General features: G+C 35.8%; 3 protein-coding genes across 4 annotated transcripts; 2 read left to right on the top strand and 1 right to left on the bottom strand.

Moving 5' to 3' along the window:
- Nucleotides 1-3534: 3534 nt before the first annotated feature.
- Nucleotides 3535-8715, bottom strand: LOC113749185 (indole-3-acetic acid-amido synthetase GH3.17-like). Of its 2 annotated transcripts, none has more exons than XM_027292860.1 (5): nucleotides 8613-8715; nucleotides 5834-6127; nucleotides 5578-5679; nucleotides 4700-5481; nucleotides 3535-4317 (listed from the first exon to the last, which is right to left on the bottom strand). In XM_027292860.1, exons 2-5 carry the CDS (start codon nucleotides 6124-6126, stop codon nucleotides 3746-3748), a joined length of 1749 nt encoding a protein of 582 aa, XP_027148661.1. In that variant the 5' UTR covers nucleotide 6127; nucleotides 8613-8715; the 3' UTR covers nucleotides 3535-3745. The 2 variants fall into 2 exon arrangements, with proteins under 2 accessions (XP_027148661.1, XP_027148660.1); XM_027292859.1 differs by lacking the exon at nucleotides 8613-8715 and adding an exon at nucleotides 8026-8177.
- Nucleotides 8716-23492: 14777 nt separating this feature from the next.
- LOC113749837 (phenylalanine--tRNA ligase beta subunit, cytoplasmic) lies at nucleotides 23493-37933 on the top strand. The gene is made up of 19 exons (XM_027293705.1): nucleotides 23493-23661; nucleotides 23802-23857; nucleotides 24052-24152; nucleotides 24817-24946; nucleotides 25087-25202; nucleotides 26164-26230; nucleotides 26660-26701; nucleotides 27171-27212; nucleotides 27428-27504; nucleotides 27793-27919; nucleotides 28004-28171; nucleotides 29832-29960; nucleotides 30057-30158; nucleotides 32351-32485; nucleotides 33326-33400; nucleotides 35156-35263; nucleotides 36822-36917; nucleotides 36995-37078; nucleotides 37567-37933. The coding sequence occupies exons 1-19, from the start codon at nucleotides 23604-23606 to the stop codon at nucleotides 37633-37635; spliced, it is 1782 nt and encodes a 593-aa protein (XP_027149506.1). The 5' UTR covers nucleotides 23493-23603; the 3' UTR covers nucleotides 37636-37933.
- Nucleotides 37934-42269: 4336 nt separating this feature from the next.
- On the top strand, nucleotides 42270-44763 carry LOC113750507 (zinc finger BED domain-containing protein RICESLEEPER 2-like). Its single transcript, XM_027294474.1, has 4 exons — nucleotides 42270-42576; nucleotides 42996-43987; nucleotides 44106-44424; nucleotides 44636-44763. The coding sequence occupies exons 1-4, from the start codon at nucleotides 42270-42272 to the stop codon at nucleotides 44761-44763; spliced, it is 1746 nt and encodes a 581-aa protein (XP_027150275.1).
- The last annotated feature ends 27326 nt before the right edge of the window (nucleotides 44764-72089 follow it).

The raw sequence follows: 72089 nt of genomic DNA on the forward strand, positions 1-72089 counted from the left end.
TCCAGTTTTTTACGTCTGCACTCATGAGAATCCCTATTTGGGTTCTCTTGCTCGTCACTCTCTGATTCTTTTCCACTCCACTTTTATACGAAAAGACTCCAGACTCATTCTTTTCTTGAATTTGTGTCCCTGATTTTTTTTCTTTGTCTGCATTAACTGCTCCAGCCTTGAATTCTAACGCCTTCTACTCATCACATTGATCAATCCTGTCTGGGCTTCGGTTTTTTTATCGATATTTCCATTTGGGTTTTAGTGGGCTTCTGTTAAATTTTCTCTTTTGTGATATTGTTTCCCCCCTGAATTCTTCTTTTGCTGCAGTAACTGCTCCAGTCCTTAATTTCAGCTCTACAATTCTTACTGGGTTTTTGTTTCTTGATCAAAATTTTATACGCGCTTTCCTTGAATTTCGACGATACCAGGGAATTAGTGGGGTTGGTGGCTTAAAATCATCAGTCTTGAAAAAAGCCAGGAGCCAAGAAGATATAGGGAAATGAAACATGTCTTCGTCGTTGGGGAAAACAGTGTCAGCTTGTTGGCGACCTTTGAGTCAATATGTACGTATGAACAGGGATGATAATAGCAACCGCAATATTAACAATGAAGATGCTAGTATCACTATGTTAGGCGAGGAAGATGACCCCTCGATTTGGTACAAAGATCTTGAGAAGCATTTTTGTGGAGAATTCTCTTTTGCTGCGGCTCAGGCCAACAGTAATGCTTTTAATATACTGTAATGCTTTTAATTTGAATGAGGAGTGAACTGGTGCATGTTTGTTCTTTTGCAAAAGTTTTGGCCAAGAAAGTTGCTAGACTGAAGGAAGAGAGAATGGAGAAAGAATAATTTGACTGTGTTCAATATGCTTTTGGTTATTTATACAAGGGTATTTTGGTCCTTTCATCGGTTCCCGTTAATTTTACCGATTTTCGTCAGGGTTACAAGTTAGTCCAAAGCATGAGGTATCGCGTTGTATATTTTGAAATCACAGGGGGCTTATTTGTATATTAGGTTTAGCACAGGAGGCTTTTTTATTTTTAACCCTAAATCAATCAATGAATGAACAATATCACTTGAGAGAAGTAGAACAGATAAGCAATTTAAGAATCACAATATAACAATAAGTAAATGAGAAGAAAGAAATTGTAAACCAATTGACTACCAAGTTCCTCTTGAACTTAAAGATCAATTCAAACAAACTTTTTCAAATTGATGATATACAACCAATCTTGTGTACAAAAGTAGGCTCACTTCCTCCTTGCCCCAAGGTCTACTCGATCAAGTTAGGAAGTTTTACTATCTCTCAGGACAACCCTTACAGAACTATACTATTGAAGTATTCACTCACAAATGAAAAGTTTACAATGAACTTTTGCACACTGAAAATACAAAAGATATAGAATAGTTTTAGTGAGAAAACACTCTCCAAGGAAGATTTATAGTCTTGGTGGTGTGAAATTCATTGTAACCTTTTCATTTGTGAGTGAATACTTCAATAGTGTAGTTCTGAGAGTTATTCTAAGCGATAGTAAAACTTTCTAATTTGACCGAGTGGAGATTGGGGTAAGGAGGAAGTGAACATTCTTTTGTACACAAGATTGGTTATATTTCATCAACTTGAAGAAGCTTGTTTGAATTAATCTTCAAGTTCAAGAGGAGTTTGGTAATCAATTGGTTTGCAATTCCTTTCTTCTCATTTACTTATTATTATGTTGTGATTCTTAAATTACTTATCTCTTCTACTTCTCTCAAGTGATATTGTTCATTGATTTATTGATTTATTGTGTGTTCACTTAAAAAAGAAGGTAAATTTCATATTGAACAAAAAGTACCCATAACTTGATTAGTTTTTTAATAAACCTAATTCACTCCCCTCTTAGGTTGTCTTCGAGTCTAACATTTAGTTCATTTGTTAGTTGTCTAAATAGTAATAGTTGGCCAAATGTACTAGTGTTAGTCATTTGGTTAACTAGAGTTAGTTGATAGTTAGTGGATAAAATAAAGTTAAGACTATTGTCTTAACCGTAGTTAGGAATCAAGTTAGCCTTGTTGGCTTAGCCAAATTGGAATCCTAGTAGAATTAGGATGTTATAGTCGTTTCCTTTATAAGGGCCGAGACCACTTGTGTAATTCATTCGATCATCATTCAAGAAATAAAAGAGAGAAATTCTCAAATTGCTTCCTTGAAGCTTTCTTGAATTTCTTAGAGTGTAAATCTAAGAGTTCAATTGACTTATCAACTAAATCTCAGGTTTTGGTTGTGCGGTCTTCTACCTTATACCAAGGTTCATTGTTCACGTGAACAATGGGTTGAGGTCTTCCGCTGTGTTCGTGTTCAAACCTTGATATCAATCTAGATCCTCGGGCTTGATTTGCTACAGGTGTCGTCACGGGGTTGGAGGGTTCGTATCACTGTTTATATGCTAAATTGGAGTATAGTGTGGGATTTTCTCAGGTGCCTTGTCATTCAGCTCTAAACTCACATTTTAGTCTGATTCAATGATCATATTTCTGTAACAAATATCCCTTGCCATACTCAACCCATAAATGATGGCCCATAGTTCTACTACCATGTTTTTTGTAGTTCCCAAGCTGACACCAAACCCATTCATTCAGTAACCCCCTTCATCTCTAATTAGTCCTCCTACTCCAGCGTGTCCTAAACTGTTGCGTGATGCTCCATCCACATTTAGTTTCACCCATCCAACTTGGGGCTTACTCCAATTGATAAACTTCAGCTCCTTCTGTACTGCTCTACGATAGTTGGTGAGAGATTCCTAATCGAAATCGGCTTGGGCTGTCACTGTTTGAGCATTGATTTTATCTTAGTTGCAGTAATATAGGTTCCCAGCATATCAGGCAAAATAAAAAACGTTCTTGAATCAAACACCTACAAATCTGCATCTTCTATCTCTACAATGTCATATTGTTTTAAGTCCAGTCTAGCCATTCTTCCAAATTTGGGTTCCTAAATTTCCCCATCTACTTGGTAGATTAGTTTCTTCCATATTGTTGATATCCAATCATAGCCTAGCAATCCATATTTATAAATATTGAATTACATTTGACCAACTTTTTTTTTTAATAAAACATCATCATAACATTAAATCTATACTAATAGTACAAATTACATCAATCATCCACAAATACAAACAGATCTGAAAAACAAATACTTGATATTACAAATCTAGAAAATTAATAGAATATTACACTGTGAAACTCCAAAAATATCAAAAGATAAAACACTTATTTCCCCAATATCATCTATGCATGCTTCCAACTGTGTTGCTTCTTTTCTCCCAGTTCTACTAATGAACTGACTTAAATTCAGACGTTAAAGTGAGATCTAAAGAGGTAGATCTAAACGATTCTAGATCCAACAACCAAATATGAGAAAACTTAGATCTAATACAAAAAATAGAAAAAAAAAACTACAAAAGCTATCATTAGAAATCTCAAGGAGAGGAGAAATTGTTACTTAAAATCCCTAAGAGAGAATAAACTCTCACTAGGAAACTCCATGAGAGGAGAATAACATCTTTTGCAACTAGAATAGCATTACCCTCAATTTGATGAGTACAAGAGTTTCAGATACTATCCTCATCCACCAAGCTTCACAAACAAACTGAAAAATAGTAGAACACAAATGCATCCATACAATGGTGAAGTACTTTTAAATTTCGACATTGCAAGACAAGGTATATGAATGCCTAGGATGAAATATGCAAAAAGATTCTTGAAGACCACAGGCTACGAGTCTTGATTAGGTACTTCTCTGCTGTAAAATTTTCCCACTACTCTGGAGTCCAGAATTTCAATGGCTTTCTCAGACTTTATGTTCTTAGGTGTCTTGTACTGGTTTAAAGAAGTTCCTCGAGAAACATACAAGTCCATGAGCACGTTGAATGTTCCTTGTTTCACAACTCTAATTTCCAAAGGACCGATGGTACTGATGCTCTGATTCCTCAGCATCTTATATTCCAGGTCCAGAGATTGTTCCACTAAACTACAGCATTTTTCCATTTTAACCTGATCAAGTTCAGGTATATCATCGTTTGATCTGAGTTGAAGCTCCCAAAAGAGTACATAGTGACCAGGAATAGAGGATGTATCAGCATAGCTACTGTAATCCAAAAGAAAGAAGCCAAGTGGTTCAAGGATCTGCATTGCTATTGCAACTGCTTTTTGGAGGTCTTGTTCAGTTGTTTTATCTGTGTGAATACTCAAAACTACATTTGTCCTTTGTACAAATTTAAATTGGGGAGTGGAATTGTGAAAACCTGTCACCAGGAGAATATCCCCCATTCTGTACCTGTACAAACCTGAAAATACATTCTTCCATCAATATTCTAGACATTAGAGCGTTTAAGCATTTAAACTGTCTAATCATCATTGGTTGTGTGTATCAGGATAATAAACGTACATAAAAAACAGAATGTAATAAACCTATATTCGACAAATTTGAACATCAGAACAAGTCGTGCACATTAGATGTCCTAGGCAATTGTTAAGTAGAAATTAATGGAACTACTATCCATTTTAGAACATGATAAAGGGTTTAAAATGGAGACCAGTAGACACCTTCAAGAGGCACTTCTGTGTTTTATCGAATACTTTTTCATGGGTCAGACTAACAGAATTATAGTTCATATCTGTGGTACACCACAGGCAGTTAGGGTCAATTCAAAAGTACAGTGATCTCACCTGTAAAGGTCGTGACAAGAAGTTCATAATGCTGGCCAATCTTAACATTAGCAAGATCCACAATGTGATCTTTCAAATGAGCATCTTTCCTGTTGGTGCAGTTTGGATCTTGATGATTGTCAATTGGTAAGAACTCATAGTAGGCCATGTTTGGTATAAATGTATACGAGACATCATAAGGACTGCACAAAGGTTTCATGTTTATCCCAAAAAATGCCTCTGAAGAACCATAAACTGGTGAAACTACAGGCAACCCACCCGTATAGAACTCAAGCGCAGGGATATATTGTGCCATGGACCCTGTAATAATGGCCAGGACATACTTGGTCCTTGGCCAGATCTTCTTAATTATCCCTTCCCAAGACTTTTCTTGGCATACAAGATCAATTGAATCAGCCAAATCTGGCATTTGTTTGTTCAAAATCAAGGAGACAGCCCTTTTGCAGTTAGGATCAGTGATCCAATCACTCATTTGTCCAGTTCTTATGTTGGAAGACATTTCTTGCCAATGTTCCTCGAAAAATTTGATTACCCTTAGCAAACCCGAGGCGAAATATGTACCAACGCTTGCTATCGCATCTCGCTGCACAAGGCCACAAAGTAATTGACTAAACAAGCTCTGATTGGTATCTTCACACAATATAAACTGAGGATATCTGTCTTTTCTGTTCTTTATCTCGCTTTCTGAGGTTGTTCTTAATACTAAGCCACCAGGAGTGTGGATATCCGGGTTGATAAGGACAAATAACAGCACTTTTCCATCGTTCAAGCCCTGGAGGTACCTTAGTTCAAAGCTATACGTTTAGCACTTTTTGTTCGACTCTTATAATTCTACTGAAGAAATAAAAACAGTAAATTCATTGCATTAGTGAATTTACCTATTCTGAACAGTAGCAAGGAGACAAGAAAAAAAGGCCCTGCGCTCTCCCTCTTCAGCAGTTTTTGGAATCCACTTTTGCTTCCCACCTGAAGTGCCCGAGCTGCCAACGAAGTTAATGATTTCAGTTAAGAAAAACAAGAAATTCATGAAAAAGAACAGAAATGACTCGCGCTTCAGCATTATTGACTTTACTCTCACTCCATTCAGGAGTTTCCTTTCATCTAATTAGAAACAAAACAAAGAAACTGATTTACCTTTTGAGTAGCTCAGTAATGGATTCATTAGTTAAAATCCGAGATGGCTCTCCATCCAGTGCAATTCGATCGATGTAAATCTTGATATCTTCATAATCTACCACAGGAACTTTATTCTTGAATAGTCCCTTATCAGAGTGACCATTAAGAAAACCCTTCAAGTAATCGGTGCTTGCATTTTTAGTTAAAATCTCCTCCAGGATCTGTTCTTGTATATGACCAGCATTGCTGGTTATATCCCCCAAAATCCTCGAACCAGCTTCAGTATCTCTTGGATCAAAGGTTGGCAGCATTCTGGTAAAGAAAAGAAATGCAGAATCTGAGTTTGGGGATGGGAAATATACAGGGAAATTAATTAATGAATAAGCATGCTCAACTACATTGTCTCGAGGAAAAGATTCACGCCATGGTTAAGCCCTTTTAAACCCATTGGCCAGGTGATCCATCTTTTCATCCTCATTCCCTTCTCCAAGATGCCTAGTTAGCGTGCTGTATGTTACCATTGTATATTTGTAATGGTGTAAACAGAAAAACTCATTGAGTTGCTTAGTCTCCTTATGCTATGCTCATCAATTGCACAATCCAAAATCACCAAATGATCTTGAATGTACCTTCGATCGAGCTCTTATGGATCTATATCCATGCTTGAGTTCAGTCAAAATCGAATTCAATGAGTTCGAGTAATTTGAGTTGCTTTACGAATTGATTTGGATCTCCATATAATATTCCTTATTTAAATTATAGAGTTTTTATGTATATTTTGTCGAGCAAGCTCAATCTCGAGCTTCAGCTTGTCCTCAATTTTCTTGAGTCAAACTCGAGCATGAACACGTGATATTCATCGAACTTGAGCTCGGACTCAACCTCAAATTAATTTTCTTTGATCTTGAGTTCTAGTACCTCAATATTTGGGCTTGATTTGGCAAATAACACCCCTAGAGAGGTGATCCAAAATTTAAATGAATGGCACATTTCTAGTCATAAAAGGAAGCCTATTCGTATGCATCTTCCAAAATATGGCAAAAATATACTAGATACCAGTTGTATTCTGCAATACAATTAATAGGGCAAATTATACTTCATCTCTTGTGGTTTAATACTTTTCCATGTAACCCTTCTATAGTTTTCAATGCTATGTATAAACCCTTATATTTGAACTAAAGTTTCAAAGTGATAGAAATGGTACTCTGTAAGGGAACCAACTCAGAGGGCTGAAAAATGAACTAACCTACTCGATACTCGAATCAAGGTCGCTTGGTAAGAGCTCGTTTGAGTTTGGTTAACCAACTAGTTAAGCCAAATTTGAACAGCGTTTTATACTCAATAACATTCAAACTCGATAAAAAAAAAAACTCGTTCAAACTCGGTTCAGCAAATAAACAAGTCAAGTTTGAACAAAATTTCAAACTTGTTAAAATAATCAAACAAATTTGAACATTAAGGTTTTCAACTTTATTATGTTTGTTTACACCCCTACGAACTAAAATGTTGAGATTACCCTCATTTAGAAATTAAAATGACTAAAATTGCCAATATATGTAAACACAGTATGCATGACATTTTTTAGTCCCTTATGATTTAGTGTTTTCCACATTACTACCTTTTGTTTTCAAAATCTATATATAACATCCCTCTGGTTAACAAATAGTTTTCATATAAACATAGGGGTATTTTTCATATTTTAGTAGATTATGTTACTGAATGCAAATTCGGTCATTTTGACATTTTAGTCCAAATCATGATGGAGTTACGTGCAGTTTTTGAAATGGTAAGAGGTTGATATGGAAAAACAGTAAATCATAGGAGACTAAAGTGTAATCTATCCTAATTAATACAGAAGTGTTGATTTTGGGGGTTTTCTAGTAAACGGAGTTGCCAAATAAAAAGTGTAACTAATGTCACCAAACTTGTCAGCATGATAACCAAAACTCTGAAAAAAACTGAACTAAAAGAACTACATATTAAGACAGGATTAACAACTTGACTGTATGAATCTTGTTGACTTTCGACCTACAAATGCAAAGCATTCAAAAAAAATGTAAATATGTGGCCAAGTAAGCATACAGCATAGGAAAAAGAAAAACATATGAATCACATCAGAAACAACAAGAGGAAATCAATCAAGGAAGCCAATATACCTCATCTAAAAGGGACATGATTGCATATAATCCTACGGCGCAAATATACCTCACCTGGAAAAGTCTTGATTGGAGTATGATTCCACCGCAAAAATCTTGCAGAAAATGAACCCTTTGAGACCTAATTTTTGTCGACTGCTACTCAGTGATGCAGGCACTAGGGAGCAGTGAAGCTGCCAAGGTTGACCAATTAACAGTGATACAGGAAGTTGTTTGCTTCGGTCCCTATTCATCAAAAGTTGACCCGAAATTGTGTATACATACAGGGAGAGTTGCAGTTTTAGTCCCCAATGTTTGGCCCATGTATCAAATTAGTCTTCAATGTTTCGATTAAAAGAAATGGGAGATTTGTAATTTTAGTCCTTAATCTATTTTACAAAGCAAATGTAATCCCAATCTATTCAATTTTGCGCAAAAATGAGCAATTGACGGATTCCTTCCAATGTCTAACGGAATGATGGCACATGCAGTCAAGTGCCAACACTTGAAAGCATTATTGTCTTTAACCCAGAAAATTTAGCACTTAAAACAGACTAATATCGGCTAAAAAGGAAAATTGGGGGAATTATGCTGCAATTTCTGAAACGAAGTCTTCTTCTCCAATATTTGATGGAAGGGCAACTGAAACAAAAGATTTGTACCTTCTGATAGCTTGTTGCTGCAGCTCAGGAAACTCAGCTTCTAAAATTCCATACTTGGAGAAATATCAGGACGTAAAGTAATTCAGCAAAGCTCCAATAACTCCACTGCCTATGAACTCAAAAAGTTGACAAGCCATCCCCTTTGCTGGCTTCCCCCAAAATTTTCAGTATGACTCCAACTAAGCTATCCTCTCTGTTGGCAGAAACATCAACAAGAATACCTCTTTCTCCCAAGAATACCTCTCATGCCTCTTTCAGTATGATGATTTTCCATTAGTTGTCCTAAAGCTGTCTAAAATCACTAATTTTGGGGAGTAAATTTATTTTGTAAAAATATTGGGGACTAATTTGGCATATAAGCTAAACATTGGGGACCAGAACTATATTTCTTCCAAATAGATAATCCCTCGTGTTGTGAGATTATTAGATCTTCCCTTACCTAAAATCCCACATGTTTTACTTTCAATTTTATATGCATAAATTTCATTTGGTGGTCAACTAGGGGAAGGAACTTTCTGAAATTGCTAGGCAATTACATCATACAATTGATGACCCACGTGGGTGGTGGTGAATTTGAAATTGGATTAATAAAATTGATTGTCAAGACACAATTAGTTGCACTGAAGAGAAACATTCATTTTAATTTTGCATATTGTTGTATTGCTGGCATTCATGAGAGTGGATTTAGTTGGTAAGGTTTGTTCACATTATCTAATGAAATTTTAAATACAAGTCTCGCTACCCGTAATCTCTCATTAGTAAACAATCTATAAGAACCACTATAAGACACTTCATATTAGGGATGCAAATCTCAAAGTTTGCAACATTGTATTCCTACTATATTCCTAAGAATTTGATGAACGTCAAAGTTTATGATGGCTAGTTAACGGTGAAGCAAACAAAACAAATTAATATATGTCTCGACAACTAACTTGATTTGTAAAAGAAAGTTGTAGTGTTTTTAATGTGAATGAGTTATGGATCCAGGCTTGATAAGTTTAGGTTAATTAAAGTAGCCACACGCAATCAGACTCAATTATAATTTAGCCCCTTTATTCACCAAGTATGCAAACCCCATGACTAATAGTCAAAGCCATGAAATGAACTTTGGTTTATGTCAGTAGCTGAAAAGGCAAGAGTGAATGGCCCAAAAGGTCACTAAACTATTAAAAATGGCACCCTCTGGTCACTAAACTTTTTTTGTGGCCGAAAAGGTCACTAAACTCGCAAAAACTCTCCAGCGAAGTCATTTTACCGAATTTCAGCGGTTCCTCATCCGGTAACAGGGTCAATATGGAGTGGAGGAATATAGTAAAGGGGCAAAAATGTCCGAAAGATTATTGGAATAGGTGAAGCCATAGATTGTCTCAATCCCAAACCATTTTTGAACCCATAGATTAACTTCGTCTTCTCCGGCAGTAAAAAAAGTGACTTTGACCACCTGTAAACCAAATCAGAATAGCAAACCTCTTCGAGTTACAGCCTAAACCCATCTCAAAAACAAGAGTAGCCGAGGAAATTGTGAAGCTGGTGATTTCAATGCAGTGGGTGAAGCGACCGAGGGATGAGTATGCTGACCCGTACACGATGTATGGTAAGTTATTAAAAAATTTATTTTGGTGAAGAAGAATGTTGGTAAAAGATAGTGCAAAATCTGAAAATGTTAATACGAAATGCAAAAATGTTATGTCGTACAGTTCGTCTATGATAACTCCCGAAATGGAATCTCAATTGTGCCCCCCAATGCAACGGTTGTTTGGCTTTCAGGAACCTAATTCAATCGGCGCTCGATAAAGGAGAATTCCAGATCGCCGAGACATCCACAGAAATTGAGACTGACCCATTCCAGCAAAGAATCGGCATCAACATGGTGAACGTGAGGCCTCTATCTTCACTCATTGTGCCTGGGAAGGATCATGTGGACTGCAAACAATGTCAGGAAATCGCACAACAGCTTCATTCTCTTCATCTTCCCTTATCTTATAATACACTGGCTAGCGCCTTTGTTCGATTGGACTGGGATGAAGACTCCTAGTCACCGGGCTAGCTCTTCTCCTCCGCTTGTCCTCTTTTGCCCTACTCGAATGGGGATCACTACTCCCAAAAGACAGCTATGATCGGGCAATAGCGTAGATAGAGTAGAGCTCTCGTTTCTTTGATTCGATAGTTCCATAGTTGGAACTCTTGTCCTCTGAGTCCATCTTAGGTTAGGTCTAACTCAAAAAATTGTGTAAGTGAAGTGAAGGCGGATCGAGCTTATACTCTTTCTTATCTTGTCTCCACTCCTTTGGGCCAGAAGACAGGCAGGAGAGAATGTCATCAATAAGCCAGCAGATATCTGAGATCCTGTCTTCACTCATGAATGGACTCTTTCTGTGATACCTTTTGCGTCTTGCCATGAGTCATTGGACAGGATGAAATGGAAGGAGATTTTTCCTTGAATAGATGAGAGAAGATTTGTCTTTCAACAAATGAAAAGAGGACTCAGCTAATTTCTAGATCTAAGGCACGACTTGCGAGAGAAAAAAAGGTTGACCATATTTTGTTTGACATTTTTGCCCCTTTACTATATTCCTCCACTCCATATTGACCCTGTTACCGGATGAGGAACCGCTGAAATTCGGTAAAATGACTTCGCTGGACAGTTTTTGCGAGTTTAGTGACCTTTTCGGCCACAAAAAAAGTTTAGTGACTAGAGGGTGCCATTTTTAATAGTTTAGTGACCTTTTGGGCCATTCACTCAAAAGGCAATTATGCCATCAGAATTTCTGGCCTTGATAAGTTCACCCTTCTCATGCCATTGGATAAAAATACCATTCTCCCATGCAAGGAAATATGTCATTTAAAGAAGTTAAATGAATGACCCCTGAATTTTTACCCTTGAAGTTTGCAACTCTTTCTCCTTTCCTTTCCTCATCATATCCCTCGTCTATGTAGCCCCTTTTTAGCCTCTTTCCCTATTGTGCCACTCTCCCCTTGTTCTAGTATTCTTGCTCTTCTGCTATTATTCACGACTCAATCCTCAACTTTTCAGCCATTTATTTGTACATACTTAAGGCCAACTTTAGATTTCAAAGAGCCCAATTGTTTTTTATTTCGGTAGGAATTGTGTATTTTAACTAATTGTTGTTTCCTTTTTCAATTAGTTAGTGAATTTTAGTTTTTTCTTTTAATTATTAGTTCATCTTAGTGAATTTTGTTTTGTTTTGATTAGATATAATTTTAAATTTTAAATGTGCATAGTTAATTATAGTGTAATTAGTCAATTATTATATTAACAGGGTCGAATATTGTGATATGCATGATATTATGCCTAAACTAGGCACCAATTTAATTTAAAAAATAATTTAAAACTTAGGTTATTAGATAATGAAATGATCAATTATTTAAAACTCAAATGGTACCTCTTAGGGGTCATTTACTAGAAGTTTGTTGCTATATATGGGGTAAGAGTTCAAAATAAAGCCAAACTCAACCATAGTAATAAATATTTCTTATCTAAGTATTTAATATAATCTGTTAATCATACAAAAGTTTCAACTAATTTCAAACTCCATTTCTATTTTTATTTTTCATTTATAATTTGACAAAGCCCTGGGAGTGGAATGCCAGCCCTTTCATTTTATTTAAAAATAATAAAAAAATAAATAAAAGGAAGGGAATAAGAGCAATACCTCTAGTACATGACAAATAAAAAATAAAGTGTAAATCTTTTATGCACTAAAAATATATACGTTTACGGGTTTAGTTGCATGTCATATAAGCAAAGTTTTGTACTTAAATTTAAAGTTAGATGATATGGCATACACCTACACCCGTCAATTTATATATATACTGACAATGTAGAAAAAATTAATCTATAATGTGATATCTAAATAGTTCTTTTGCGCACACAAATTTAGATCGCAATAAAATGCTAAAGCTTCAACTTCAATCACATTAGCATCTCCAAACTCCATGAAGAAAGTAAATATCACCATACCCTTTTGATCTCTAAGCGAACCACCACCCGAGGCTCTTTCCTGACACTAGCGTTAGAATTCAATTTAAATTTGCCATTAGATGGAAGACTCTAGGAGATGGCAATGGCCTCCTTCTTAATAGGACACATACAAAAATTTAGCCACATAAAAGTTTCTTCGTCCCCTGACCAACTAAGGACTAGACAACATAAACAATTTACCTAAGAGAAATAAAATTTGTCAACTGCAAAAATGATTCTAGCAACCTGAAAAGATATTCCCAAGAATCGAGCTTCATTCCTGGCACACCAAATAAACCATAATTACCACTATCGAAACAAAAAAGCAACTATGCCCAAAATTTTCCACCTAGCAAGAAAGGAACCACGCTATCAATCTGGTAGAAATAAGGATTAAACTTTCCAACACTGATAGTGTGAAAATTTGAATTTGAAATTCAACTTTTACACACATATTATGAATTCAATGGTGATAGTGTATACACTGTCAGTGTATATATAAGATTTACTCTAGAAATAAACGCATAAGACTAATATAAAATACCAAATTCCCTCATATAACGATTCCAAACTGCCACCGCCATAGGATATTCAAGAAACAAATGCCTAATGGATTCAGAATGAAAGCAACCAGCATATCACGAGGCCAAAGACAAGCCTTTAGATTGCAATAAATCATTAGTGGGCAAAAAAAACCATTAACAACTTTTCAACTGAAGAAACAAAGTTTTAGTGGTAATTTCAAATTCTAAATTATCTTTGAGACTAATTGACACATTTTCTCTCTTTGTCTCACAGCCTCCCAAGGTGAAGAAATCAGGAATAAACCTGAAGAAGAAATATAAGACTCAGCATTATGCCAAATAAACAATAATATCCTCCAAGTAGCCAATCAAGATATATTACTGACTTGTAAAGGATGAAAACCCCTCAAATACTTCTGATGCATCAACTTACACCATGTTGAAACATTAAGCTATAAAATCTACTAAAACTTCATGCTAAAAGCATCAACAACATTACGAAGATCAAGAAAAACTCAAACCCCCTTCTTCCACTGGCAAATAAAACCTTTTCCCATGCCAATCAATGAATTTTTTTTTTCAGAATAAATGTTAACATCCCAAAGAAATCGACTGAAAAGCTGATCAAGGGAGGCAAAAACAGATTTAGAGGAACTATTGATCAAAATTATTTTACCTCTGGACAGATAAAAACTTAGTACTCCATCCCACTAATCTTGCACATATCTTGGATAAAATAACCTCAAATATAACTTAGTCGCACATATTTTGCATAAAAATTTTGGTTTTATCCCTTTTCAAGAGAACACCTAAATATGTAAACGAAAGATTTTGGTGTCCGAATCCCAACAAATTTTGGATCATATGGACCTTGACCAAGGACACCTTCATAGAGTAAATAACTGACCTTTCGTCCATATTAACCTTCTGCCCCAAAAAGGACTCGTATTGAAGAATAAACTGACAAATATCCCTCAATCGTCTTTTAGAATAAGTAGTAAATATAATCATGTCATCTACAAAAGCCAATTTTTTCACCGGCAGAATTATAAAATAACCGCTGATTTCTACTATCAAATAAATCATATAAGCCTATTCCAAGAAACTCTATAGCAATGATAAACAGGACTAGAGAAAGGGGGTCACCTTGACAAATGACAAACACCATGGAAGGACTTAAGGAACCTCACTGCCCCTCCAGTAATTGCAACGAAAGACCAATTTCTAGATAGGATTCTAGACACCGAATAAAAAAAAATCTCATTAAATCGAAATCATTATAATCACAAGAGACTTGGCGCAAATAAAAATGTAAAAGCAGAACAATGAATAAAATCTCTGTCATCAGTAAATAATCTACTAAAAAAATTAACCACAGATTGTTTAATATCATCCATCGGAGAAACTATACTCAGAGTCCTTAATTCTAGCTATAAAACTAAAGGCCCTTTTTTTTATGATGACGTGGTCTAGATATTCAAGTAAATGAGCTAGTTCCATCTACTGTAAGTATATAGGTTCTTATTTGAGTAAAAGGTAAATCAGGGTTCATCCTACAAGGAACAATTAAAATTACTAAAACCAATCACTTACTTTATTATCGAAACAAATATGAATTCGAATGATTAAACTAATTATAACTTATACTAATAAGCAATAAGAAAGTAAATTGCAAAGGATGAAATGATTAGGAGTAGAATCGTAGGGTTTTTGACTCCCTCATTTGCAATAGATTATGAGCGTATATTAGTTGATTACGCTCGTAACTTATGTCTTGCCAAGAATGTAATTTCCTAAAGTGTTTGGACTTCGCTTCTGCCAATGAAACAAAATATACCTACACCTAATCTTCACTTACTTTCATGGTTGAATAACTGGATGCAGGTTTAATAGAGGAGTGAAATCACTTGAGTTAACCACCTAAATGTATCTTTACTTTTGTGAGTATATACTATTTAAGGTTCATGAATTCCTATCTTGTATTGTTAAATAACTTTCATTTCTCAAATAATAGATTTAATAGTTTGCAATTAATGATAAAAAAACTACATAAATAAATTAAGGAACACATGAACTAGCAAAAGTTCATCACAACCTTGCGATACAAATAACTTAGCTACTCACAGTAGATATGAAATGAAAGTACAAGTTATTCTTGCAACAAATCATGAATAAAAACAATTAAATGAAAGATGGAAGGATGAAGAATTTCTTATTCTAATAGTGGATAAAAAGCTCCCCAAACTCCTCTTGCAATCTTGTCTTCAAACACAGAAGTCATAAGAATTGTTCACCATTAAGCAACTATAAAATTTGTGGTCGAAACCAGAACAACAAAAGAGCTAAGGAAATCAAAATTTTTGTTTTGGTAAAAGAGATCATTTTTCCCGTTTTTTCTCTTCGCTGATACTACGGAACGCTGGCCATGGACGCAATGCCTCTATTCTTGTAAAACATAGCATGTAGACAGGAGCAGATGTTCATTTGCCCTTTATATTTTTTCATTGTGGCATTTTTATAAATAGTTTCAATGTGTAGAATATACAATCTATCTCTAGTTATTTAGCATACAACTTAATCCAATTTTATTCCGTTTTACAACAAATTTAAGAGAAAAGCATTTCCGATGCAACAACCACCGAGTTATGGAGGGTAGTTTTGTTTATTTATTTTAGGGATAATTTTAGAAACCTCCCCTGAGGTTTTATGAAATATCACCTAGCTCTCCTGAACTTTTCAAAATCTCACTTAACACCCTTGAAGTGATAGTAGGGCCATATGCTAATATCAAAAGTGATGAATTGTCAATAATACCCTCATATTTAAATTTTCTAAACTTGTTTTTCTTTCTCTAAATGTCAATGAAATATAGGATTTAATCAATAAAATATTCAGCGCATTTGGAGAAAAATAGCTGCAGGTTCTTTTTTTCCCTTTTTTTTGTGTTTCACAACTTTATTTATTTATTTATTTATTTGTTCCTATTCATGTAAAGCGCAAGAGAAATAAAGTAACTAAAACTCCGAACTGCAGTTTTTCAAATTCTGAGTTTTTTATGATAAAATCTTCATATTTCATGCCCATAAAAAATGTCCGTCTATTTTGAGTAAATTCTCTGTATGATATTGAAGTTGAATTTCATCTATTGCTGAGTTTTTTTGGCTCAAATGCATGATTTTTACATGCTAATTGCCTTCAATGCTATGGAGGGTTTTATTTATAGAAATGGTTTAAAAAATATATGCTTTTACTGTCTCTCTCTACTATAGAAATGACTATTTGCTGTAACATAAAATCTTATCAATTTTCATCCCCTCACTTTTAACATGGTTCCAATTTAGTACTTTTTTTCCTTGATTTGTAAAATGTTCATTTTTCTATAGCCTAAGGGTAGTAAAGGCACTAAAATAATCTCTCTCCTCAAACATGAATTTTTTAATATTACTTTTGATTAGAAGGGTGACAATGTTACCAAAATGTCAATTCGAGGGGTGCTAAGTGAGATTTTGAAAACATCAAGGAAGCTAAGTGATATTTCATGAAACCTCAAGGAAGGTTTCCGATATTATCCCTTTATTTTATGTAATTTTCATTTTTTAAGAAATAACAAGCTTCTATTTCTGGACAAAAGCCCGCTTTGCTTCTCTTAAAAAAGCTTTTGGAATCATATTCACCTGTGTTGATGTCTTCTGTCAACAAAAAAATGCAATAGTTTCATTTGATAGATTTGTAATTATGAGAACCTTCCTTCATTTGCTTAGATGTAAGATGATCTTAGGATTCTAGTTTGTAAAGAGTCCAGCTAACCAAGGAGGCTTTCTAGAGATAAGAAGAAGCAAGCTGCTTATAGAGACAGCTTTTTAGTTCTTGAAACTAAAATTTTGTGGTGTTCAAGTTGGTGCTAGGGGCTTATAGCGGTAGGATGACGATGATAGTTAGGATTTCTTTTGCCAATTTTTTCCTAATTTAGTAGATAATTTCATTTTTCTTCCTAAAAGGCACTAATTGTTCTTTTGTTTATAAATAGAGTTTAGCTTGTAGTTAATATAGTACCCTAGATCGGTTAATGTTTTTTGTGCTAAAAAAAATTTCAAGCTGATATAATTGAGTCGAGTCTAGTGCAAGTATCACTATACTCGATAGTAGAGAGGTACTGCCCGAACTCGAGCTTGAACTCAAACGAGCAGTAGAAAGTGTTCAAAATTAAACTCGAAAAATGGTTTGAAACTCGAAATTGACTCAATTATACTCGATTTTCTTGCGAGTATAATCGAGTTTGAGTACTTGACTTGACTAAAAGAGTAATTTTAGTAATTTATACAACTCTCAAGCCTAAAAAAGTAAACTTGTAATAACTAAATATATAATTTTTAATTAATTGCTTTGTGCTCGGTAATAAGTCAATGAACCACCGAACTTGAAAAACCAATACTCGAACTCAATTTGAATAATTGTCGAGCTACTCATGTGTAATGGTTGGGAATTGGTTGATTCGGCTAAGGACAGAAATATAGAAAGAGATAGAGAGAAAAGGTTGAGAGAAAAAAGAGGGAGCAGAATGAGTGGAAAGAAGCGGGAAAGTTGTATTCTTCAATGATCACAATTTGCATGCCTCTTTACATTAATATTGACCTATTAATAGAAAGCTTCCCCCCACTAACTAATCAGTAACCAACTTTCTGCAAGTGGTAGCCGTTATAACAATTCCAGCAAGGTAATATTTGGCTAACAGAATTTGGCTAACTATTTTTGTCTTATTTTCTGCGGAGTCATTACATTTGCCCCCCCTTAAAACAATCCTAGTCTCTAGGATTGAAGTTAGGAAATTGACTCCTGATGACTGACAGGTCTTCCCACGTTGCATCATCATTTTGTAAGTCCTTCCATTGTACCAAAATCTGCTCCACCTTGTGTCCACCCCTATCAATCCATCTACGATCCAGTATAGAGGAAGGGATGATAGAAAAAAAGCCTTCCTCACTTGGCTGGGGTAGTATTGTGCTAGCTGGAGCACCTTTTGTGGAGGGTTTTAAAAGCGAAACATGAAATACAGGGTGAATAGTAGCTCCTAGTGGTAGCTTGAGTTTATAGGCTACTGCTCAAACCTTTTTTTCAATCTGATATGGTCCATAATACTTCGCTGCTAGTTTCAAATTTTTTCGAACAGCCACAGTGGTCTGTCTATAAGGCTGTAGCTTCAGATAAACCCAATCCCCTTCAGCAAATGCCCTATCAGTCCTGTACTTGTCTGCAAATTATTTCATACGGTTCTGAGCATGTAGCAAATTTTCCTTCAGTAGGGAGTTCCAATTCACCCACTCAGATAACCAGTCTTCCACAGCAGCTACTTGGGTGTTGTCTGGTTGTAGGCATAACTGTGTTGGTTTATAACCATAGAGTGCTTGGAAGGGTGTCATCTGTAAACTCGAGTGGAAATTAGTGTTGTACCACCACTCAGCTACAGGCAAACATCTTTTCCAGTGGCCAGACTGTTGCAAACACATAGCTCTCAAGTAGGTTTCCAGACATCGATTTACTCTCTCAGTCTGTCCATCAGATTGGGGGTGATATGAGGATGAGAAACTAAGGGTAGTTCCCACCTGATGGAAAAGCTCCTGCCAAAACAAATTGGTGAAAAGCTTGTCCCTATTAGATACAATATCCACAGGCAGTCCATGCAATTTATAGATCTGTTCGAAGAACACTAGTGCAACACTCTTTGCTGTGAAATGAGACCCCATGGATATGAAATGTGCGTATTTAGTAAATTTGTCCACCACAACCATGATGACATCATGTCCCAAGGATTTTGGCAAGCCTTCGATGAAATCCATTGAGATATGTTGCCAAGCTTGTTCTGGTATTGTGAGAGGCTGTAGTAAGCCAGGGTAACTAGCTTGCTCACTTTTGCTCCTCTTGCATATGTCACATGCCTGAACATATGCTTCTACTTCCTTTTTCATTCCTGGCCAAAAGAAATAACTCTTCAACCTTTGGTATGTTCCCTGATTGCCAGAGTGGCCCCCAACTGCAGAATCTTGCATACAACTAACAAGTTGCCTCCTAAGATCAGTGGTAACTCCAATGTATACCCTCCCCTTGTATCTGATAATCCCTTGATGGTAAGAGTAATCAGGTGTACTAGAGCTGTCTATTGCGAGTGCTATTAATATTTCTTTGATTTTGTCATCTCCATTGTAGCTCTCTGATATCTTAGACAACCATAGAGGCTTGACTGCAGATATAGAGTGAATTTCCTTGTCACTTTCCTGCTTGCTTCCTCCTGCAGAACCTCCTTGCCTACTAGAAAGAGCATCTGCAACTGTATTATCCTTATCTCTCTTGTATTGGATTTCATAGTCCAATCCCATTAATTTTGCAAGCCATTTCTGTTGTAGGGAAGTAGTGATCTTTTGTTCTAGCAAATATTTCAGACTCTCATGGTCGGTTCTGATGATGAAATGAGATCCCAATAAGTAATGCCTCCATTTTCCCACAGCAGTGATCAAAGATAGCAACTCCTTTTCATAAATGGACAGTGACTGATTTTTTTGTCCCAAAGCTTGGCTCATAAATACTAGTGGTCTCCCTTGCTGCATCAGTACTGCCCCCATGGCTGTTTGGCTTGCATCCGTTTCTAATACAAAGGGCAAGGAGAAGTTGGGCAAAGCTAGTACAGGAGCCTGTGTCATAGCCACTTGAGTTGCTCAAAGGCAGATGTAGCTGCTTCATTCCAGACGAAACTGTCCTTTTTAAGCAACTCAGTTAAGGGTTTTGCTATTTTTCCATAACCTTAACAAACCTCCTGTAGTAACCAGTCAATCCAAGGAACCCTCTAAGAGCCTTAATGTTATCAGGAACTGGCCAGGACAATATTGCCTCTACCTTTGTAGGATCAGCAGAAACACCTTCAGCAGTAATTACATGTCCCAAATACTCAATTTTATCTTGACCAAAAGAACATTTAGACATCTTAGCATGTAAGGAATGAGTTCTCAAGGTGTTAAGGATAAGGGATAGGTGTTTAAGATGGCTATTCAGGTCTGAACTATAAACAAGAATATCATCAAAAAATACAAGCACAAATTTTCTGACGAAAGGTTCGAATATAGAATTCATTAAGGCTTGAAATGTCGCAGGAGCATTTGTGAGGCCAAAAGGCATCGCCAGGTATTCATAAAGGCCAGAGTAAGTTCTAAAGGCTGTTTTAGGAACATTAGAGGGGTTCATACGAATTTGATGGTAACCTGACCATAGATCTAGTTTAGAAAATGTCCTTGCATTGTATAGTTCATCAAGCAAGTCATCAATGATAGGAATGAGAAATTTATCTTTGATGGTAAGGTTGTTGAGCTGCCTATAATCAATGCACAACCTCTAGCTTCCATCCTTTTTTTGACTAGGAGAGCTGGAGATGCAAAGGGGCTGTGGCTAGGTTGTATGATACCAGATTGCAACAGGTCTTTGACCTGTCTTTCTATTTCTAATTTCTGCATGTGAGGACATCTGTAGGGATTAATTTTGAAGGGTTTAGCATCAGGTATGAGAGGTATTTGGTGGTCAAATTCTCTGATAGGGGGTAAAGATGTAGGTTCCTTAAAGATGTCCTGGTATTGGTCAAACAATTGAGTAATAGATTTTGGTACAGGAGTTACCTGACTGTTCTGTACTCTGATCATGCAAGAGTGCTGCAAAGAAGTCCTGATTTTGTTCCTGATATACTTTTGTGCTGCTGTCCCTTGCCTCATCCTCACCTTTGCCGTGTGTGCATCACTTTGTAGCAACACAGTTTCACCTTCCTTATCAAAGAATAATGGCAGCTCCTTAAAATCAAAAGTCATTGGACTGTAATGTTTCATCCAATCTACTCCAAGGATTAAATCATATGGCTCTAAGTCCAACACATATACATTCTGAGTGAAGTTGTGTCCCTGCATATCCCATTTCATATTTGGAATCCACTGATTGCATGTTAACTCCTTTCCATCAGCTATCCTCACCTTGAAAGGCTTATGATTTTGCACACCATCAGGATGTAGTTGAGCAATGGCTGATCTAATAAAATAGTTGGTACTCCCCCCATCTAGCAGAATGGATAAATCGTGCCCCTTATAGTGCCCTATCATCTTAATGGTATTGGAAGACACGTGTCCTGAGGCTGAGTGTAGTGAGAAAGCTACGTCCCTGCCAGACTTGTTCCGTTGATACTCAATGATTCTCCTTCTTCTTCATCTACTTCAGTGTCTAGCAATCCTTCCTCATCTGCTAGTACTAAATGTATCCCTCTATTCTTGCAGATGTGTCCAGGGGAAAACCTTTCCCCATATCTGAAGCACAGGTTGTGATCCTTCCTATACTGAAATTCCGTGGGGGAGATTCTCTTATAGCCTTGAGGAGAATCCTTCTTAATGCTGTTCTCGAACGCCTGAGTTGCAGGTTTCTTGTGGCTCAGGTCATTAAGGTGGGTATGTTTGCTTCCAAAAGAAATTGGTGGAGGTACCTTCACTGGTGTTTTATTTTGCTTTAAGATGATATTCAGATACTGCTCTTGCCACCTAGCCTTTTTGAATGTTGCCTGCAAAGTCTGAGGCATGTGCATCTTCACAGCAGCCTTGATCTCCTCCTTTAGTCCACTCAGAAAACTAGAAACATAATATGACTCAGAGAGGAGAGGGAGCTTCACCATGACAGCAGCCCTTAATTCTTCAAACTTCTCCTGATATGCCAATACTGCTGAATCCTGGTACAACTTATTAAACTCCTTTACCACATCTTCTCCCCCTATATCCCCAAATCTTCTACAAAGTTCTGAGGCAAACTGCCCCCACTGCACCACTCCTCGATCCTTCTTAAAGCTTTGATACCATAGATCAGCCTTGCCTTCCAGATGCAGTTCAGCTACATCCATTTGCTGGCCTTTTGGGATCTGGTATAGCTGAAAAAACTTCTCACATTTCCTGATCCATTCGCGAGGATTGGAGCCTCCAAAGCTGGGGAATTCTAGTTTGGGAACTCCTATTGGGAAATGACTCTTCTCTCCCAAAAAAGGATTGCTTCCTTCTGGACTTTTCCTGAGTGTCTGATGAAGATGGCGCTCAGATGAGTTAGGAGATTGGCCTAGAATTCCTTTTTTCCCCTGCAAGCTCCTCATGAAGGTATTGAACTGAGCACTCATCGTGACCATGAAATTCTTCATCTCTTCCTTTAGTTCAACACTATTTGCTTCCACCAGAGCCTTCATGTCCATGTAGTTAGATTCCATTTTCTCCTCCAAGGCTTGGCGTTCGATTGTACTGGATTCGAGAATAGCTTGGATTTTCGCATCTTGCTTCTTCAACGATTCCTCAAATCCCTTCATTCTGGTGCCTTCCGCCATTGTTGCTTAGATTGGAGCTTGCAATTCCGAGGAACGCAAGCTTTTATACCAAATGTAATGGTTGGGAATTGGTTGATTCGGCTAAGGACAGAAATATAGAAAGAGATAGAGGGAAAAGGTTGAGAGAAAAAAGAGGGAGCAGAATGAGTGGAAAGAAGCGGGAAAGTTGTATTCTTCAATGATCACAATTTGCATGCCTCTTTACATTAGTATTGGCCTATTAATAGAAAGCTTCCCCCCACTAACTAATCAGTAACCAACTTTCTGCAAGTGGTAGCCGTTATAACAATTCCAGCAAGGTAATATTTGGCTAACAGAATTTGGCTAACTATTTTTGTCTTATTTTCTACGGAGTCATTACATCACGCTCAACTCGTCCTTGATTTTGATCGAGTGCGAGTCAAGCTTTTAATCGAGCTACTTGCGAGCTGCTCACGAGGAGATCGGTTCTATTATATTCCTAATGGTGGTGCAGCTAAGGTTACAAATGAATCGAACCACTCGAGTCGAGTTCGAGTTAGCCAAATCGAATTCGAATTCAAAAATATTCGCGAGCTCGAGTATATATATATTTATTTATTTATTTATTTTCTTTTTATTTTAATAGTAAAACTATATATATATTCCTAATATTTTATAATTGATTAATAAAAAGTATTATTTTATTTAATTTTTTAAAAATAAAATAATTATTTTTTATTTTTTCGACCTCGAGCTTTAAATTAGAAGTTCATCGAGTTCAAGTTCGAGTTCGAGTTTGATAAAATTAAGCTAAAATCCGGCTCAATTAGATTAAAACTCAACTTGACTCGACTCGTTGCAGCTCTAGGTATCGCTATAAAAGGATCATATAGGACACATAATTAAAGTTTAAGGACTAAAATGGCCAAAACAAAAATTGATAGGCTTTAGCACGGAAGTTGAAGGACTAAAATGATCATTTACCCCAAGTAAAACAGGGGGAAAAAACTTGTTCTCTAGAATGTAAGTAACATAAACCAGGGTTTTAGCTTTTTCGTATCGGAAATCGCGAGTGAAGCCACTTAAATAAACTTCTTCTTTAGAACCCGCAGCGGCGCCATATCAGTGCCTCCGCCGACGCCGCCGCAATGCCCACCGTGAGCGTTGGCAGAGACGGACTTTTCGAAGCCCTGGGTCGTACTTACAGTAAGTCCAATAGAATCTCTTACCAATTCAAATCGATTGAATAATACGCGGACAGTGATGTGTATTTCTCGTGGCCTTGTTTTTTTTTATTTTTCTTTTTTTTTGGCACATTCTGCTATGAATGATTTCAATCTGAGCAGCTCAGGAAGAGTTCGAAGAGCTGTGCTTCAAATTCGGAATCGAGCTTGATGACGTCGTATGCTTCTTATGAATTCCTTTGATGATTTACTAATTTGCAGCATGCTTTAGTTTCTCATTTGCTATTTATTTGCAAAATGAGAGAAAAAGGAATTTTGAGAAATGATTTTTTAATTTGTTAGCTTCAAGTTTTGAGATATATAGTGGAAGAAAGTTTCAAGCATGTTTTGTTGTGCTTATGTGGAAATTCAGACAACAGAGAAGGCAATTATAAGGAAGGAAAAGCATTTGGGAGAGGAGGAAGGGTCAGAGGATGAAGAAGTAATCTACAAAATTGAGGTGCCAGCGAATAGGTATATGTAGAGAATGATATTCATATGTGTATTTGCTTGTAGGATTTTTCTATTCTTATTAGGAATATAAGAGGGAAAATTTTGGAAAAGAAGTGCTTGAACAAAATCTTCATAAAAAGGTGCAATTTTTGGTTATTTATATCATTGAGATTATCAAATGTATGTTATGCAAGGGAATTTTGTACAAAAAATGGTACCAATCATGTATAACTGTAGTACATTTTAACGATTGATGTCCTTAATAATAAATACACAAATCCTGCCTTCTTAAATATTTTTCTTCAAGCACACGATTGTTCTTTGAGGTGCACCATTTGTCTCTGGAGCTCACCCATTGGAAAGTTTCTTTAAATATAAAATATTGGGAATCAATTGCACCAAAGTATTTTGTTGATCTTGGTCTTCTGACGCTTTCCTGGTGATCATACACAATTAGTGGCTTCATTCCTCATAAGTACGTCGATATAAAGGTTGCTTGATTAATTAATAGTAGATCAGAAATGGAAAAATGGTTCCTTAGATGTGTTCCAGTGTTGGTCATAGATAACTTTCGCAAATTTTAGGCATTTTCATTTCTCTAAAGGTGCATATATTTTGTTAACTAATTAATCTCTGGAAAGGTAAACAAACGTATCATTTATTTGTATAATTTGATGTTATGCAGATATGATTTACTTTGTCTTGAAGGGTTGGCTCAGGCCCTTCGTATATTTAATGGGCTTGACCCGATTCCTACATATAAAGTTGCTGGTCTAAATAAAGAATCATTTCTCGAGATGCATGTAAAATCAGAGGTATGTGTTTTCGAAAACTAAGGAATTTTTCCCTATATTAGGACTGCAGTTGCAACAACTGGTAGATTGTACTTCACTGTTGGAGGGAATTATAGTTAGCATTGCGTAGATCCTGTTGACATTCTTGTTTGTCCTTCCAGACATCTAGGATACGGCCATATGTTGTTTGTGCAGTTTTACGAGATGTAACATTTGATGAAGCCCGCTACAACAGCTTTATTGATCTTCAAGATCGGCTTCACCAGAATATCTGCCGGTAATTTGACCACATTTTAAGAGATACTTGACAAATAATTTTTTTAGCATGTCCTGATAGTCATATCCAATAATGTGGCAGTGTCACTATATACTAATTTTGGAAATTGATGAATCTGATACTTAGACATGCACCCCTGCTTGAGTAATTGTAACATGGAAAGCTAGAAGTGAAAGAGAATATGACCAGATCTACCCCTGGGGATTCATTTAACTCATAGGTCGTAGAATTTGCTATATCAGTTGGTATCCTTGCATCTGCTGCAGAAATTTCTCAATTACTGTAGCTGTTTGCCTACTTTTCTCTAGCAACCAAGTGGTTACAATTTCCATGTGTTTCTTTTAAGAATCCACAAGTTGAAGATTCTGTTTTTCTGGTTCACAAGCTAGACAGATTGCTAGAGTATCCTTCTCTGGTCTGGAATCTCTCTCTCATTTTTTCTGTGCTGTTGTCAGCCAATTCTATTTTGAATGTGGAAAATTTGGATTTTCCTTCCATCCTGATCTTTGGCTTTGCCATGGTAAAAGACTAAAATTTCTGTCATCAAACCAATTGCAGTTTCAGATCGGTTAAGTTGGTCTTCTTCCATTTTGACATGTGGGTTTGTTGTGGTAAATGATTCTTTCTTTTTTTTTTTGGTATATTTGGGGTTTGATGGAACTAAGTTTCTTATGTATTGCTTGTCTCATGACTGGGAGCAAATTAATCTCCGTAAAGACAGAATATGTGTTAATTATAATTACCACATTACCTATATGCTTTGTTTTACAGGAAACATACTAAATATACTTAGTGATGCCCGTGTAGTTTGTGCCACTGAGATTTGAATTGTTGAATTTGTTCTGATGCATGCAATTCTCTTGAAGCTTTGGCTGCCATGACCAATACCCTTTATATATTGCAACGGCTTTTGAAGGTATTAAACTTTTGTTTTCTTACTCTTCAATTGTTCTCCATTTAGGCGAAGAACATTGGTGGCAATTGGTACGCATGACTTAGATACAATTGAAGGCCCGTTCACATATGAGGTACACTGTTTTTTTGTTTCCTGTAGACAGATTTTGACATAATAGATGTCTTTATTGTGCATATACTTGGTATGAAAATTGATATTAGTTTAATATCTTTATTTCATTAGTTTAGATTTCTGTTACAGAGCTTGTTTGCATGCTTAGGAGTTAAAATCTGTAACTCATGCCTCATGGTTAGAATATAACTGAAAGTTTGAATTTCCAGACTGTTTCTGCTACCTTTTTGTGGAGTAGAAGTTTGAATCTATTGAAGCTTGACAGACAGCATGGATGCTTCCCTCTTGTAGTTGGTTGAATAAGCATTCTGATAATTCTTTTCTTCCTGTTGTGTGGAGGAGTTGATGTATGTTTTGTAAAATATATTGTAATTGTGAAATTCATGTATGTTGGCTCTTGGTACTTACTCAAGTTTCATTTCAATTGTAGGCTTTGCCTCCTTCAGAAATTAATTTTGTGCCATTGAAGCAGGTAGGACCATTATTTTCTAGCTTGAATCTGTGTTTTGAGATTTCTGAGTCAAGACTGGATTTAGTATTATTGCAACAACAAATTTATGTGGAGATCCAAAAAAAGATATTGGATGGGAACTTTGTGATGTCAGCTCTTGAACGAACCATTTCTTACTGGTACCAAGGTGTCAAGTGATATGGTAAATCCAATATGTTTTTGTAAAAATATCTGCTGATATGACATAAAGAAACCATCTGGGGAATTAATGGTATTTTTCTGTCAATAATGAAAGGCAGATGACAAAGTTCTTTGTCTAATTCTTGTTATCTCTGTGTGGTTTTGTGTCAGTTTTAAAGAATGATTTCTAAATGCGCCTGTTGAATTTTCCTATTATTAAACATGTTTACTTGGTCCGAATACTTTTCAGCTAGAAGTTTTTCATGTCATCCATTACTATGACTGATTTGTGGGTTTTGTGTTTGTTTAGACAAGGGAGTTCGCTGCCAATGAATTGATGGAATTCTATCAAGTAAGCAATTACTACTAAGCAATTCTAGGCTTCTCTTCGATCTTATTTTTGTTAATGTTCACTTTTGTATACCATGATTCTTTTCTGTAGGCATTATCCAATTTTTCTATTGGATTATTTTGATTCGTGTGGTTTTTCTATACTCAAACTTTTATTGGTCTATGGTGGTCATTGATGCAAAGTTTGACAAGTTGCTTTCCTTATTATATGCGCAGTCAGATCAAAAGCTGAAGAAATTCTTACACATCATTGAGGGTTCACCTGTTTTCCCTGTCATATATGATCAGAACAGGTAATTACGGTTTACTAGTTCTCAATGTTTATTATATGATGGCACTTGCTTGTGCAGCCTTAGGCAATTGGTTTCCTCATTGTCCAAATTCTTTTGTTTTCTTTTCAATTCTTTAAGAATGATTAAACTTCCTGAGATTCTGTTAGGTAATGTGTTTTTTGGAACAGTATAAGCTCCATGTATCTCATATTTCTCCTGGTGTTAGAAGTTTAAGTTTTGTCACTTGTATGCTGTTTGTCTTGAGAAATTTGTTTATGGTTTCTCTGATGTAAAGAAACTCTTCTGCAGAACTGTTTTGTCTTTACCCCCAATAATCAATGGTGCTCATTCTGCCATTACTTTAAAGACAAAAAATGTTTTCATTGAATGCACTGCGACTGACTTAACAAAGGCCAATATCGTTTTGAACACTATGGTAAGAAACTGGAGCCCTTAGATGGTGTTCGTAATTGTCTTGTTTGGTTCCCGCAAGTATTTTTGATTGTGCATCGTTTTGCAGGTGACCATGTTCTCAGTGTATTGTAAAGAAAAATTCCAGGTTGAACCAGTGAAAGTAATTTACCCTGATGGGAAATCATATTCTTGCCCTGACCTATCAGTCTACCACATGGATGTGCCTTTGTCATACATAACCAGAATAGTTGGAGTCTCTTTGCCAGAGAAGGAGGTATTATGTTTTGTGTCATTTGTTTTCTGTACTCGTCTTTGCTTAATAATCCTGAACTTGCATCCTCTTAATTACTAGACCATCAAACTTCTAAATAGATTGGATACATTAACTATCTTCAGCAGTAAATTTGTCTGCCTTTTCAAGTGATTTCTTTTGCTGCAGTTGTCAACTACAGAGCTCTTCTTTCCATTCTTCTGTCTCTTCCCTCGTCTCTGAGCTAGAATAGCTTCCCTTTCTGGTTTTGTAGCTACAACATGACCTAATGCATTCAACTGCACATGGTTTGAAGCGTTACCGCCTCTTACTGCTTTATAATACAGGTCTTTTTATGTTAAGCAGTTGTACAGGCTAGACTGAGAGCTGATGGGTGGGTTTTCAATATTTACATATAATCATGAATCATCATTTTTTGCTAGTGTAATCTGGCAGTAGTTGCAAAGTTTGTAATCAAATTAAAGAGCATCTTCTAGAAGTTGCTCCTTGATTCCTTGAAAACTGGAGCTTTTTGAAGTAGCAACAGGTCAGTAAATGAAAAAATATTTTCTAATGTTTCTTTTATAGGTCAGGTCAAAATGATTTTAAGGCTTTTAAGCTAACTTTCATCTGGCTATCTTTTCAAGTTCCTATTGTATGTTATCCTCTATTAGCAAATAAGTCTTTCTATTAAATTAGTTATTGCCAAATTGACAGTGATGAGGTAAATTCAAATTCATGAACTTGACAGGTTGAAATTTTTGCTGCTTACGGACGTTGAAAATTTCATTAAAATTTTCCAAACTTCTAAAAGGATGTATGTGCATCTTATATTATGGCCTAGCACTACTATGCTAAGTTTTTGGCTGCCAGAAGCATCAATAGTTCTGAGATTTGTGTTCCTGCTTTTCTTACTCATGCCTTTTTTTCATGTTTTCGGGATGAGGAATGAGATAAAAATTAGACGTATGAAACTCTCTTTGCATCCACTCTTTTCCAACCCACTTTAAAAGTTGTGATTGGCTATACTTTCTTAAAACCAGAACTTAAAAAATCTGCTTGTTCTAAACTTGTTTACCAGGTTCATTATAGATTCAGTTTAAGGGTTTGAAAAAGTTTGATTATACTAGCTGAGTTTGGATTGTTAATGTGCAATTAACTGTATAGTTGTGGGATTGTAACAACCTTTAAATCTACCATATGTTTCGGTTAGAATAAACTCTAGCATGATAATGCCTTGGTAGTGATATTCATCTTGATATGTTCAAGTCTATGTATGTGTCACATTTAGTCACAGGTATACAAAAGTCTGGCTATATACATTATTATACATCAATTATTCTTATGTACATAGATCCTTGTCAACCAGAATCTATTAATACACACAAGAATGATGAATTGAATACTGCACAATGGCATAAACAAATACTCGAACTAAATGATTTTAAATAAAAAATAAATCTACCTGCTTGCATTGTCTATAGATTGCATGATGCACAGTTGGATGGGATAATCACTTCCTCTTTATAGTCATTCTCTCTGTTTAAGAACTGCATCCCACCCACTATTTAACTAAAGGCTGGAAAGTAAGAGGTGCTTGCTGTATATTTTTCTGTGTAAAACTGTGTTTTCATGTTCTGGCCACCTACATCCTCACTAATTTGACAGGGTCAACTTGTTTCAGGTAGCCAGTTTACTATATAGAATGCAATTAGAAGCCAAGCTGTCTATATCAGGAGATGAAACGGTCAACTTTACCGTGTCTGTACCACCTACCAGAAGTGATATTCTGCATCCTTGTGATGTGGCTGAGGTAGTTTCCTGACTTTTTTTTCCTTTTTAAGACTAATGCACATTATTTGTCATTTTATAATATCATTAATTGACTATAGCTTTCTTGTTTCTCAAGGATGTTGCAATAGCTTATGGGTACAATGAAGTACCCAAGACAAAACCTTCATCTTTGAAGCCATGTTCGTTGAATCAGCTGAGTGATCTAATCAGGATGGAGGTAATGGTTATGTCATCCCTTGTGTTAGTCACTGACTTGATAAATTAAAGAATTTTTTTTTGAAAATTATACCCTCATTTGCTATGCTTTCATGTGGTTTGATAGCCAATTTTGACAGATTGGCAACAAGCACAACACTTTTGCAATTGGGTGGGGAATTTGGAAAGCAAAATATAATTTTGACCTAAAGTGCGTGTTGTAATAATCTAGTAACTGTTAGGTTTTTGCTCTAATTTTAGAGAATGATGTCTATTGAAAATATAATCTGTGCTAAATGTGAATTTATGTGGATACAGTGTTTTTTCCTGTTTTGTTAGTAAAGATGGTCTCGGATGTTTCACCTTCTAAGCCTGTTCACTTTGTTAGAGAGGAATATTCTCTCTTTACTGTCTTTTTTATATGTTGGTGTGGGTTGGAGAGAGGGGGGGTTCTCATGACTTAATATGTGACTTATTGGTTTTTTCAAGGTTGCTACCTGTGCATATTTTGGTATCTGCTGTTTAGAAATACTAAAATATTGGAACCTGATAATATCTAAATTGTGCTCTTGGTGTTTCAATAAGACAAACCATGCATCATCTTTGATGGGTTGTGATTTGCCTTATTTTTTTGCTTGCAAACAACTTAAATATATGGGGCAGTACACATCCGTTGAATTCTGCTATAGTAATGCAGATAATTTTTCTTTTAATGACAAAATTATGGTCATTTCCTGCGACAATTTCGTATACCAGCGATTCCTTCCCAAAATATCTTTACTCGTGCGAACAGCCACTTTTGGCTTCATGGTTAAGTGTTTCTGACTTCCGATTCTTTTTTTCTTTAAAGGTAGTCATGCACTGACACAGAGATCATGAGTTAGAAGTTTAAACTGAAACACAAGTTATGAAATAAGCCACTGGTACATTGCCATAAAACAGATTTTTTTTTTCCTAAAACCTTGAAATCTACCCTTATGTGAGCTTTCTTACAGACTAGATCGCTATATGTCTTTTCTTTAGTAAGTTTGATGGGAAATATCTATTTGTTTATAAATCTTGTTACTTGTCATCTAACCACCCGTATGGCGTACTTAATGGTTGCCAGCATGGCCGTTAGCACCGCCTCAAATGCCAGCATCGAGAGCCAGATCTTCAAGAAGCGCTGAAACCTTTTGTGGATTGAACATGGGTTAGAAGTGTATTTAAGAAGGCAAAGAAGAACTGGTCTTGCTTCCTAAAAGTCAAAGTTTAAATGTGGTTATGCTTATTTTACATCACCATAGCAAGGGAAGAATAAAGACAGCTACAGGTGGAGAGAGAGAAAGAGAGAGAGAGAGAGTGTGTGTGTGAAAGTGAGATGAACTGCTGTTTTTGGGTTGCAACAGGGGGGCTAGCTGCTAGCAAAATGGTGGTGCCAGTGAGACACAAGTGGTGAGGGAAACATAATTGATTCATGTGTTAAAAAATGAAGATAGTGGAAAAGTGGAGAAAAAAAGACGAAGATAAAAGGAAAAGAATATAACCTTCTGTCGTTGCTTGTGAAAATAGTGCAACTGGACCCAAGGGAATGTTAGTGAAAGATTTTGATTCTGTGGATGAAACCATGTTAATGTCTTTGACTCTAGAAATTCCTGCAGAGAGCTAGAGTAGTTCACTTGTGACAAGGAGGAGTTAAACCAATTATCTTAAAAGGTAGTTGGACTAAGGGCTCCTTTAATTTACTTTTCATTGTCTTTGGTTGGGGGGGAAAAGATGGATATTATATAGTTGTTGCTAGATGTATTAGAAGGCAAAAGCTTCTCTGGAATTTTATCGAAATTTGATACAAAGTTAAGTATATAATTTCAATGGCCAGAAGTGTAAAAAGTTTCTCTTGGTTCTGTATAAGCAGAAAGAGTTAACAAGGGAGGTTATTGTTATTTGAAAAGTAAGAGCAGGTGCTTGTGCAGGGAAAAATCTCGGGGAAGGCTGTTTTGCCTTAATTGGAATACAATGTTCAGTCGTGCTTATCTTGAAAATACCTAGTAGTTTGAATTTTGCTGAATTGATTTGCTATTTGGTTGTCCTTGTGGTCTCCCATGGCTTTGCATAATAATACATTTTTCTCTGTAGTGTGGTCATATTTTCATTAGTATTGTTCACGTGGAATATGATTTAATCAGTTCCATGATTCTAACTTTGGTTTCGTTCCTTTTTTGCTTTACAATTTAGATTGCAATGGTTGGTTTCACAGAAGTCCTAACATGGATACTTTGCTCATATAAAGAGAATTTCACCATGCTCAACCGCAAGGATGATAAAGCAACAGCAGTAATCAATGGAAATCCTCGTTCTGCTGATTTTGAGGTTGGTTTTATTTATAGTGTGATCACGTAAAGATTTAACATTATGGTGTTCTTGCTGACTACATATAATGGTTTTTCTTAAATTTTTTTTTTTTGCTTGGATTTTTCCAAATTGGTTTCCTGGTCTGGTAATATGACGCAACAGTGGATATCTTATGCAGTCTTTTTAAAATGTGTATTGTGAAGTTTGACAGTGATGCATGTTGACAGTAACCAATTTGTGTTATGTATCTTTATGTCATTTTATAAACATTAGAAAAATAAAGAAAGGGATGAACAGTTATGGAAGATCTCCTACATCTTCATGGTACCCTTTGCTGAGAATTGTGACATCTAGTTTTCATGAATAACTTGATGGTTATATTTGATGTGTTTAGAAGGGAACTTAATAGGCTGCGCACCTCCTGTAAATAAGAAATGGGAGTGCTCTTGCCAGTCTTTTGGATTAGCATTGTGGTTCCTTCTAGTTTTCAGTATAGTCAGTGATCTTCTCCATTTTGTTGAGTTGTGCCTCCGAGAGATACATGATACAGCTCTTTTGTTTCTATGTACTCTGGAAGAGTTTAAAAAGCATGAGTTCAATAGCATATGCTGTTTGAACTGGGAAACTCCATGATAATGATTTTTCAAGAGGACAGGTATCTAAAAGGCTCTATCAAATTTTCTCTGTTGATTTTGTAGAAAATCTTGTTTATTCATCAAGTGATTGGAATGGATTCATTAAATTAGTAAAAGATTATTCACATAGCATCCCCCACTTTTCACTTGTAAAATGGTATGTATTTGCTCTTATCTGCCACATTCGTTCTCAGCATGGTCTGCTGCATGTTTAAATCTGCAGGTGGTGCGCACCAGTCTCATGCCTGGCATACTAAAAACAGTTGCACACAACAAAGATCATCCAAAACCTATCAAGGTAAATGGCATTATTTGCTGGTCCCTGCAAATGCATAATTTAAATTAACTTTGACATCATTGTAATGTTTTACTACACGTCTCAAGAAACAGAAGTATGAAGTGGCATTAAATGATAGGCTCGTCTTCTGGGTTCCTTTCACTCGCAGATGATTTACTCAGATGACAGTAACTTATAGGTTTATGAACAATAATAATAACATCTGCACCGAGTGCACTAAAGCGAGGGGCTTAAACGTGAAATCAGATCTCAGTGCACTAATTTCTGAAGTGTCTCATGCTCGTTTGTATGGCCTTATTTTGGAATGTCTATAACTAAAGATGCTGATGAATAAGAGATTCTAGCATAGAACAGTGCAAATAAGTGCACCAAAGGCCAAAGTTTACAAACTAAAGTGCCATAACAAATAACATAACCATGGTTAGAGATATATATAATGCGAGATATACCAAACAAGCAGTTAAACTTCAACCAGTGAGGAAATTTCTTGCTACTGAGTTTATTAAATGAATGTAATATTGAGCTTCACGACTTCATCAATTATGTATAGAGAATTGAGGCTTAACCTATTTATAATCAGTTATGCTATGCTTCTACACCAAAATGATATCCCACTACTCACTAATCTAGGCTTAAGAAAAAACAAGCAGAGTTCTTATGGTTCTTAAGAAAAGCAAAGCCCAAAAACATAGACAGCAAAGGATTAGAGCTTTCTGTTTTCCTTTTCAATAACAGTATATGCTTCAGCATTCCTTTGCACTTAGTGTGCTTTTCCAGCACCTGAGAATAATGGCTGACTTTGGACTCCAGCAACTGCTAGTTTGCACTTTGCTTTGTTTTGTGCTTAAGCATGCGCTTTTGACCAACACAAGTGGTTGAGCAACTCTTGTGTCCTCACCACACACGTGGCAGTTGAGTGGTGCAGAAAAAGTAGTAGGTATCCCGAGGACATCATCTGAAAGCCTCAATGGTAGTAATTCAAATTTTAGATTTACCAAAAAGTTGGTTCGGTTCTTCCCTTCCAAAAATCAACTTTAAATCAAAGTTCCCTACATCGTTTCTCTAAATGCTATTGATTTGCTTTCACCTTTCTCCTTTTAGTTTTTGTCAACTCTTTAAGTTCTAAGAACTAAACTTGCGAGCAATAGAGCTTGGAAATGGGCTAATGTGAAATCCATGTATCAATTGATTGCTAGCCTCCTTTAATGAATAAGAACTGTAATTTATGACCTTAAAAAGCAAAAGATTAGTAGGTGAGGACAGAATTAAATAGACATTTATTTTTTGTTTGGAGATGGAAGTTTGGTTGATTGGGATGTGCTGAATTTTGAACATTGGTGACTTAGTGGTTTGTAGATGGAGACTTTAGGGTTGTGGATTAGGCTTTTAAGATATGACTTTGAGGTATCTCATATATTCTTGATCCTTTTTTTTTTTATTTTTTTTATTTATTTTTACTTAGTCTGTTTGTCAGTGGATTGTTTTTGAAAGACCAGGTAACTTTAAACACCTCAATTCAAATGCTTGAAATAAGAACCCAAGGTTCCTCTGTTTTGGCCTGGTGGGTTTTAGGATCACTGGGATTGGTAGGTATGTGCTTTGGTGAACCGGTCAAACTGATTGATTTGGGCCAGATTTTCATAGGACTCTGTTTTAGGCATTAACATTATGCCTGTTGCTGATTATGTTGCCATGCAGACATTCTGGATATTAATTGTATGATCAAAATTTTCTGATACTTCATTATCATTTTAGATATTTGAGGTGGGTGATGTAGTGCTATTGGATGAGTCAAAAGATGTTGGTGCAACAAATCGTCGTCACATTGCAGCTTTATATTGTGGTGCTAATTCTGGGTTTGAGGTAATTGTTCTTTCCCATAGTATAGTTGTCATCTAAAAATTTATATTTTTAGAATACATGTGATATTTTTTGGAGAATCTGACCTTTGCTTGAAAGTATGCCATGTTTCTTTGTGCTTGGAAACAGGTAGTGGTTTTTGACCCTTGTGTTAATTTATTTCTACAAGGTGGTGCAAGTACTATACAATCTTCAGTTTTGTGCTTGATGTGTTTGTTGGTGAAGGCTTGAAGAGGGTGTCTCTGCAATTGAATTACAAGGAGATTTTTTCTTTTGTGCTAATTATTGGATACTACGACTAATCTGAACAATTATTATTTTTGTTGTTGGAACATCAACTGCAGCTCAAGCTGTGCCTAACAAACGTAATTTTGATAATTGTAGGAAGAAAGTTGAGCTCAGCTAGAGAAAAATTCATTTGAGCTTGCTTTAACAATTAAACAAAAGTTCCTGGAAGTCTTACTAAGTTATCATTGTTTTTTTATTAATGCATTTGGATTGGGAAGGTTTCCAATGAAAGGGGGAAACTGTGATTATTACATATTTTAAGGAGGTGGGAAGGGTGCATACATGTTATTCTTTTTTCTAAGCAAGGTGATGGCACAGGAGGTCAGATCTTAGATGGGAGAACCGTGCTGGTGGAGATGGGGGAAGGATAGGAAATTTTGGTGTGATATTTTGGTATGTAAATGGGGGAGCACATTTTTTTTTTAATCTGCCTGGAGGAAGGAACAAGGTGTTGGGCAGACTGCTTGGGTGTTTTTGATGTTTGTTTGTGTTTACACAATTGTGGATGGCTCTAGTGGGCATTAGCTAATTACTGTGATGGTTAAAAGTGTGTTATTGAGGGACATGATATTCCTTTCAAAACCTGAACCTTGAAATTTAAAGATTAAGCATGTTAACTGTATTTTATATTTTTACTTTTATTTTTTGTTTTTGCCATTATGAAGATTGTTTTTGTTTGCATCTTTCAGTTTGGCTTTTGCATTGAAAGCTTTTACTGCAGGCATTTATGTAATTTAACAAAAGATACTATAAAATATTGGGGCTTAATTTTGATCAAAAGCAACATTGAAACTGAAATTGTTTGGATGAAACTGTGGGAAGTATTTGATTTTGAGAAACTCCTTTTGCTTTTATCTCTTTTTCTTTCCTATCTTTTTATTGAACTTTGTGTTTATCTTTAACTTGGCCTTTGGGGATAGAGTGGAGAAAATTCAAAATTTCAGCATTTTGTTCTACACGAAGATGCTGCTTGTAGTTTTCCAAATCTAAGAGGTTTAATTGTAACATGGACAATTTTGAAGGGATCTATGCATGATAGTCTTGTATCGGGAACTTCATGATTTGTTTATTTTGTGAATTTCAAGTATCCAAATCCAATAAGCACATGATATAGCTTCTGGCCATTGTTTACGAAATTCATTTGCTTTTCATCATCACTATTTTCCAGGGCTTTAAATTCATCATTCATGCGATTTTTCAATCATGATATTTATATTGCTGAAGTTGTAAGTGGCAGCCTCTAGATTAATTGACTTGATATTTTCTTTTGCAGCTGATACATGGTCTGGTAGACAGAATTATGGAAGTGACTGGAACACCTTTTGTATCACCTGGGGATGATGTGGGCTACTATATCAAAAGTGCAGATGTAAGGCTTATTGCAATAATTTCTTGAAACTACATTTCTGCAGTGTGATATATATGCATTTTGACTGCTTGCTGTAGGAGCCTGAATTTCTTCCCGGTAGACAAGCAAGCATCATTTACAAGGGGAAGCAGATAGGGACCTTTGGTATAGTGCATCCAGAGGTATGTCACTTGACATTCAAGTGAATGCTTTGTAGGTCAAATTTAAGGTGCAAGAACCAGCTGCCCTTTTCTTGGACTGATTGATAGTGAATAGGCTACTAAGCTTGAAGATCTTGAATATAAGTTCTATACAGTATTCATATAAAGCGAGCTCATTTTGAGGCTGCATCATTTCAATTTTTTGGTGTGGTGCATTTGGTTTTACTAGTCTAATTATACCCATTTATAATTCTGTACACACAAGGTTCAACACTTAAATCTGTATTCTTAATCATATATCAAGCTTCCATGCCAATTTTTACACCTGGTTCACTATACATAAATGAGAATGCTCTTTTAGCTGATTCTATGATCTGTATGCAATTTTTTGTTTCTCGAGGCATTCTGTAATTAACTGCCACTAGCACAGAACGTGACTATAATTCTTTGTTGTATTTGATGACTATCAATATTTAGTATCCTTTATTTCTTTATCTTGTGGATATCAGGTGTTGCAAAACTTTGACATTCCAGATCCGTGCTCCTTCGTCGAGCTTAACATGGAGATCTTTTTGTAGGGATAGATCTTCAATATCATCTAAATATGTATCTCTTGTATTCTTCCTAGAACTTCATTCATAGCAAGGCTACGCAATTCATACTCTATTTCCTGTAATCTGTAGAATCTGTTCTCGGGCACCTGGTATTGATGATTAGTCCAGGAGTAGACGCTCAGTTTGATTTTTTTTTCTTTTTTTTTTCCGAATAGAAAAACGGTTCTCATGTAAAGCTACTTGTGCAACTGTTTCTGGTATCCGTCACTAGATCGGAGTGTTCTCCATTTTTAATATTAATATCTAAATAGTTATATCTAGAGATCTTGATCTAAGGATGCCAGTGTTTGGCGAATTTATGTAAATAATGGCAAAAGAACAAATCATGACAAATTTGATGTTCCGGAGAAAGTAGTTTCTTAGCAAGAGTTGCTGCAAATGAGAGCGTTGAACAAAATTGAATTTATATTAGCTTTTATTAAAATATAAGTCGCACAACAACTTATAGGAATATAATTTTTTTTTAATGTAAGTCGCATAGTAATTTATAGGAATATAATTTTTGGCGCCATCATTGTAGATGCCAGCATTCACATTTGATTAGCCAAGTTTCTAATTTTCATTTGTGTTTACTATAGAAATCGATATGTCTTTCGTAGAAATTGATATGTGTTAGTAGCTAGTAATTCAATAATTTCTTCAAGGGATATACCTGCTGTGGATGATGGTTGTTGTTGCTGATATTGATGTTGAAGACCTATGGTCTTCTTGTATAATTAAAGTTGGAGTTATTCCACCATCCTTGATCATACATGTTTGAATAAGGGTTATATCACATTTTAGACAGGGTTGGAAAACCTCCAAAAGTATTGATTGCGACTAGAGCTGTTAAATGGAACGAGCAGCTCGAAAGCCATTGAGATCGATTCGATAAGACTTGAGTTTGACTCGTTAATTGAGATAAACGGGTTGAGTTCAAGATTGAGATATGCTCGTTTAATTAACAAGTCGAGCTTAACAAGCCGAGTAAATTTGACTCGTTTGTTATCTGAGTAGTTTGCTTACGCTCGATAACGAATGGTACATATGTCATTTCACAATTCAAAAGTATAAAAATTGAAAATTATAGACTTTATTGCGGTCACTTTGCACGAGCACGAGCTCGTACAAGTTCGACTCGTTTGTGATAAACAAGTCGAGCTCGAACTTGAGCTCGAGCCACATGTTCCATTTGACAAGTCGAGCCCAAGCACATTTCAAAGCTCGTCCGCCGAGTCGAGCGAGCTGGAGTCGAGTTCGGCAGCCAAATACTCGGCTCGACTAACAGCACTAATTGCGACACAAGTCATTTTGAAATGCAAGACACATGTCGGTTGAATGATTCGAGACATGACAAATTTCACAGGTTACAACAGCCAATTTTTCTACAAGAGAGGTTAATGTATGTAAATGTTGATCATTAGAAAAGACACGAGCTTCATTAACCCTTCTAAGAATAAAATTCAGTCTATCACCAAAATATTGAATATTAGCAGTCATAAATTAGTAAAAAAATAAGAGAAAAATTAAAATTAAAATAAGATGAACTTAAAAAGGAACAAATTAATCAAGCACAGTCCCCGACAATGGCGTTAAAAATTGACAGTTGTCGAACTTTTGTAATCATAAATACCTACTCAAATAAAATACAAATTTTTGTATATAACAGTGACTAAGGTCAAATTCACAAGGACTGAAAAAAATTTGTTTACGGGGGATTTTTATAAAATTGGGAATAATTAAAGAACTCAAATAAAAAGGACTAAATTACAATTAATTGAAATTGAATCAATAATAAACAAACTCTAGCCAAGAAATAATTTTGAAAATGGTTCACTCAATTGGTCATTGATGCAATAATAACTTCATTTGCTCACTGATAAACAAGTTATAACTACGAAATAAATGATGACAATCAACTTCTCCTTACTGTATTGATGGTTAAGGTACGGCCGTTAACCACTGTCCTAATCAAGAAATAACACTAGGTACGACTTTAGAGTTCAATTTCCTAATTGCTTTAAGAATTAGAGAAGTCTTGTTCTAATCAAATAACACGTTACAAGGATTATTTTAAGTTAGCCCATACGTCCCTGACACAAACTCAATCATGTCAATTACCACTAGTTTAAAACAATTAAACAATTACGGATTTAATTGTTCTAATTGATTTTAAATTATTATATTAATTTAAATACCAGCCCTGAATATTCAAATAACATAATAATCGTAAGAAATTAAATCAGGGAACATACAAATACTAGTAGTAAAAGAAATAAATATAATCAATATGATTTCACAATTTTAGTTGAACGAAGTCCTCCGTTGTTCATTGACTAGAATGAAAAGTTTAGCTCATCTCCACCAAAAAAGCGACATGCAAAATATTTGGATCAATTGCCGAGACCATTCTCCAAAAATATGAGATAAAGTGTTAAGAGGAAAAGAAGAAAAGCAAAAGAAACATCGTTCTTGTTCCTTCAAGAAAGAAAAAGATGACGATCCTATTCCCTTGGCTTCGTTCTCCTATATCTACTAAAATTCCTTTCCTAAACGAAAACAAACTCCTAATAGGCAATAGATTCTTTTCAAAAAGTCAAGATAGATAGACTAGACTAGTGTTCTATCAAAAGTGAAAAATTATCCATTCGGTGTAGAGACTCTGATCCTCACAACTTCGATTTAAAATTGGAGATCTTCTCACGTGCCAAATCTCAAGCTTCCCAGACGTGCAGGTAAGACTTTGACATGCCCGCGCTAAACTGCACAAAGATCTAGTTAAAAATCATGTCTTTAATTCCTTTTTCCTCCGGATCCCTACAACCAGTACCAATTACCAAATAAGTAGAATCTATCAATTAATGTAATGTTTAGCTAAAATCAAGGAAAAATAATCATAAATTTAATAACAAAAATGCAACCTGTTAGCGATCAACAAGGGAGGGGTTTAGGATAGGGGTGGCAATTTTGGACACGACCTAAAAACACGACCCGAACCTAACACGAAATTAATGTGTTTGGGTTTAGATTTTGAGGATTCGAGTCAGAATCGGGTCAGACCCGATAAACCCGAAAAAAATCGGGTCAAAATCAAGTCAAAATCGGGTTGACCTGTTAACCCGTTTCTAAAATAAAAATAAATAAATAAAGATTAAAAAATTATCTAAACACTAAATAGGCTTACACAGTTACTGAGTTACACTTACACATACACATTCACTTAGAGACTTAGAGTCTTCACTTGGCCAGTTGGCCGGCCCTAAATCAGTAAATCCTCACCCAAAAAGCCGAAATCTTTCTTCCTCACCTAACCCTAAATTTTTCTTCCCCTTTTCTTTTAAACGGCAAAACCAGAAAGGCGGCCGCCTTGCCCTTCACTTCACCAGTTCACGTCACGGTCTTCATCTGTCAAACGGCGGTTAGAAGCAACTAGCAAGCAACGGATTTTCTTCTCTAAGGTGCAGTTTTACAGCAAGTTTTTTTTCCCCTAAATCGATTTCTTTCTTGTGGTGTAATATCGCCCTTTGCTTCAGCTTTCTTTTGGTATAACCATGTATGAAGATGATACGGTAAAACAAAACTTTCTGGATTAAAAAAGGTTGGCAGAGATGTTTCTATTATAAGTTCAAATATTATACAAAAAGGTTGGTTTTCACTACTAATGTAAATTTCTGTCGGTGGTGAGGTGAAACTTTTAAGAAGAATTTGGTGGTGATGGATCGATTTCTAAATTCTTCCTCCAAATCTGGAGGTTAACAGGGCAACAAACATATTGAAGTATAAATGGCTGATGGGTCCGTTTGATGTTTGGTTCCCTTTTTCTTCTCTTCTCTTTGAACTGTCTCTGATTTCAAATTTTAATGTCCCTAATATTCGATCTGGGTTTTTGCATGGTAATTGTGATCAAACAACATTGGAGGGCTTAATGGTAGTGTTATAGAGGCAGTGGCGGTTCAGTGTTATGATGTAGAGGCAGCCGTGATCTAAGGAGTGCTTTTGATGTTTTTAATTTGGGATCGTCGACGGAAAATGGATATATTAAACTTGGGGTTCCAAATTTTGGTTTAAAACTCATGGCATACCAAAATTTTGGTTTACAACTCATGGGCAAATGGCGAATTTAGTACTCAAACCTTTTTTTTAATAAAATCAATTTATACCTTTAATTTTTATTTTGGCCAATCTAATTCTCAAACTTTAATTTTGTATCTCTGCTTTGATCCTTTTAAAGTGGCGCTGCCAAATTTTATCGTGACAAAAACCAGTAACTAATCAAGGAAATTATAGAAACTACAAGCCAGGTTCCAATTAAAAAAAGAAGAAAATAAAAACTTTCCAACAAATAAGGCAGAAAACAGATTTTCCATTAAGCTTGGGACGAAAACATAAATCGTCATTGTTTCCCCAAGATAGCAATAACATCAGACACCACTACTTCTTAAGTTTATTCTGCACATGACACTCACTTGCACTTGATTTAGTTTGTTATTGTTTCCCTCGTCCCCCCTCTTGTACTAAGCATTTTTAATATGAAAGCACTATTATTTGTTTAATTACTGAATATTTGTTTCAACCAAAAATCATAACTATTGAATTGCATAATTCTTGATGATTAACAGATGGATACAAGTATGACATATCCAAATTCAATCAGTATTGAAGAAGATGGTGATACAGGGAGTAGTGATAGCATCGAGGAAACAGGCCACACCAATCATCAATCTCAATGCCCTGACACTAGTGCAATTGGGAAAAAGAAATTACCTCCAAAAGCTACAATCAATATGCCTGGCAAGAAGAGGAGATTAAGTTCAGAAGTTTGGGATTACTTCGACATTATTCCCAAAAAGGATCCAAACGATGAGTTGAAGTGCAGATGCAAGAAATGTGGGAATGAATATTCTGCTGAGAGTAAAAGTGGGACAGGTAATTTGCATCGACATGTAAAGAGGTGTGTAAAAATGACAACAAAGGACATTGGATAGTATCTAATCACTTCTGACAAAGGTGCTCTTGCCACACGAAATGCACAATTCAGTCAAGATAAATTTAGAGAATTACTTGTGCATGCCATAGTAAGACATGAGCTGCCATTTTCATTTATGGAGCATGAGGGAATTAACAATGTCCTTACATATTTGGAGCCTCAAATTAAACATATCACTAGGAACACAGCCAAGTTGGACGTTAAAAAATTGCATGCAAAGGAAGTTAATAGACTTGGTAGTGAATTGCGGGGATGTCCTAGTCGAATATGTTTAACTTCCGATGCATGGACATCTATTGTTACTGATGGATACTTGAGTTTGACTGCACACTTCATTGATAGCAATTGGCTGCTACAGAAAAAATTCTGAATTTTTCTTATATGCCTCCTCCCCATAATGGTGTTGCATTAGCTGAAAAAATTTACAGTTTGGCTAGTAGTTGGGGTATTGAAAGGAAGTTGTTTGCCATCACATTAGACAATGCTTCTGCAAATGATTCTTGTGTTGCAATACTTAAGAATCAGCTTAAGTTGAAAAATTCTTTAATTTGTGATGGTATGTTGTTTCATGTGAGATGTTGTGCACATATTCTCAACTTGATTGTGCAAGATGGTTTGAAAGAAATTGATAAATCTGTGGAGTTAATAAGAGAATGTGTCAAGTATGTCAAGGGTTCTCAAACAAGGAAGTTAAGGTTCACCGAATGTGTAACACAGACTTCTCTTGATTCCAAAAAAGCCTTAGTTCAAGATGTTCCTACTAGGTGGAACTCCACATATAGAATGCTTTCCAGTGCACTTTATTATCGCCTTGCATTTTGTCACTTACAATTAAGTGATTCAAATTTTCGGAGCTGTCCATCTCTTGAAGAATGGGGAAGAGTTGAAAAAATTTGTAGTTTTCTTCAAGTTTTTTATGAGGCAACTAATGCTTTTTCGGGGTCCAAGTATCCAACTAGTAACTTGTACTTTCCTCAAGTTTTTAAGATTCAATTGAAGCTGTCTGAGGAGTGCAATAGTTCAGATGATTTTATGAAGAGGATTGCTTCCCAAATGTTTGTGAAGTTTAACAAATATTGGTCTGAGTTCAATCTCTTGTTGGCAATTGCTGTGGTATTTGATCCCCGGTATAAATTTCAGTTTATTGAATTTAGTTATAATAAGCTATATGGTCCGGGGTCTAATAAATTAGTCAAGGTTAGGAATGCACTTTTTGATGTCTATAATGAGTATGTGAAGATTTCCAACACACCTGGTGCATCATCTTCATGCTCTCGAGGCAGCAATGAAGTTTATTCTCCTCATGGAGCCAAGGAACAAGAAGACAACCAATCATTTGATATTTTAGAGGTATGAAAATTAAACTTTTGTGACTTCATTGCGTTCTAAAATTATGATTATTATGATGATTTTTAACTATTTTGTTTTATTATCATATCTAATATATCTCTGTTTGTAACTTATGTAGGAATTTGATCAATTTGACACCTTTGAATTTGCCTGTGGTGCACAAAAAAGTCAATTGGAATTGTATTTAAATGAGCCAAGAGCTAAACGATCCTCACATATTATTGTTCTTGATTATTGGAAAGCACAACAATTTCGATTTCCAGATTTGAGTAAATTGGCAAGGGACATTCTATGTGTTCCAGTATCAACCGTTGCTTCTGAATCTGCATTTAGTCTTGGTGGTAGAATTTTGGATCAATTTCGTAGTTCACTTTCACCCCAAATTGTTGAGGCTTTAGTTTGCACTAAGGACTGGTTATTTGGAGATAAAAGTGAAGGTAAATACAGTTTTTTTATACATATTTTAGTTTTCTGGTTTTGTTACTTATATATATTTTTTCATTCTTATAATGTAGGATCTCTAAATATGAATTTGGAGGATTTAACTCAAAATATCATGTCTCTAAATATCAACAAGGATGAGGTTGATGCAACAATAATTGAGGATTCAAATTCTAATGTTGTTAATCTCTAATCCATGATACTTAGTTGCTATGAATGTGCTTGCCGTGATCAAAGCAGTCCGGCTGCAGTTGGAGGTTGCTTGGAGGATGCACAAGTTTGGCATCATTATGAATGCTGCTGTTGTTAATGATGAGGGCCGAAGCATTGGTTGACCTTGGAGCACCACTTTGTTGTGATTAAGACTCTAAACTTATATTTGGTGTAATGTATTGACTCTAAACTTATATTTGGTTGGCAGTATTTTGTTTGATTTGTGTGAAGTTGGAGTTATTAGATTTGGATGGATGATGTATTACACTATTTCTACTCTTATGGTGTCTTATCTTATGGTCATATGGGCTCTTGGTACAGATATTGATGTCTCTCATTTTTAGGATGAATTTTGAATCTGGGATGCACCAGCCACCCAGAATTTGCAGAAATAGTCTGATAACAAGCATTAGAAGTAAATGGCTTTGATATCAAGCAGTTGAAACTCAACTGTGTAGTTGTTTTTCGACAGTCTCTCTTAAATGGCTTGCATGATACTTCTGTTAAGAGTGTCTTCTATTTGATGAGTTATTGCAGCGTGTGTGAAATGGCTTGGAGCTGCTTAGATTTCGATTGTGCATTTCTTGGTGGTAATTAAATTTGTATACTATGCATTTTATTTATCAAGAATGATAATCATATTTTTAATAGGATTAAATCAAGAAATTCAAATTGATTTTCGGGTTGGCGGGTCCTGAAATTATCGGGTTCGGGTCAGGTGTTCTGACCTGTTTCGGGTTGGCGGGTCAGGTTTGGGTTAGCGGGTTTCCTTTTATACCCGGGTCGCAACCCGACCCGCCAATTCGATTTGGATCCGATTGCCACCCCTAGTTTAGGAGGGGGAAGAGAGGGGAGGGGGTGACTAGGGAGGGAAGGGAAGGAGAGAGGAGCAAGGAGGGAGAAGGAGAGGGAGGAGGAGAGAGGAAGAAGAAGAAGAGGGAGGTAGGAGAGGGGAGGGGGACAATGCTAGCGGTGTTAGAGAAGCAAGGGTGGTGACAGTGGAAGTGGCAGTGAAGGGTGATGGGAGGTGGTGGTGGTGAGTAATGTGTGGAAGCAAAAAGATGGAATTTTTTTTTGGCCGTTTTTAGGTGTATTTGAAAGGTTGTGTTTTTGAAATTGTTTTTGAACTTATTTTTGAAATTTATTAATGTAGAAAGACAAAAATACTTTTTTCATAAACACCTTAAACCCAAAAGATTAGTATGACAATATCTTGGTCGATTTCGGATCCTACAAGCTTAGTGGTTTATTATATTTGAGAAAGTCATTCAACTACAATAGGAAATCAATCCAATAGAGTCTGAAAAACTTTAACTCCTTTTACAACAAATTGTGTATGATGGGAAGGATACATTGGGTGGTACGGGGGAAAAGAGTGTGAGTGAGAGGTTTAGAATTTGAGACTTCCAACTTACAACCATATAAAAAGAAAAGAAAAAATTGGGAGGGGGGAAGGGACAGTAGGTGAGAAGTTCTAGGTTCGAACCCTCCTATCTAACAAAAAAAAAAATTGCTTTAGCTCTATTTTACACTAAGTGTTCTGAATCAAACAAGATAAGTAAATGTATCGGATGGAAAGTGAAGGATGTTGTGGTTATCATGGCAGAAAACGAAATTTGCAGTATGTTGGAACATGGTTTCTTGGAACAGATTTTTTTTTTTTTTTGTTAAGAGAATTAAAAGTGGTTCTCCACTTACTCCTTCTTGAAAAAGAATTCAAATTAAAGTTTGAATTACATGCTCTTTTCTAGAGGAGGAATTTTTCAGATTCAATATTCCAGCTGAATCACATGCTCTTGGTCAGGTGTGAATCACAGTAGAAATCACACACTTTTCACAACCCAAATCCTAGGCTATATTTTCTTAGTTCTTCTATTTTCTAGAGGAGGAGAAAACTAGAAGAAGGACTCGAAAGCTCACTCTTCTTCTTGCTTCTTCTATCGATTCTTACAGAGACATTTGTCGGTCTCTATTCCTTTCTTTTTTCGGTGGGGCGGTGGAAAAGGTTACCTGTTTACTCCTTTTCCTTTCTTTTTGTTTTGTTTCTATTTTCAGGTAGAAACCGAGTTGGACAACCCATCATGGGCGTCCACCTATTTTTCCCACATTCTCCCACTCGCACATGATGGGATAGATCCATCTAAAATCTCCTCAAACTCTATTTTCAAGAACATTATAACCTTCATACAGGAAAGTGGGTCGTGCGGCCTATGAGCATACCTGCACTTTGGGAGCAAAAAAAAAAAAACTATGCACCTGTTAGGGAGGACATAGCGGTTTCAACCCGAAAGAAAGTACAAGAATACATTATCTTGTTGTGCCCCAGACTCATTTCATCACACCATCATAGTATACCCAATCTCTCAAAAGTCGTACTTGATATCCATATTTCACAATGCATTCACAATTGTATTACATCTTAAATAGTAAATACATTTGCTCAACCAGTAAATACATGTGAAAGGTGTGACCAAACCAGTCTTCCTATTGCACATATGTCACTTGGTAACGCACAAATGGCTTTCTCAGTTATGCCCGGAAGGTTGAATCAATCATAACCATAAGGAACATGCTAGAGTAGCAAACATTTATTTATCACCTTGTAACATTGTCAAAAGTCACATAGGGCACAATTGAAGGAACTCATACAAGTGAGGAGGCAGAGATTTCTCAACTGAAAACTCACTCACTTTCCTTCTATGGTCCTCATAGCACATGTGGTATGAATCACATGTTATGGTGGGTAACTCTTGATAAATAGAGCATATGTCTTTACTTTTCAAATATACCACCATACGAATCTTGACTCAAGCGCTTTCACATAAGCGACTAGTCCGAAATCTTTAGTAACTCATTGTTTTAAGCATCTTATTCAGATTTTGTATTCGGCTATAATCCAATGTTACATGATCGTGGGATATCATGTCTGGTTTGCTTTATTTAGACCTCATCTTGACCTTGGTTAAGGCGACATTTCTATTATACAGTCATAAGCGACACGAAGTTGTTAACTAATCAAAGACTGTTATTTAGTCTCATCTCAGCTCGCTCTCGTAGCGCTTGAGGTGGTCACTTGTATGAGAAAGTCGACCAATGCTTGGAGACACATTTATTGAAATATATATCAGTGCTAACAAATGTAAATAACAAACAACATATCTATATCATTATAGATATGAAATATTTACATTACTAACTCAAAAAAGCATATATCTTATCATAATCTATGCAAGCTAAGAGTCTTAACATGATACAAGAAGACATCTCTAGTAATCGGCTTGGTAAGAGGATCTGCAACCATCTTATGCATAGATATATGTTGCAAGATTATTTTCTTTTGACGATAATATCTCTAACAAAATGATATTTAGTGTCTATATGCTTCGTTTTACCATGATATTTGGGATCTCTAGTATAGTCAATAGCTGCTTGACTATCACAATTGATCACAATAGGCACAGAGGAATTGACACCAATTCACAAATTTTGTAAAAACCTCTTTAGCCAAATAGCTTCTTGTACAGCTGCAGCACATGCAACGAACTCAGCTTCCATGGTAGATAAGGCTATGCATGTTTGTTTCTTGCTACTCCAAGATATGGTGCCATTATTTAGCAAGAATACGTATCCTGACATAGACTTCCGTTCATCTAGATCCCCACTCCAATCAGCATCAGTGTAACCTACCAAATGTAGATTACCACCTTGATAGTACAAAACATAATTGGAGATACCTTTAAGATATCTCAATATCCTTTTTACTGCTCGCCAATGAGCTGGTCCAGGATTTGACTGTTATCGACTTGCTATTCCAACCGCATAACAGATGTCAGGACGAGTACACATCATGACATACATTAAACTTTCCATAGCACTCGCATATGGAACTCTTTCCATATTTTTAATTTCTTCTAGAGTCTTAGGACACATTTCTTTACTAAGGGAATTGCCTTTTATTACATATGTGTCAATAGGTTTGCAATTCTGCATATGAAATTGTTCGAGAATTTTCAACACATAACCCTCTTGTGAGAGAGTAAGAAATTTCTTCGAACGATCTCTAAATATTTTCACACCAAGATTATATGCTGCCTCGCCCATATTTTTCATTTCAAACTGGAAAGATAACCATTCTTAATGGCAACTACAACATTTATGTTGTCTGCAGCCAATAGAATATCATCCACATAAAGTGACAATATTGCAAAGTTATCTTTAAACTGCTTTATACAGACACAATGATCCTCATCAATCATCTTAAACCCATAAGAAGTTATGGCTCGATGAAACTTTAAGTACCATTGTCTGGATGATTGTTTAAGACCATATATTGATTTAAGGAGTTTGCAAACTTTGAGCTCCTGATCTTTAGTAATGAAACCTACAGGCTGTTGCATATAGATTTCTTCATCCAATTCTTCATTAAGAAAAGCAGTTTTAACATCCATTTGGTGCAACTCAAGGTCCAAATGGGCAACAATAGCTAAGATAAGACGAATTGAGGCAAACCTTACAACAGGCGAAAAAGTTTCTTCATAATCAATACCCTCTTGTTGGGTATATCCCTTAGCTACCAAATGTGTTTTGAATTTTTCAATGGATTCATCTGCCTTGCGTTTTATTTTGAGAACCCACTTGTTCCCAATAGCCTTACGCTTTGGAGACAGATCAACTAGATCCCAAACATGATTTAATTTCATAGACTCCATTTCTTCTTCCATAGCTTTCTTCCATTCTGCATTATCAATTGATGAAAGAGCTTCTTCAATAGTTCTAGGTTCACTTTCATCATGTGGTGCAATCATAAAAGCTTCTCCTTCAATCTCAAAACGACGACGAGGAGTGCTTTTATGATTGCTTCTACGTAGTTGAATTTCCTTTGAAATTGATTCATTTGATGGAATGTTACTCCCACTCGGTTCAAGAGAATAAGGAATCTCCTTATGTCTCATATTAGAACTACTTGGGGTACTTATATTATCAGGATCTTCCATTTCATATAAATCAAGATCTTTGTCAATTTCACCTCTAGTTGGAAATTCATTTTCCAAGAACTGGGCATCTTTTGATTCTATTTCAGTTACACTTCCATCTACGTGTTCACCAATGAACACATATCCTTTTGAATGTTCAGAGTATCTTATAAAGATACATTTTTTTCCTCTAGGACCCAATTTTTCATACATATGACTTGGATCATGAACATATGCTGCTGACCCCCAGGGTCGCAAATTGCTTAAATCAGGCTTTCACTTTGTCCAAAGCTCATATGGAGTAGAAGAAACTGATTTAGTTGGCACACGATTAAGTATATATGCGGCAGTCAACAAAGCATCTCCCCAATAGGAGATTGACAAATTTGCTTGTGCCATCATCGACCTAACCATATCCAACAAGGTCCTATTCCTCCTTTCAGCAACACCATTTTGTTGCGGAGTACCAGGAATGGTTAATTGCCTATTTATTCCTTTTTCATCACATAAATATTTAAATTGATCTGACAGATATTCACGTCCACATCTGTTCTCAATGTTTTAATCGTTTGGTCTAATTGATTCTCAACCAAATTCAAATACCGTCTGAAGCAATCTAATGCTTCTGACTTGTGGGAAATCAAATAAATATGACCAAAACGAGTAAAATCATCAATGAAAGTGATAAAATAATAGGCTCCATGCCTTGCCCTAACGTTCATTGGACCACATATATCAGAATGGATCAGTTGCAGCGGAAGTTCTGCTTTAGTTCCTTTACCAAATGGTTTTCTTGTTGCTTTTACTGCTAAACAATGCGCACATATTGACAAGTTTACTTTTGAGATATCACTCAAAAGTCCGTCTTTGGCTAGCCTATTCATTCTTTCTTGCCCAATATGACCAAGTCTAGCATGCCACGTATTTGCATCAATATTATGACTACCAGAAGATTCAATCAAAGAAAAGCAATAGTCATAATTTACATTTTCTTGTACCACATCTAGCACAAGAAAGTTATCCAAAAGGTGTGCGGAACCAACATATTGAGTGCCAAGACATATTTTTACATCATGACCATGAAGACTCATGCAAAAACCCAAACGCATAAGAATAGTAACTAAAACCAAGTTTCGCCGAATGTCTGGTGCGTACAGCACATCATGTAAGAATAAGGTTTGGCCATTTGTCAAACATAGTTTACAAGTGCCAATACTCGTAACTGCAACCCTGGCATTGTTTCCTACATAACCTATTTTGTGTTTGCTGGAATTCGGCGATACTCGACAAAAGCTCCTCTTTCTCTAGCTATATGGTCTGTGGCTCCTGAATCTAGAGTCCAAAGAGGATTCGTTTCAGCGAGCATTATAGTGCTAGAAACAAAATTATAGTTAAGAGGAGAATTGAGCAATTCCTTTTTAGGCTCAGTGCATTCATGAGCATAGTGACCTAATTTGCCACAATTATAACAAGATTGATTGCTCTTGTCCTTTTTCTTACCACCGCGCTTGCTTCTCTTGCGGTTGCCAGTCTGAGTTTTCTTAAATTCTGGGACAGCCGTTTTGAACGCCTTCCTTTTCTTGTTATGTTTGAAGTCACGTTTGAAGTCAGAGGGCTTACTTGTGTTTGACTCAGCAACATAAGCCTGTCCGAAAGATCTAGTTGCCTCTAGGCGCTCATCCTCCAATTCAACATGATGCCTTGCATCTTCAAATGTTTTGATGTTAATGTTATGAGTCATGTTGACTTTCATATACTCCCAACTCTGGGAAAGTGATCTAATGATAACTTGTACTTGTTGCTCATTAGTCAATATATGTCCAGCAGACTTTAACTCAGTAATCATGTTTGACATTTCTCTCAGATGCTGTTTCATCGAGTGATGTTGTTTTTTTACATAAGTGTCAAACTTGATTGTCAGCTGTTTGACTTTAGTAGATGAAGTCACTCCAAACTTTGCCTTCAAAGCAATCCACAGTTCATGAGCTGTTGGATAATTCTCATATTCAACCATCAGATCATCTTGCATACTGCTCAACAGTGTGATGCGAGCATTACTATTTTTCTTTTTCCAGACTTGATAAGCCTCTAGATTTTTCTGATGGCGAGGAGTATCCCCATACTTTGGTTCACTCATGGTATGATGGAGAGCCTCCAAATATTCTTGCTCTTCAAGAATATACTGAACCTTTCGATGCCAACATCGAAATTGTCTCCGTTCAGTTTCTTCCCTTTGTTTAATTCAGCCACAATATTTTTTGTTGCAATAGCCATGTTCTCAATCAAGCTACACATAGACAAAAAATGCAAAAAAAAAAAAAAAATAGCACTAAAAATATATTATTCATTTGCAGCCATTATTACTGAAATAATATTTACTAGAAGTAATTAGTACAAGATCGAAAGTTCGCATAGCGTCCAATCATCTCTTGTAAACTAAAAACTTCTAAAGTAATATTATTCCAATATATACATGCTAATTTTGGGTGGAAATTTTAACTTGACCAACCCGTGCTTCCTACTTGAATAAAACATATACAGTAATAACATAAAATGCATACATCAACATACATTTAGTATGCATTAATATTCATGAGAAAAAAAATGCTTTTTCTCAAATGATAGCATAATTCAATAATTATTATCAGTTATTCATAGACAAAATTGAACTAGATATCCCTAATTAAAACATTCCAAATAGAATGCACACATGACTTAAATATATAAATCATACCAAAAAAAAATTAGGGATTAAATACAAGCCTTTATTCCAATTTTCTTTAATTTCATGAATATACCAAAAAAAATTTGAACTATTTTCTAATGGTAACTAATAGTTCAAATTATCATATATTCCAAGAGAGCAAAAAACAGGAAAAATTTGGCGCAAGAATCACATTTTTCTAATTCATAGATGATTTTCTGCAAATTTTCAAAGAAAAACTCATTTTTGTTGCGTTTTTCTGATTTTTTTAATTAGCTAGTATAGCCCCAGCCACACAACATGGCAAGTGTCTTCATGTGCCTGTCATCTTCTTCATTAGTTCACATAAGCCAATGAATACAGCTATAGGTTATGTGACTAGGGACTCTTGAACTCAGATTTCTCACTATCTCAGCATCCGTTTTGCGCACATGATATGGTGTTGGAAAGCTCTTTCAGAGTACTTCATAAATATGTAATAAAACATATTCAATTCTGCACACACAATTCGTAGAAATTCTCCGAAAATAGCTCGACAACACATATGTAAACTTCAAAAAACTCAACAACAAGAGAGAATTAAACGATGAAATTTTGCAGGTATATTCTAATCCACATGAGGAACATATTCCATAAATTTCATGGCCTGAAATTATATGTGCCAAAATCGGCCATTAAAGCTCATGCTCTAAGCTTTAACCAAAAAACCAGCGCAAAACACTTCTCAGAGCATGGTTGAGCATGAATTCAGCCTTAGAGGCTCTGATACCATTGTAGGAAATCAAAGATGAGCAAAATCGAGTTACCTTACACTGAAGCTTTGGTCGCAGTGAATTTTTCAGATTCGATATTCTAGCTAAATCACATGCTCTTGGTCGGGTGTGAATCATAGTGGAAATCACACATTTTTCACAACCCAAATCTTAGGCTATATTTTCTTAGTTCTTCTATTTTCTAGAGGAGGAGAAAATTGGAAGAAGGACTCGAAAGCTCACTCTTCTTCTTGCTTATTCTATCGATTCTTATAGAGACATTTGTCGGTCTCTATTCCTTTCCTTTTTCGGTGGAGCGGTGGAAAAGGTTACCTGTTTACTCCTTTTCCTTTCTTTTTGTTTTGTTTCTACTTTCAGGTAGAAGCCGAGTTGGACAACCCATCATGGGCATCCACCTATTTTTTCCACAGCTTTAATAAAGTCTGCTCAAATTAAAGCATAAAATATCCCACATATTCAATCAAGCTCAACTAAACATACTTGAATTTCAAAGCCATTATTTTTGGATCTTTTCAATTTGATACCTTTCAAAAAATTTTACTCAATAAGCTAATATGGTGGTATCATCCTAGAATACAATGCATTCAAACTAGCACATCCTATTATTGTTTCTATATTTGTTGCTCCACTATTCACTTGCTATAGCATATCATACTACCAAACCACCAGGAGTACTAAGGTTATTGGACCTTATAATACAAAGAACATTTGTTTCCTTTCGTTCAAGCCCTCGATTTCCCTGAATCGCATAGCTAAACACAATGTCACTAGAGCTTTATGCAGCCAAGGGGCCACAATGATGGGCTCTTGAAAGTAGAGAAAAGTAATTACATCAAATGTATGGCAAGAATTAATCCAAGAAAGCTGACATGCAGTTCCCCCTTCAAACTGGATTTGGAGTTGAAAGAAAGTTTTGAAATCCTTCCCTATCTTCTCTAGCTGATAAAGTGAAATATTCCTTTTGCCTTCTAAAAGAAAAGGAACTCTCCACAACCAATTTAAGATGAAGCTTGAGGAGATTGGAAAGTTTGAATGGACAATGCATTTATTATTATTACTTTTTTTTCGTAGAGAAGAGTGAGATTTAAGAAGTCAAGAGAAGGAAGAGGGATATTTGAACCCGATCTCTATTTTACACACAAAACCAAGACTTGCTTGCATTTATTAGTTGTTATTTTTAGATAGTTAAAGAACTGAATTCAACACATTATCCTTGATTGTGCCTTTAAAGATGCAAACTGCCATTAAGAATACATGCACAATTTACGCACATTATCAATTACACTAATGCATGAAAAAGAATGAAAAAAAATCCAAATAAAGCGCAAGCGTGATTTGGAGTATAGATTTGTCTGCTTGAATTTGTGGCAGATAGTAGAATAAATGAATGCATAATACAAAAAATAGTTGAAAAAAAAGAAAAAAAAAAGCATATTCAGAAAAAGTTACTTGCGGATCGTAACGGAGGTATTGTAACCTTGGGTGCAAGCTCTCAACAAGTAACACGTGTCTCCATTAAGGGACTATCCCAAAATCGACTAGTATGAAGGGGATATGAACAAACTTGGGCCAGTCTTCTCCTCTCCCCCATTCTAAGCTTGGTTTCAGCAGTGAGCAGTGCTCGTTTCGCATTGCATTAAGGGAGGCGGGCAGTCCTGCATTTGGCAGCGACTGGAGTACATAACAATGAGTGATTGCCAGTGTAGTGAGGGAGGCGGGCAGTCTTGTATTTGGCAGCAATTGTAGTAGATGGCAGTGAGTGATTTCCAGTGTAGTGAGGGAGGTTGGCAATCAATCTTCTGGTAGGGACAGGAGTCGAATGCAAAAACTGATCTTTAGATTTTCAAGAGAAGTCAGGTTCCCAAGACCAGAATAGCTTAGCATTTTCAGATTCTTCATGCTGCACAATTCTAGAGATTTAAGTGAAGGCATAAACCAGTCCTTTGGAAATGACTCTAGTTCATTCATACCATCAATGCTCAAGTTTGTGAGAGGGGGGGGGGGAGTTTATCCAAATCCCACTCTCCGGCCACTCATGAGCTTTTCACAATCAGAGATCACAACTCACAAGGGATTGAATGCCGGAGGGCAAACCTTCTTCTGGAAAGTACTCGATTTTTGGGCAATCATATATGCTTAAATACCGAAGAGATAGGAGGAGGGCTTCCATCTGTTCCAGCTTCGTGCAATTGCTTGGACTAATCTCTGTTAGATTGGGAGCTGGCAATCATCCACCTGGAGAAGAGATTAGATCATAGCAACCCCGATGTCTTAGGATTGCAGTGAAGTCAGATTGCTACTTTGATTCCCAATCTCACTTGGAGGAATCGAGAGCATCTCAATTCTTTGGCATTAAGTTTATGCTGAGATGTTTCAGCATATGAAAGGAGCCCAATGACAGAGCTTTGAGAGAGCGGCACCCATTTAATCCCAAAAACTCCAGGCTCCCACTTTGCCAGGTTTCACTCTCTAATTCCAGATTGTGGCAAGTATCACATACAAGTGTTTTTAGTGAGGCGGGTAGGTAACTCATCGGAAAAGGTAATATAGACCCACAGTTATATATCTCCAAATATTCAGGACTGGCTAACTTGTTGAGCTCTCGGCACAGCTCTTTCAAATTCTCCATCCATGAAATCTTTAATACGGAAAGAGATGAGAATTGTTTAACGTCTCCCTGGAATATACCCAATTGACCATTGGGAAGCACAAGTTTGTGGCAACCGCCTATCTCAAGCCTTTGCAGTGATGAAAGTTGTCTGGGAAGTTCTCCAATCAGCTTGGGACAATCAATTATACCAAGCTCTCTATAGATTTCTTCACATTCCGGTATATGTCACTTCACCCAATTTGGCATCCTCTTAAATCTCAAACTTTTTAAGAGACAGAAATGGTTTGGTTGCGCTGGTGGTGATGTCTCCATAAACTCTCACTCAAGGCTGTTATATTACCCATTCCAACAAGTTCAAGTAATTTCAGGGACCATAGCTGTCCAACTGCAGGCAAGGTTGATATCTTACTCAGTCCATTTATTTCAAGTGACTGCAAGGCCTGTAGTTGACCAAGTGCAGGCAAGATATAGCAATTTTCACAGCTGGATATACTCAAGGATTCCAAATGGGAAAACGAAGGGTTTCCTAACCAATTTGGAAGCTTGTCCGGCAATATCCATCGATCTTTAGACGCTTTAAATTCGAACGAGGTTGGAGTTTATTAAGCACATCCTTTGCAACTTGTGATTCATTAGTATCACCATTCCACTTCAAAGTTAGCTTTTCAAGGTGTTTCTTGCCCTTCATGTTTGCCATGTATGCATCTCTACCAGCAGAAACATTTTTAAGCCTTGAAAGGAATAGCTTACCACGAAGCATAGGAAGCTTGCCCAACTCCTCAATTGTCGAACCACTATTTTTGCCTACCACAAAATTACTCAAAACTTGAAGGTTTTTTAGTCTACCCGTTTATAGTGACATTTTCTTCAATGGAATTCCTCTAATATCCAGGTAGCGCAAGTCAATTAATTGTCCAAAATCTGCTGGCAATTCTTCAACGGTCCTACAACTTGATAACAGCAAGGTTTGTAAATTGTACAGGGAGCATATCCAATTCGGTAGCTTTTGTCTGTTTGTGGAGGAGAGATTTAGGAAACGAAGTTGTTTCAAGCCACTAAATAAATTGGGCAACTTAACAATACTAAGATAATGAGACAAAGATAAAACCCTTAAGGACATTAATTGGGTCAAGGCATCCTGAAAGAATTTGTTGCTCAGTTCACATGCAGGATTAACGAATAGACTCATTTTGATTGGTAGGAATGTTCTCAGGTTCTTGGTCTCCCTCGAGAGCATGGTTAGTCATCTAGCCGAGTTAACCAAAAAAGAATTCAGCATTCTGTATAAAATGATAAATGAAAAGATGCCAATTATTTTACGTTCATATTAACTAAAAACATAAATTTATCGAGAGTTCTTGATTACATAACATTTTCTAGAATTTTGCATAGAATTGCAATTTCCAATGGACAGTATGGAAGTGGTTGTAGTTTTTTTAGGCAATCCTCTTTTGCTCCCAAATTACCCACACAGCTCAACAAGCATTTCCTCATGCTGGATGAAATAAACAGCCTAAAGCAAGGGTTAGCTCGTCTCCTGGTAGAGCTGTTAAACGAACAAGCGGCTTGTGAGCTCAACTCGACTCGGATCATATAAGTTTGAGTTTGGTTTGTTAGGTTCATTTAATTAAATAAGAAAGTTCAAACATCAAATTAAGCTGGTTTTCTAAATGAGCCAAGTTTGGCTCCGCTTACGAATAGTTTATTTAAGCTCTAAGCTCATTTGTACATTTATTCAAGCTAGTATTACTAGTTACTCTTAATAATTATGTAGATTTTTCTTGTCATGATGGTTTAGAATTGTGTTTTGTTTAAACATTTGGAATCTTCTTATATTTGTTGAATTTTTTTTCATTCAATAGATAAATCAAATTGATTATATTTTTTCAGTTCCAAAATTACATAAGATATTCAAGCATATTTGAATTTTTTTGAGATTGAGCTCATCGAACTATGCTTGTTTATGTCATGCGAGTCAAATTCGACCTTGAGTTTGAATTTGGGATAATTTTAATGAGCTAAGTTCAAACACAATTTTCAAATTGTTACATAAAGAAGCAAAGCAAACTCGGCAGGATAGCTTAATGAGTCCAACTTGAAAGCCAAAAAGTTCGGCTAAACTTAACTCGTTAACTCTACCTCTTGAATTAAGTCATTCTAAAGGAAGAGGAGAAATATGCTTCCATATAGAATCTGTCTTCACCAACAGGTAATCAAGCAAATTGACAGCAATAAATCACAGCTGACCACATTGCCCACAAATTTAGGAATCATAAGAAGTGGTTAATCTGAGCATGTCAAAATGAATATAGGGGCTCGACTGTGGATTAGTTTAGAGGCCATGTAGTTACCGGCCACCACGGATTCACACACGCGTGCGAAGAATGTGAAGATGATGAAATAACATTGCAAAACAAACTGCATTTCATTTGCAGTAAAGGTTGGGTCAATTGAAGCCCAAACTAGGCCCATTTGTAAGTGGGCCTAAGAATTGAGCCCAATCCCAAATTATAAGAAGCTTTGCTCGTTTTGACGCAAAACCCCGTCAAAGACCAAAAACAAAAATTAAAAAAGGCCTACAGTAACAAGATGTGATGAACCAATCCCAGCTTAGTTTTTTTTTTTTTGGATAAAATAAAATATTTTTTTATTACTAAACTTGCTGAAAATTCAATGAACAAAGCTTGGGAGTAAATTCCAAAGAGACTCGGCAAAATTAGGGGTTTTGGCATATTACACTAGAATTCATGCACAACTCTATCTGCATCTCATGGAACCCAACTAACATCAATGTTTGGGTAACTAAATAGGACAGCACTGCAAATCGTTTGACCAATAGCAGAGAAGACCTCTTTAGTACTGCTGATTTTCCGAATTATTAAGGCGGCGCCTCCTTCTAAAGTTGAGTTTGGGATTGATAAATTCAAAGCAAAAGTTACAACTTCCCTTGCAGCAATAGCCATACCCCATCTCTACATCAATAACCCCCTGAAATTTCTCTGATAAGCCGGCCAAGAATTCACCCGTAAGATTGCGGGTATCAGTTAACTTGGTTGGTAAGGACATTGGTTAGATTATTTCAAAATTTTTGGTTTAATTATGAATTCCTTTCCTTTTTTCCTTTTTACTTGTAAGGTTTAGAATCTTCCATTGAAAAAAAAGGGGTGTGTATATTCAAAGATACACATACATTCAACAAACTTTTTAAATCTTTTGCTGAAGAAGATAAGTAAATTCATAGGGTTACATCAACTCAGGAAATTGAAAATTTTGGTTAATCTGTACTAGTTATAGTACTTTGTGGTTGCAAATTTAACATAATTTTGGATAAGGAACTACAATGCAAACCAGCATTCTTCTATGTTTAGGATTGGCAACGAGGCGGGTTTGGAGCGAGGGACCCCTCTCCCGCCCCATCCCCTGCCCCCCGCTCTCCCCACCCCACCCCGCTTCCCCCGCGAGGGCATCCACAGGGTTAACAAAAAATTGCTATATAATTTCATTGTAGTCAAATTTTAACAAATAATTAGGTACTAAAATATCTATACATCATCAAGTCATTGTCCATTATAATTTTACAATTGAAATCCACAAAAATAATCAAACGAAAACTATCTGAATACAATCCAACATGATGAAACAAATACAATTAAAGTAGTCAAGTTTTCACTTTTGAAATAAATACAATCGCTAAGTCATTGTTGTATTTTTTTTTTTGAGAAAAAAGTGTAATTGTGTTAAGTGTAATTAGGAATTTAGTATAAATATATTAGTAAATTTAGTATAACTAATTAATAATTTCTGTTAGTAGGCATGTATAATTATTAGCATAAATGTTAATATCAATTATATTACATATACTAATGTACATTATATAATACTTATAACTAATAATATCATTATTATAAGGTTGTAACTAATTACATTAAATATTATATATACATATATATATATAAATATATTTAACGGGTGGCAGGGCGGGGGATGGGGCAGGGATATCCGCCCCGTTTCTTAACGGAGAAACCCTCGCCCCGCCCCAATAGCTCTCTGCGGGCACTCGCTCCAATTGTCATTCCTATCTATGTTGAAAGGGATTAGTCTACATCGGACTTTTTATTGTACTCTTTAATCCTCTTTCAAAAAAATAAAGTACCTAAAAAGCCATAATCATTCTAAAACAAGGCTCTTTTTTTTTTTTTTTTAAATTGAGATCGACTGCTTAAATTGTGATCTAACAAACAAGAGAGGAGGTTACTATAATTCTTAAATCAAGAGGGGAGATCTCTAATTTTTGTTAAAACTAGAGGAAAAATTAGTGTAATACACACTTCTTAATTAATAAACTACTTCTGAATTTGTAAAATATTACCAATATTTCTCCTACAATCATGATGTAACATTCTCTGAATGTAATACCAAATATTACTTACAGTATCTAGCATTATTCCAATTCAAGTTCTTTTGAATGTAAAAAAGAACAGTTTGTAAATCATATATATAAGCCCTCATAAACCTAGAAAACTAAAATCCTACTCACTCACTATCACTATTCTCCAATGAGACTTCATTCTTGGCCAGATTGAACTTGAACAATTCTTCATCTTCTTCATCGGCTTCATCTTCAATAAATAGCTTAGCTGAGGTCTTCAACTTGATCTTCTTATTTAACTCTTTTATTTTGATATGCATGCTTCTTTTTCTATTAATTTCCGGCTCGTGTTTCTCCAGATCCCTTGCACACTTAGCTTCAGACAGGTTGCTAAAAGATTTGGCCTTCCCATGATAACATTTGGACAATCCCCTACTAGAAGAAAAACTCATAAATACAATAACAAACAAATGCATTAACAATTAAAATATTCACTCTGCCATAATATAAACTGAATTGACAAAAAAAAGAGAGAATATTTTTTGTAAGTTCTTTAGAGTTAAAGCTTCTGATATAAAAAACAAAAAAGAGATCAAATAAACAAGGAAAAAGGGCATTCACTAAAAGCATTACTTCTGGGGTGGAGGCTTCATAGCACTAGCGAAATCCTTAGAAAGAGTATCCATTGGGGTTTTTGGCTCTAGGGTTTTCTCTTCCTTCTTGTTCATCTTGGGTAGTTCTCTCCATTCAGTTACATTGAATTTATTGGCATCGATCTGGTGGTATAAATGGAAGATAAGATATGACAGCCTAAGGATCAAGATTTTGAGAAGATTGTGCGTGTTGTATATAAGGAAGGTGAATAACAGAAAAATATAGGAAGTGAGCTTTTTTTTTTAATAATAAGTTTACGTAGAAAATGTGACTGAAATGGTTAGAAAAGAGAAAATCATGAATTTGTAAATAAAAGGGAAAAAATACTTGCTGAAATGGAAGCACGGAAAATAACTCAAAGTTTAATTTATTTTGTATAGATGATTTTTTTGAGCTATTTTATTTTATTTTATTTTTTATGGACTATAGTTAATTTAACTCATAATCGTTGCCATATCAAAAAAAAAAATCCCAACTGGAATTAAAATTATGAACATGCTTAAGCAAAAAGAAACGTAATTATGGGTTTAGCTTGACTTTAACGACATAAATCATTCTTAATTGAGGAAAACCGTTTTAGATGAAGGAGCTATGAGTTATCCATTGCAATTACTACGTGGCCTAAGAGTTAATTAAGGATGATTAAGACAATATAAAGTTGGGTTTACCATCTTTGTTACTAGTGTTTTGTAAAAGATACTATACAGCTGGATTTAACATTTCGATACCAATGTGCTATGCATGGATTGCAAAATTTTGGATAAGAGCAGGATTGAGGAACAAGTAATTATCTATCATGAAATTATGGATATTTAATCTAATTTATTTGGTGTGACTCATTGACATGGCCCCGCCAGTTCACAAATTTGTCATCAATCTCTAGTTTCTACAGTTATTTGCAAATAAGACGGTCTAGATTCACATGACAGGACTACAGATCAATGACATTTATTACCGCTTCATTTTTTGTACTTGTGTAAATTGAAAAGTTATCTTAGAAAAAGTAATTCTTTACGTGTGATCAAGGGACTCTACTAATTAGGACATACAATTAATTTTGTTGGAAACTATATGCACTGATAACGGAATAGTGCATCATCACTCTTATGAGTTATGCCTATATGAGTAATATAATTACACGTAGTAATCAAGTAAAGAGTGAAAAGATGGAAAAATACGGAGTTTGGATAAAAGATCTGAAGTAGGAAGCCATGTCTTTCACTAAGCCAGCCCCTCTTTTACACTAAGCCTTTTGTGTTCTTTGGCTCCTTTGAGAAATGGATGGCCCAAATGTGAGGATCCGAAATCTATTTGTTTAACTTTCCTCTTAAATTATTTGTATTGATTTATGGCTTAGGGTTTAATGGTTGGTTGATTTAATGGTTGAGGAATGATTGTGCACCCTATTGCTCCTCCAATTTGTTGCATGTTGATTTTCAAAGGGAATTATTCCAATTCGACCAACTAGTGGGGTGTGTGGTATAAATTGTGAGCAAAAGAGGGAGTTTTGTGCAAAGGAGATTTTATAAAAAGGGAGTATTAGGAGATATTTGAGGAAAAGAAAGATATTTTGGTGGAAATACTTGTGACTTTGCCATTTGTTAACATCCATACAAGGTCTTGACCAAGATCAAACTTTTCCAAACCAACAAAGTGTTATTTCACTAAAATCTTCATCTTGCTTCTTTGGGTTTCCTCTTGGACGAAATTAGAGAGAAAAGAGTGAGGAAAATACAACTTCTAGTCTTAAGTTTCTTGTCCAACTTAGTGAGGAAGAAAAAAAAAGAGGAAAACATCTTGCACTCCACAAATCTTTGAATCAAGCTTGGAGGGAAGTTCTTGGAGGGAGAAACTTGTGATCATTTCTTGGTTACTCACCATCTTTTGTGGGGAGAAAAAGAGGTAAACTTGCTAGAAAACCTATCTTTTGTCTCTTATATTTCATATATGGTGCAAATAGAGTTAAAAGGAAGGAGTTTATAGAGGATTTCCTTTAATTTTCAAGTTGCTAGTTAAATTTCCAGCTTTAAGGCATGTAGTGAACAACTTAGTTTAGAGCCTTATCTTTGAAGTTGTGATTTAGAGCTTTATCTTTGAAGTTGTGATGGATTTTCTTGCAAAGAATATATGTCATAAGTCTCATGACATGTTAGTTATAAGATATAGTGCATTTGACATGTTAGTTATAAGATATAGTGCATTTGCCATGGAATTAAGTAAGAAAGTTGGAATCTTTGATGGAGATCTTGCTGGAAAATTTCTGTTATGGCTAGCCGAGAGCAAGAGAGAGAATTTCAGCTTTCTTTTCAAAAATTTTGTGGTGATTTTGATATATTCTTGTTCAACATACTTTATAAGACCTTAATCTTTACACGTATGTCAGATTTGACCCAAAACAAAGAGGTTTAAGAGGGAAAAAACCTAGTTTTCCAAACTATTTGCTTGCTGAAAATTTTCAAGCTTTGAATCAAAAGAGTTTTGTCTAGTTTTCTTTAAAACTCTTGGTTATAATCAAGATATTTTTGCTCCACATAGCATTTGAATCATTAATCTAGCATATATGTGGTTTTCCCCCTTGATTTGAACTTGACTTTTAATACTTGAAACCTTAATTTAGTGAGATTTTGGATGCTTAAATTGCTCTCCTTTCTTTTAGAATACTTGTGTTGGGCTTTTATCTTAAAGTCTTGAGCTTAAAGTGAAAAGCATATGGAATTTCTTGGAATACTAGATGCATATGTTTTGGCTAGTTGAAACTACTAAGTTTAAATCTATTGTGATTGTGAATCTTGCCTCAAGATTTGGTAGCGATCAATGTTATCATCCAGAGATTGACGTTTAATCTACTGATATCGATGAGTGTTCTTTGCATGTTTGTGTATTAAATGACTATGTTATGTTAGTACTTGTTGTGAATGTTTGTTTGAGTGTTAAATGCCTTCCAATGATTGTTATATTGTTCATAGGTGAGCGTGTACTTTATCGCATCGGCTGAATTAGGCCCTTGCCCTTCGTTACCTGCCGACTTGAGCGAAAAGCGGACTCGGTCGAGTAGGTTGGTAACCCTGGGCCAGTTTTTTCGGTATACTCGAGTATTACCACCAGAGTTACAAGGAGATTAATGGCCAAATGACTAATGTAGGGAATTGTTCGAATGTTTCGGAGGTTATAAGGAGGAGAAAGGCGGAGTTGGCAGCAACGGTGGAATGAAATGACTCCAAGTGAGCACATATCCTTTTTATGAGTGTGTTATTGTTCCTTGAATGTTTCAAATGTTTTATTATTTCTCGTTGGGACTACTTAAATGTTGAATATGCTTTTTTGTTAAACTGTGATAATTGTGGGTGTTGCGCCCCATTTTTAAATAAAAAAATAACGTGTTTATAAAAAATGAAATTTTGATTTATTTTGAGTGAAAAGGCATTTTTAATTAGGAAATGAATAAAGGAGTGAATTTTTATTAATTTTAAGTGAAAATGAGTTTTGATAAATAGAGAAAATAAATAAAGAAATGGGACTTAAAGTGTGACGATTTTTGGCCCAAAATATAGTTTAAAAAGGGTTTTAATAATAAAAAATAGGAATCGCCACTTGGTATTCAGTTAAGGTGTACCAAGTCACCTAAAATGAATTTTTTTTTAATAAAATATAAAGAAAACCCTTTTTAAATGACTCCAAATCTACGCAAATCAAAGAAAAGTGTTCGGGAGCTACATTTGAAGAAAGGGAAGGTAAGGATAGAATCCAAGGCACCCTTTCTACCTAGCCAAAACTAGTTGCGTGATTTAGTCAAAAATTTTCTTATTTTAATCTAAAAATTTATTACATTTGGATGTCACTATATGAATGCAAACCTAGACCTAATAGTTATCGGAAGGGTCAATATGCCTTTTCAAAGTTTGATTGGTGCTAATCGCATTAATTGCGATGTTCAAAAGTGACACTTTGAAGAGGTCACGAAATTTGCAAAAGATGAGACTCGAAGAAAGAAAGAAAATAATAATATACAAATATATATGACCTAAGAGAATGCATCATAATGGGTGCGGGGAACTATTCGTGACTTTAATTTTTCCTTTAATAGAGGGAATACGAGCGTGCTAAGGCTAGAAAGCCACACTCGTTCATATCCCATATTCTAGAGGTATTTCCTATCTAGTCAAGCAAATGACCTAACCTAGTTCTAATTTTTTTAAAATGAGATACAAATTTAATGTCATGTCTCACACATAGGGATAAGGAATATACATATAGGGGGAGTATGGGATAAGGGATGTACATATAGTGAAATATGGGATAAGGGATGTACATATAAGGAAAATGTCATGTAAAATGCTAAAAAACCTTAAAAAGTAGAAAATATGTATGAAAATGTAGTGATTGTCACACAAACATGATCTAATGCGTGGTCGGTTTCTAAGGGTCTAGCGTTGGACTAACCCATGTCTATAAGTTCTCACTAGCATTGGACTAGTGAGAAATCGGAGGAAAGAGTCTCGACGAGCGTTGGACTAGCGAGAAATCGGAACAATGAGCCACAACTAGCGTTGGACTAGTGTGGTGACGTCATGCATGTATTATAATCTAATAAATCATATAAAAATATAATAAAGCCAATAAACACATAAAACACATAGCACATAAGTATGATATCTAGATGTAAGGCCCTAAGAAAGCGAGTAACACGTAATACACAAGCATGCAAAACACATAAAGCAAATAAAACCCTAACTATTACATTGGGGGAGCCCTAACTACAATCTAAAAGAGAAATAAATGAATAAATAAAATAGATACCTAACTATTACAATTTTGGCATTTGAATGCCTTTCAAATAATCAAAAATTAAATTAAAATAAATACGAAAAATTAAAACAGATAAAGTGCCTAAATAAATAAATAAACGAAAATAAAATAAAACATTCAAAAATCATGCAATTATACACATAAAATCATATAGAAACACATAGGATCAAATAATAAAGGATAGCTTATACCTCCATTGAATTGGTGATCTAAGGAAATGACAATTTTCTTATTTACCCTCTAAAACAAAGGAAAAAGTCAAGGTATCACTTTAATTAACAAATAATCATAAAAATGGAAATAAGCATGAAATCAATCAATTGAAACATTCAAATGGAATATAAGTCATAATTAAAGAGAAAAAACAACTTCTATTTAAGAAATCAAATCTGCTAGGGACTTAATTGCAAAAAATAAGAAAGTTTTAAGGGTTAAATTATAATTATCACAAAGATTTGAGGTCAAAATTAAAGAAGAATAAAGTTTAGAGACCTATTTACAATAAAATTAAGGACCTAAGTGAAAGAAACCTAAAGTTTTAGGGCCGTAATATAATTAAGCTTAAGTTCAGGAACTGATTTGCAAAACGTTTTCTGGTTTCTCGGTGAATTAGGCCACTGGGCCATTTTTGCTTTTTTCCTTTGGGCCAAAACTCCCTAAGCCCGACGCAAAACCCAGAGGCTAGAGGTGGACCGGCCCTCATTCTTTGACAAAAGAAACCCAACCAAAATAGTTAGGTTTTGACTATAAAAGTAAAAACCCAAGGCAAAACCCAACTAAAGAAACAGATCTTAGCCCAATCATCAGCCCAGAAACACCAAGAATTAGCCCAACAGCTTTAAGGAAGATCAGTCAAGCCAATAAATAGGAAAATAAAAGACCCAAAAATTTTTGTCAAGAACACCATGAAGCTTCCGGCGGGTCGACCATATTGGCCGGAACATCGCCAGAATCCATTTTTACCAACTTTTAAAAGCGGATCTTCACATATACATGTATTTCATGGCATTTTAAGCTTAAGTAAACATCAAACCAAGGCCAACATCCCAAAAAACATGAACAAACACTAGATCTAAGCTCCTAAAGCATGAACATCCATAATTTTATTCCAAATAAGTTGCCTGACCGTCAAATCAAGCTAAGGTAGGTTGGAAAACTACCTGATGAAGCTTCGGAAATAGATTTGAGCCAAAGAAATGCGAATGAACACGGGTTGAAGAAGTTCTCAGCAAGGTTGCAGCGGAACCGGGTTGATGATGCAGCGTTTTTATGGCCAAGTTCGAAGGAGTTCCAATCATTTTTTCGGCAAAACTTCTGAATGAAAGTTCTTCCTCTAGCTACGTAGATGGTGTAGAAATTCAAAGTTCCACAAGAGAAGCTCTAGAGAAAGAGAAAATTGCCCCGAAAAATGGCTGAAGAACCAGCCTTTTCCACCAATTTTCTGCAAAAAATATTTTTCCTTTTTCTCCCCTTTTCTCTCTGTTTTCTTCTGTTTTTTGCTTTTTCCTTTACTCTCTGCCACCTCTACTCTCTCCTTCCTGTTCTTGAGCTTTTTTATAGGCATCAAATCCCCCAAAACCTAGAACTAATGGAGGAGATTTAGAGCTGCATTTTGATCTCTTATTTCAAGCCATTAGATGGCTTTTAATCTTATATCTCTTGATGTTGTTGGATCAAAGCCAGGTGGTCATGTACTAGCTTGATCCAATGGAGCGAAAAAACGGAGAGAAATGAGTGGAAAAAATGGAAGAAATGGTGCCTGCAATTATGGTACTATTCATCGTCCCAGCAGGAGGAAGAAGATGACGTGTGCTATGCACGTGCGCTTGAAGGAATTTTTTTTTTTAAGAAAAATGGATTTTCATTAATTTTTCTTTTTTTTTTGTTTCTTGCTTTTCTTTTCTTTTTGATTTTCTAAAAATGATTTTTCCAAGAAATATAAAATGAAACAGATAAAAATATAAATAAAAAAATATATAAAATTTTAACTAAAAATAAATAAATAAAATGATAAAATTTTGGTGTCTACAGTGGAAATGTTAGGAACCTTACTAAGTTTTAGCTCATTTCATTAGTTGTTATCCTTAACAGGTGGCAAGAATCTAGGACGTGAGTTCATGAAGACTTGAGCTTTTGTATAAGTCATTTTGTCAAGTGTACTACTAGCAAACCACTTCATAGCTTTACTCTTTTGTTGTTCTTGTAAAGGTTTTAATCTTTTGTACTAGTGAAAGTTTTGATCTTTGTTGTAACTTTAAGTATGGACAATGACGTTAAGGTATAGATTGTTGGTTAGATTTGTTAATGTTTAATATGAGGTTGTTAGTGAGTCCTGGCGAGAGTTGGACACGTAATCTGCTAAATCCTGGAATACGCCCTAGGGGGAGGTGGGGTTGTCACACCAAAACTCACCATTGGTCTAATTTTTTGGGGAAGGATTGTGAGAACCCTGAAAAATATATATATAAATACCATTTTGTAGTTCATTTGCATTTCTTTTAACTCTTTAATAAATTTTAGCATTAATTTCCCTTGTCTGCAAATAAGTCCGTAAAAACAATTTTATGTGAGAAATAATATAATTTTCCCAAGTTATGAATTTTCTTGACTTTGCTAGACTAAATTAATACATCTGGAGTTAGAATAATTTATCGCCTTAAAATAAAATGCTAAAATACTTAGTTTTCTTTATGTTAAAAATTAATGCTACCTGAGTAGATTAATTATATAAAATTTCTTGAATTCCAATAATTAATCCTAATTAGTGAATAACGTTAAATACTAACAAGAATTTTCACGTTAAGACCAAAACCAATAAATTTTATGTGCAAAATAAAAGAATTGTGCTAAACTATTAAATTTTTAGTTTTGTTTCATTAAATTCATATTTCGAAGGTAAATTATTTCATTGATTTAACAAATAATTTCTTCGAATTCCGATAGCTAATCTTAATCGTTAATAATGATTAAGTTAATAAGTTTTGATATAAATGGATAAACGAATATTAAGAACGTTAAATTTATATATTAAGGTCAAACTTGAATTTAATAGTTTAAATAATTAGGTAATAATGTTAGGAATTACTAGGAACCTTAATATTAAATTGTAATCGATAAACTTCGATAAAAATGGTTTAAGTATGCTAGGTATACGTAGGACGTAAAAATTTCGATAATCGAAACCCTCGCGAGATTAGTACACTATTAGGAGTTTAAAACACGCATGGGGATAATTCGTGAGATTATGCTCGAATCAAGGGCTTAAGTGGTCATTAGAAGGAAAAGTGAAAAGTCCAAAATACCCTCCACTACCTCACAAATTACCATGCAAACCCATCAAAATTTCTGGACAACATTATAGCTCCACCACCCTAACCGGCCAATGCAAAACTTTTACAACTCCTACACTCAACCCCTTCTCAAAACCGCGGCACCACCTTTCTCCCTCCTCATTTCTAAATCACAAACCACTACCGCAACTCCATTCCACCTCCTCTGCAACAATTCACCTCAGACCACACTCCACACTTCCAATTGCTGCCGGCTCCAATTCCCACTTCGCATTCCAACACATTTCATTTCTATTACCGACCCAACCCCACTCACAATACCCAACATATACACATTCCATTAACCACTCCACCCCATATCCATTCCTCACCTCGTGATTAACAATAGAGAGAGAGAGTGAGCCGAGCCTCCCATCTTCTTTCCATTCTGCTGTGAGCCGCGACTGGAGACCAACCGAGAGAGGGAGAGCTGAGCTCCTCATCCGTTTCCTTTCTGTCCGCAAACTAGAGAGGGAAGAGAGTGACTTGCGGTTCATTTCTGCCTTCCATCCGTGAGCTAGTGAAGAGCTTGAGGCCAAACTTCCTTCATCCAGCCGCAAGCCAGAGCAAGAGAGAGAGAGAGAGATAGCGGTCTGCAATTTCTGGGCTGTTGAAGGGAGGAAAATTATTTCCGCTGCCAGCCGTGCGTGTGAACTCCAGGTTGAGGTAATATTTAGACTTGAACTAGTTGATTGGGTAGATGAGGCTGTGTAGAGGCATGCATGTGAGAGTTGTACGTTTGGATAAAGGATTAAGTTACCAGAAGTTGGTTTGAAAAAAAATTGGTACTGCCGTGAGCTTGAGCTGGGATTTTGTAGCCTTAATTCGTTAATTGTGGGATGATCAGAGTTTGTATTTGTGTTTAACCACCTGAAAACAAGATGATAAAGTCATGCATGAAGTTAAATAGCCTGGATTACGCTAGAAAATAAAAATGAAACAGAATCCGCCACATGCAAGCTCATCCGAGAGTAGTTGCACAAAATTATGGAGTTATGAATGTATATTGCTGTTGCCGAACTGATTTCTGGTCTGGAAATGATAGCTAATTAATTCAGCAATTGTGCATGTGAGACTTAAGTGCAAAATACAAGGTTTTAGCTGAAGAAAAAAAAATTGGATTGTGACTAAGCAAATGCTGGAAGAGCTTCTGATTTTGCCGAGAGCTAATTAGGAATGATGCAACCTTACTTGGTTTAATCTTGTTGTTCTGAGCTTATAACCGTGATTAGCTAGCTAAATACAAGATAATTAAGCCCTGCATGTGGTTAATTGGTGGGTTTAGATCAGAAAAATAAAATGAAACCGAATCTGCTACATGCATGTTTCATCCGAGACTTGTTGGAAAATTCTGGAATTTTGGATGACTTTCGTCGTTAATCGAACTTAATTTCTGAACTAGAAATGTTAATCATGTGGTTAAGCAGTTGCATGTTGAATTTGAGTCCCCAAAATACTAATTTAGCCAAGGAAAAAGCTAGATTAAGAACATACAATTTCTGGAAAATTCTTATGAACTACCGTGAGTTCAAAATCAGAAATTTTGAGGATTATAACAGTTGTTTATGTCGCGCCCCACTTTTTGAATGAGTGATGAATGTGTGATGGTGTGTGTGGTGTGAACGTGTGCAAAATGAAAAGTAAAAGGCCATGGGACTTTGGAAAGCGACGATTTGGCCAAATGACATTTAAAAAGGGTTTTTTAAATATGAAAATGGAGTCGCCACTTGGTATAGATTTGGGGTGTACCAAGTCACCCAAAAAGTGTTTTTTAAAGACAAAGTAGTAAAACCCTTTTTAAAACGACTCCTAGTCCACGCAAGCCAAAGAAAAAGGTTCGGGAGTCACGTTTGACAAAGGGGAAGGCAAGGATAGAATCCAAGGCACCCCTTTGACCTAGCCAAGGCTAGTTGCGCGACTTAACCTTACCTTTCCTAGTTTTCTACCCAATGTATGTTCGCACGTTGGATATGACTAGATGAATGCAAAAAGAAAGAAAAAATGCAAACCTAAATTCTAAAATGTCTCTTGTGAGGCTTTTGGTCCCAAACCACATGAATTGTGGCGGCCAACAAAGGAACACCTCATAGAGGTCGATTAATGCAAATGAGATTCAAGTGTGCAAGTGTGAAGGTGTATGAAAGATGCAAGAAATGTAAGTGCAAGTGTGCGAAATTGTATAAAGGTGCTTGTGTGAAATTGTATAAAGTTCAAGTGTTTTTCGTGTGCAAGTGTATGAAAATAGATATATAAGGTATGATATATAAGGTAAAGTGGAATTTCATTTGTGAAGTGAAAATAAGCAAGTGATAGGTAAAAATGTAGCAAAATGGAGTGTGGCTTGAGAAATGCGAAGAAATGTGGTTAAGAGAGTATGTAGGTGATAAAAACGAAAGTATGACCCTAGGGGAATGCAACAAGTCGGGTACGGGGTGGACTCCTAACTTTTCGACTTTGATTTACCCTGTGATTAGAAGGCAAAACTAGCGTGCTAAGGCTATCGAGTAGCCACACTCGCTCGTTTTCCTTATCAGAAGGGGACACTCAAGCAAAATGAACCCTATAGCTAGTATGGGATGCAAAACCTAAAGTGAGGGGAAAAGGGGGTCGAGGATCATGCCAAATGATAAACTAAGGAAAATGCGTGATACGTAGTGAACAGGCAAATAATGCATTAATGAAAAAACAAAGGAAAAATCCTATTGGGTCTAGCGTTGGACTAGCCCTTTCTATGAATTCCTAATGAAAAAAAAAGAGCCACAACTAGCATTAGGCTAGTGTGGTGACGTACATTCATCCATTTCATTCATTCATGGTTATGAAAGCAAGTAGACATGCCAAAACGCTCGTAAACACGTAGCACGTAGCACTTAGCATGCTCGACTAGATGCAAGAGCCTACTAAAGCAATTTAACATGTAACAACAAAAGCAAGCAACCAAGGGGAAGGGGAAATGGACCAGATGCTCTACGAGCACTATCTATTACAAGCCAAGAGGTGTACACATACCCCATAAAAGCATAAAGGGGAAGGGAAAATGGACCAAATGCTCTTCGAGCCCTATCTATTACAAGCCAAGAGGTGTACACATACCCCATAAAAGCATAAAGGGGAAGGGAAAATGGACCAAATGCTCTTCGAGCCCTATCTATTACAAGCCAAGAGGTGTACACATACCCCATAAAACTTAAATAAAAGTAAAAGCAAATAAATGCATGCAAGGAGATAA

The sequence above is a fragment of the Coffea eugenioides genome, chromosome 10 (assembly GCF_003713205.1).
Source record: "Coffea eugenioides isolate CCC68of chromosome 10, Ceug_1.0, whole genome shotgun sequence".
Lineage (NCBI taxonomy): Eukaryota > Viridiplantae > Streptophyta > Magnoliopsida > Gentianales > Rubiaceae > Coffea > Coffea eugenioides.

Coding starts and splice junctions, on each gene's coding strand:
- LOC113749185 (XM_027292860.1), bottom strand. CDS start 6,126: ATGCTGCCAACCTTTGATCCAAGAGATACTGAAGCTGGTTCGAGGATT. Junction 5,680..5,833: donor ATTACTGAGCTACTCAAAAG/GTAAATCAGTTT, acceptor CTTCGTTGGCAG/CTCGGGCACTTCAGGTGGGA. Junction 5,482..5,577: donor CTTGCTACTGTTCAGAATAG/GTAAATTCACTA, acceptor CTTTGAACTAAG/GTACCTCCAGGGCTTGAACG.
- LOC113749837 (XM_027293705.1), top strand. CDS start 23,604: ATGCCCACCGTGAGCGTTGGCAGAGACGGACTTTTCGAAGCCCTGGGT. Junction 29,961..30,056: donor ATCCTTGTGATGTGGCTGAG/GTAGTTTCCTGA, acceptor TTGTTTCTCAAG/GATGTTGCAATAGCTTATGG. Junction 36,918..36,994: donor ACTATATCAAAAGTGCAGAT/GTAAGGCTTATT, acceptor TGCTTGCTGTAG/GAGCCTGAATTTCTTCCCGG.
- LOC113750507 (XM_027294474.1), top strand. CDS start 42,270: ATGGATACAAGTATGACATATCCAAATTCAATCAGTATTGAAGAAGAT. Junction 43,988..44,105: donor AATCATTTGATATTTTAGAG/GTATGAAAATTA, acceptor TAACTTATGTAG/GAATTTGATCAATTTGACAC. Junction 44,425..44,635: donor ATTTGGAGATAAAAGTGAAG/GTAAATACAGTT, acceptor CATGATACTTAG/TTGCTATGAATGTGCTTGCC.